This window comes from Medicago sativa, chromosome 7 (assembly GCF_051527215.1).
Source record: "Medicago sativa cultivar Bolivia chromosome 7, Bolivia_mono, whole genome shotgun sequence".
Classification (NCBI taxonomy): Eukaryota; Viridiplantae; Streptophyta; class Magnoliopsida; order Fabales; family Fabaceae; genus Medicago; species Medicago sativa.
In genome coordinates this window covers 96,158,656-96,230,744 of record NC_140755.1, presented here as the reverse complement: position 1 = coordinate 96,230,744, position 72,089 = coordinate 96,158,656, and the positions used below count along the sequence as shown (strand labels likewise).

The following is a 72,089-nucleotide window of genomic DNA, read 5'->3' as shown; positions in this document are numbered from 1 at the left end:
AATAACAACAATTCCCAATAGGAATTGCAGCAACATGACGGATACAATTAACGGAAAACAATTAAATTGGAATAAAAAGGGATAATAATATACTCGATAGCACAACAACAAATTGGGAGCACGAATTTAACATGAACTTATCACAAGAGCATGGAAACAAGGAAGAAAACAAGAGCCTTTCACTACCCATATGATCATACAACCCTTATAGTGAATAGAAACTCCCCCTTACATCAATTCAACGGTTTTTTATCACCTAATCATCAATTCTCACTCAAACCCTAATTCTCATAATCTTACAAAACTCATCAACATGTTAGATGTAATCTAATGATTTAACAACTTAATATTAATGCAAGATAGTCTCACCCTCACCTTAGATTGTTTTTCTAAAATCAAAAGTTAGCCGTTCTTCGTTCCTAGGTTCTCTCCCCGAGTTCTCCTCTTCTCTTCTCTCTTTGTTCTCCTCTTTTCCAAAAAGCGGTTTAACGTAAAAACTCTTTCTAACCTAAGCTTCCTTATTTATAATACTAATCACTCTTCCTAAATCTATTTAGGCCCAATAACTTATTCTTCTTTCTATTCTAACCTCCAATTCTACTTACACTAATAATTCTCATATTCTAATAATTAATAGAATAATGCCACTTAATAAAATACCAACACCTCACATATTTAAAATAAATCACATAAATAGATTCTAACTTAATAAAAATAATTAAATAAAAGGAGGGCGTTACAAAGGCTCTTGATCTCGCATTGGCTTGTATTGTTACGGTTCTACATGGCGATTTAAACATTCATGCCAATCACTCTTGTGCTCTTGGAGGCTTCTCAAAAAACTCTAGGACAACTTTTACTATTATTTGGATTTCGGTCTTATTTGTTATTTGGAAAGATCGCAACAGAGAATTTTTCAAAATCATTTTGATCACCATGCCTCTTCTTGAAAAGGTTAAACTCCAAACGTATTGGTGGTTGAAAGCGAACTTCATCACATTCGATTTTGACTATCCCTTTTGGAGGCAAAACCCCTTATGTTGTTTACAAAGTTGTTGTGTAATGTCCGTTTTTGTTTATTTGGCTGTTTCTAGCCTTGTTGTATTGTAACTCACACTTTTCAGCTCCCTCCGGCACGTCTTAATGAATCATTACATTCATTTCCTCACTTCTAGTGTGATACCGGAAATTTCTTCAACCTCTTCCATGTCCGAGTCCCCGCCTCTAGACGTATCAACAAATTCTTCTATATCAACCAACACATTTCCTATTTTAACATTTGCATGAGATGCGTCTTTACTATTACGGAGTCTAGTATATTTATGAATAGACCCATTTGTCCTGACTTCGACATGAACTTGTTTTCTAATGCGAGTCAAGTCTTGTCACGCAACCACAACTGAATAAGCTTTTCTTGGGATTGAATAATTCAATGCGTTGGTTTTTACTAAATTTAGGAGCAGTGTGCTCTTCCCTCTTGTTTGTGTCCAGGATTTTAATTATATAGGTTATTTTCTTTGTCAAGCGGTGTCCCATTTTGTTTTCTCTTATTATTCTCTAATTTGTTACCTTTTTTAACATCATGCAGCGTATTCTTTTTTAGATACATGAATTTTACACCAGACTTCCTAGCATGTAACACTCATATTTCTTTCTATACCTTCCTTGTTTTTATCCTGCATTAACTCAACCTCCAAATTTAGATGTTTCTTGCTTTATGAGGAAAACTTGGATCTCACAATTTGTAGCGCACCATTAGCAGTTTTGATCTCCATAATACTTCCTTCATTCTTCTCGGATGACACAATTTTTGCCCAACCTTCCAAGGTTCATGAACAATATTATTTTTGCCCCTTCAATGTCATTCATGTCCACACCAGTCGTCACCCCTTCTTGATTGTCATAATTACCACAAGCGAGACATAACAAATGGAGTCATTCATACTGCACGTAATATTGCCCACTCTTGATGGAAAACATGGCTAACACGTTTTGATAGATCAACCTCCGCACACATTCTGGCATATTTGCATTGTTCTTGGGACTCTTTATTCTTGTCTACCTTCACCATTCTTCTATTTCTTTTGACGATAAGATATAAACTTTTAAATCGTAATATTCTCTCATCAATCCAGAGAAACACGCACAGAGACACCGACACACACACATACAAGTCAAAATGCTCAGTAGAGTCAATGGTTGAATCAAAGTTAGGACTCCAACTTCAAACAAGAGATAATGATACGTATCACTCCTTTATGCACCTACATTTGACGCAAACTTGTGTTCCAACACCGTGAATCGGGTCCTACTCCCCCTTAATTTCACTATCTCCCCTTGCTTGCATGGATTATGAATCCTTGTCTTCTTTTTTTTAAGGGAAAACAAAATTTGGACACTCCACCCCCACAAACATCTTTTTCTCCACCGTGATACCATCAAACTTATCATCTTCTCATGCACACCTCATACTATCCGCATTTGAATCCACTAGGTTCTCTAAATATGATTTACCTCCTCCGATCTTCTATATCCTCTCCATCCATTAGATCGACATAACACAAAGGTATCAATGAGTTATTGGTATACTCGTGATCATATCCCTTAGCTTTCTATATATTTCTCTCTTTTTAATCTTCTTATTCAATTGGAGTTATTTTGGCTTCCAGTTGGAGATATACCGCTTGTTAAATAAGGAACACATTTAGGAGTTTGTGATAAAATAAAGGATTAATAGACTTTGGTGAATTTTGGTATACCCCCTATAAAAAAAAAATGGAGATTCCCCCTTGAAACTAAAAGATTCTTTGATTTTTAACCTTGATGCCATCCGACCGAACACTTAAGCATATGTGGCGCACCGAGTCACCTTTTTTTATTACGTGGCGTGCCGCCGTATAATTATTTTAATTTTTAATTTTTTTATTACATCTCGCTTATATGTCATTTTTTTTAGAAAAATTTATTCTCAAGAACTTAAAGATATGTAATTATCAAGTTGGACTCCGATAAGGACAATATCTTGAATGTTTCATGAAGTATGATTAACGAGTTCAAAGGTAAAAATATGTTTTTTGAAAATATGTTATAGATTCACATCGGTGATTTCGACCGACAATAACTTCAATATTCCATGAAGTATGATAACAACTTCAAATACGATAAGGTGTTATAGATTGTCATCAGTCACGCAATATCGTCATATTGTTAATTGGCTCATTGAAGCATATGATTTTATCCTCACAAAATTGAATAAAATAAACAAATATTTAATAAGTAAAAGTTAAAAAAATATAGGAAGTTTTATTTTGCTCAGTCAACATTTTTTTAGTTGAATGTTTAGTCAACATATCAAATTATATATATATATATATATATAATACAATTATACACATGTTACGGTTACTTTGTTTGTTACGCCAACAAAAATGTGTAAGAAAACAAGCATACTGCTTAGCAACATGGGTTAGTCCTGACTATTCATTGCATCAGGGCAGGTTCATCCTTGTGTAATAAAATTTACATTTTTTAGACTAGACATGCATTGTTATAACATATATAACTCAATGTCAACGAAATTGCATCTTCTTATTGCACAATGATGTAAAAATAAAATAAAATATGTGTATTGAAACAGAATAAGCAAATAAAAAGCTAGCATAATGTTTAAAAATAATAATTGAACATACATTGCACATATAACTAAAAAGCAGAATCATTTTAGGATAAATATATAAAATTTTATTCATTTATTGTAGATAGTCTAACATCATTACAACCACAATATTCAGAAATTCATATCTAAAACAAATTGAAACAACTACATTGCTCACAATTTGGTTTTTTCAAGATATAAAAAATCCCCTAGTAATTGGGTCATGATGATGATGCCTCATATATCTAATTGCTGGAATTTGAAGGATTTTGACTTGAACCTGAACCAAGGCTAAGACCAAGGTTAAGATCCAACATGTTGTTTGGAGCATTGGTTTTTGAGTTACCAGCACCATTTGAGAATTTTTGTTTGAGCTGAGATGCAAGTGCTTGATTCTCTTTGTTCAGAATCTCAGCTTGCTTCCTTAGCCTTTCATTATCCTTCATTAAGCGGCAGTTTTTCTTGTACAATTCTCTGTTTGATCTTTCCATCACAATGAAAAATGAAACAACTCACACAGTTTGAAAAATATTTGGTATTAGGACATATATATATATATAAGAAAAAATATAAATATAAATATTCTTCACAACGTGGAAAAGATAAGCATGAAAGAAAAGAAAAACAAGGAAAAGTTATCATTAAAAAAATATATATGAAAATGGAGAAGCTTCTTATAATAATTTATTCAAATACAAACGGGCTAAAAAACCGTATAAATAATGAAATAGGTATGATTTGGTTTGTTTAATTGTATTTGGTCAAGTTTATTTTTTATTTTTGGTAGACTCTGCCTTTGATAGTTTTTATTATTATATTTATCTGGTTTTATAAAAAAGGCTATCCTAAAATTTAAATAAAATAATATAATACTAATATATAACTTTTACTTAATCAATATCACAAGGAGTTTTTCGTAAAATAAAAAACATTATCATGTGGTTAAAAAGACCATTATACCAATGGGTTGCCTTAGTGGTGTACGATTTGAGAGTTAAGATTAAGCTGATTTTTAGGTCTTATGTTCGAATCATTGAGATTATACTAAAACTTTGACAAAGGTGTCGTAGGATTGTTCTCCAAATTAGTCAATTATTGGTCGGACACCTTGAAAAAAACTTTGACTTATTCATATGGAAGGAAATAAGATTGCGTTTAACAAAGTTGCTTTCAATATTATTGATATAAGGTTTTCCTTAATTTCACATCTTATATTCTCCGTAACAATGAGTATATCGTGCTTAACCATATCCACAAAGTGTTTGCGCTACGTAAAAAACTAGAGTTGATAAATCATATAATTCATTTCCTCACTCACAATGTTGATACCAAGAGTTTCTTCAAATTCTTCCATGTTTGAGTCCCCACTTTCGTACGCATCAACAAATTCACAAATTATTCTATATAAATTGACACTCGTCCTATTTTAACATTTGCAAAAGATCCATCGTTACTATCAACAGCCTAACATTTTGATGAATGACGTCATTCACCCCACCTCGGACATGAACTCGGGATTTTCATCGTGGGTCGAGTCTAGTTAAGCACCTGCGAATGAACAAGCTTTGACTTTGAATTGAATAATCCAATACCTTGGTTTTTACTAAATTGATGAGAAACGTATTCTCGCATCCTATTTTTGTCCTAGATTTCCATAATATTCTCTCTTGAAACTCCATGCTTTTACCTTTTAGGTCTAGCATGTGCAACTTGTGTTAAAATTAATTCTCCCAACTTTTTTCTCTATCAAGTGGGTCCTATATTTTTTCCGTACGTACTGTTTTATAATTTGTTCCATTTTTTGATGTCATGCAACACCTTATTATCACGTACATGGATTTCACACCATAATATGCTAGATTATGGTGCTATGACGTACATGCAACACCCCATTCACAACATTTCCTTCTATAACTTTCTCATTTTTCTCCTGCATTAACGCAATTCCAAATTCAAATTTCCCTCACTTAATGACACAAACCTGGATTCCACATTTTGCAGCGCACCACTGTAAATTACACTCACCGAAATACTTCCTTTGTTCATTCTACCATCTTCCCTCTCTTTCATTCTTCTCGGACGAAAAACTTTTTGCCTAATCTTTCAAGGTTCATCAATATTATTTCCCCTCCTCCAATATCATTCATGTACACACCACTCATCTCATCTTCTTGAGTAATTCACCTATTTGATCATCCTTATTTATAATGTCCAAATTTACCACGAGTGAGACATAACAAATGGACTCCTTCATACTCCACATATGCCCACCCTTGATCGAAACGATGTCAAACAAAGGTTTCGATATATCAACCTCCATAAAAATCTAGCATATTTTCCTTGTTCTTAAGACAATGTATTATTTTTCTACTTTCACCATTCTTCCAATTCTATTGACGATAAAAAGCAAAAAAAAATTGAATCGTAATATTCTCTCAACAATCCAGAGAAAAACTCACGTACACCAACATGCTCAATAGAGTTAGTGATTGTATCAAAGTCGGGACTCTACCTTCGAACAACAAGAAAACTATCATAAATCAGTCAATGACCCGCTAGCAATGCATTATAATCTTCTTCAGGATGAGTAAAACGACTAGATAATAATCATAACACGTGTCAATGTTGCTTATCACTTGATTGTCAATCTAAATCTGATGCAATCTTGTTTCCAATGCCTTGAACTCGGTCCTCCTCCCATCAATTTCACTGTCACCTCTTGCTTCCATGGATCTTGAATTGTTGCTTTCTCTTTTTCATAGAAAACAAAATTTGGACACTCCACCTTCCCAAACATTTTTTCTTCCATCATGATACCATCAAATCCATCAAGAATATTATCTTAAACTACACCCATCAGACTACCCGCAACATCTTCAGCACCCTTCTCTCCTCCCCTGTAACATTCCAAAATTTCAAGATTATTAGACTTTAAAAATTTGAGACATTAATTTAAAAGCTTAAATTTATTTAGAATGATGATCCTAAATTAGTACATTTCAAAGTATATCAATTTAACTTTACTTTTTTTTAAAGTTAACTTTACTTTTATTATTCTACACTAGCACCCTTCGCTTTTTTTATTGCGCTAACATTTGAAAATTATGAACGGTGTTTTTTATGAAATTTTGATTTTGATTAAAGGTATAAATGTAAATGCTTGTTACTTCAAATTATAACAGATCAAACTAATCATGTTTATCTAGTTGAACGACACCGACAATACAACAAAAAATATAATATAAATTCTTATGTTTTTAATGACACCAAAAACAATTATTATTATAGGAAAAATTGTTTAAGGATATAATTGGGATAATGAAAAAGTCAGCCCAAAATCTCCTATTTTCTTTATATATAGTATAGATATAGATATAGATATAGTGTAGATATACAAAAACTTAATATACTCATATCATGTTTGTTATACGTTGTGTGGTAACCAAAAAATAAACATTGTGTTTGTTACATCTTTTTTAATATTTGAATTCACTCGTCATCTATTATCTTTTTTAAATGATAAGGAAAAAATCGGTTATATACAGTTTGTTACGTTTTGTTTTAACTAGATATTTGACCCGTGCTCCGCACAAGTTTATTGCAAAGGGATTGACATACGAATAAGGATATAGCCAACAAGATATGAATGAAATTGGTGCGATGTATTTTTTTAGTATTAAATCAATAGTATCAATCAATCAATCAATAGTATATATCAATAGTATACTAGAACGCCGACCCGTGCATCGCACGGGTCTCACAGCCGAATAATTTGATACACAATAAAACGAAGAATTAATTAAGTTTTTAGTCCCTATAAATCGCACAGGATAATCATTGCCTACTCGCTCCTCGCTCAAAAATAATAAAATGTTAGTACAAATTTTCGTCGGTAGATATACCTCATATATAGACCACACATTATTACAATTATATAATACACGACTACCTCATCACGTTCATTGATCAAATCTTGCACATTACGCCCAATAAACCGGGTCACTCCGGCGATCAAAAAGAACAAAAGTAGTGGACCCCGTGTCGTCCATCACGATGACATGCAAATTAAACCTATCAAATAATCAACTATATCAATACAATTCCACCCATGATAAAAACAAAAATTATATTCGTGATAAACTTTGTTTACCTTGGGACCGCACCCTTGCAAGTTTTACACTTGCGACAACGGAGCACTCCGTTGTCAATGGTGGCCAATGAAGCACACCGGGTGCATGATCGAAAGTACCAATCAACCCAAGTTTCGATCTCACATATAGTGGCAAGCACCGAACCTTGACACGTATCCGTAAATATTTCGTAGCCTTTATAAAAATATTGAACAAAATAACAAAGATGAATCCAAAAATACATCTAAAAATTTCATTAAACAAAGATAGCCACCTCAGTTGACTCAATCATGCTTTCAATTGTCATTCGGTTGGTGTTGAGCAAGTCATCCGATAAAGACGTGGAGCCGTTTGTTGAAATCGGGCCGACACTTCGGGTTAACCGTATTGATGCATTTTTCATTCTAATAAAAGGGCACCGATGTCAATAGAAGAATAGCGATACTCAAGTAGCAAGGTAAGGGACGACAACATATAACTCATGTAACCTATTAATAATAATTGGACAATAATATTTGATAGTGTTACTATTATTATTGTGCTGCCCTTTTCTCGTGTGCACATCTTCTCAAACTTTCTTACTTATTACAAATTCTAACATGCCATCGTAAAACTATTGTTAGTGGATATCTTTAGGGTCGTATGCCAAATAAGCTACCCATAAACGATGGGAGGACCTCCGTACAACTTAATTACGGCCAAAAAACTTGTCTTTATTCTATAACATATAAAAATGTAAATGGTTACCCCGTCATGTACGCAACGACTTCGTGCAAATCGTCATTAAGTATCACTTAGTCCCATTAAAGGCATTAGCAACTCCCATAGCACCTAATTTTTCAAAATTCAACAAAGAAGTGAACATAATTTCACATTTCATTCTTGATATCAGCAGAAAGCACAAACTTAAAACATGACATACCTAAATACATGCGTGTCTTGCAGTAACCGCAATATCAATATAGTAGATGTGTGGTTGTCATGGTTGCCAAAAAAGGTCACAGCTTTGTCAAAGATGTTCACCCCAAAGAGAGCAATGCAAGTGGTTGTTTCGTAATAAAATATTACCAAAATATCAATTCAGAACATAAGGTATATTAAAATTATATTACATGAACCAAATTTACAAAGAAACAAACAAAGCTTACTCAAGATCCTCTAAAGTGAGATCAATAACCCCGCTTTTCCTTCCATCCTTTTTAGTTTCCCTTATATCACCTCTTTCAATTACATGACCAATAACATCCGAAATTACGTATACATAAGCAAAAACAAATAACAAATGTATGAAATTCCTAAAGGAATGCTTATAGGTAGTAATAATGTACAACGCACATTCGAATTGAAGTCTTTGAAGTCTTACCCGTAGACACTTCCTCGACAAATCGAAGAGAGAATTTCATTGAATGGCTTGAACTCAAAAACGTTTATATGGATAAGCAGGCGAGTGTACTTTGGTAAAAGTTGAATTGTGCATCATACTAAGCTTATGTTTGTGTGAAGTTACCTTATAAGGACCTTCATTAAAACCTACAATTGCATTTTCAAGCCGATATGTACCCCCTTTCTTCAACCATGGACATGAACCTTGCCACCAAATCTTTTCTAGTCCGTGGCGTGAATACGTCCACCCTATTGACGACAACAACATCGCAAGAACAGCCGGTTAAATTACATAACTAAAAAAAACGATGACATTAGTTTAATTTTAAAGCTAAGAGTGCAAACATGTAAAAACCTTTTCATCGACCGCAACATGTTCATGAAAATGATGTTAGCGGGGACCTCGCTTCTCTCGAATCAACCAAATGTGAGCAACTCGCACACACGTTTTGAGGTTCTTTCTTCCTCCGTAAAATACCGAGATTGGAGCGTATTTGCGTACATCATTGGCCGATTTTTTCCTTTCCAAGAAAGAGAATGCTTGCTTAGATTGAGAAGTTATGGCTAATAGGTTATGATGTATTTATAGAAAAAGGTGCAATACGTGTGAGTAAGATATGATGGTTGAGCAATAAAGAGTATTACTTATCACGTTAAGCACAAAATAGTGGAACAAAATTAAGAAATGGCCAACATTTTAGGATAAGGATTAATATGAATCAGCTCGAAATTAATATCGACATATTGTGTTTACTAAGGATTGGCATCTTGATAAGCATGAAAAAATCATGCTATTTTTAGGAAATAGCATAATTTGTTATGCACATTGTGTCGACTTCTCTACATAAAAAATAGGCGATTTTGTTCACTAAAGATTGACATACCGATAAGCATGGAAAAATATGACATTTTGTTAACTAAAGATTGACACATTGATAAGGATGAAACACATGACACAAATTAATATGAAAGAGTTTTTGCGTAAAACGTAAGAGATAATAGGGCCAATTTGTTTCGGAAGTAGAGATAAATACGAAATAGTTGTTTAGCTTCGAAAAAAGAAGAGATAAATATGAAATAGTTGTTTCGGAAAAATAGGCTATAGATAAATATGAAATAGTTGTTTCGGAAAACAAGAGATAAATATGAAATAGTTGTTTCGGAAAAATAGGGCTATAGATAAATATGAAATAGTTGTAGGCCAATTTGTTTCGTAAGTAGAGATAAATATGAAATAGTTGTTTCGGAAAATAGAAGAGATAAATATGAAATAGTTGTTTCGGAAAATAGAAGAGATAAATATGAAATAGTTGTTTCCGAAAATAGAAGAGATAAATATGAAATATGATCAATGGCTAAAATTGAATGGCGCCTAAATGTGCAAGATCCAATGGCTTAAAAAAGTGGAGGGAAAAATGGGGGAAAATATTAGGGTTCGGGTTAGCTTTAGTTGTTTCGGAAAAATAGGGCTAGAGATAAATATGAAATAGTTGTTTCGGAAAATAGAAGAGATAAATATGAAATAGTTGTGTCGGGAAATAGAAGAGATAAATATGAAATAGTTGTTTCGTAAAATATAAGAGATAAATATGAAATATGATCAATGGCTAAAATTGAATGGCGCCTAAATGTGCAAGATCCAATGGCTTAGAAAAGTGGAGGGAAAAATGGGGGAAAATATTAGGGTTAGGGTTAGCTTTAGGGGTTAAGCTTTAGTAAGTAAGATATATAAAGTAAGGTTTTTTTATGCCACGTGTCACTTCCACATTCATTCTCAATGTTTTTATTATTTTTTCTATTTTTAAAAACCAATATTTTATTTAACATAAATATCTCAACAAACTTTTGATCTTATCAATTAAATATTTTACTTAACTTTTTATTGAATTCATAATATTTTATGTAACCGAAAAATATCAACAAATTGCATACGATACCCTTCATTCATATCCATTAAATACTTCTTCTTTTTATATAGAGGTATTTTTCTTAAGAAATTCTTACGTGCTTCAAATTAAAGTTTACTTTGTATATTAAAAATTGTTTGCAAATGTTTATTTATTTTTTATATATTTTGGACTTTTAGAAAAAAATGGAAGTATCAAACACACCCTATAATAATTCAAAGCTAATAATTAACGACGTTGTTTCGAAGTTCAATAACTCCAAACCAGGTATTCACATATTACTAATAAAAAAAATCATTAATTAGGAGATCCATTATAGATTATTTCATGTAACACAACAATTGTATAATTTTATTAATTTAATAACGAATATGGATTTATGTGAGTCCGAAAACTTAAAAAAAGTTAATTTTATTCTATATGTGTTAATATTTTTACTAAATCCAACTAATTTTATGTGTATGTGCATCTATAATTTTACGAGTATTTATAATATGGTTTATTTTATTATATTCATGTGTATTCATTAAGATATTCGTCCCATACCAATCCGTGATAAATTTTATTCGCGGATATCATACATTGAATTTTTTTGATCTTCTTGAATATGGATAACCCCGGCAACGCGGTAAATACACTAGTAAGTGTACAAAAAAAGGCAAGAGAATAGGAATGAAAGAGCAATGATATGCTAACAACCAAAAATCAACAACTTTGCCTACACCGTATACATTTATAAAGCAATTTCAAGCTATCACCGATCCCAAGATGGTAAAAAATATTAAAAAAAAATTAGTTTGTATTGTAAACCGTATTAATATATGGTGTTGGACAACTTTTTGATTGTCCATTTATCATTTCTGAATGAAATTGGTGCGATGCATTTGCAATGGTTAACCCCATTCAACACCCTTCAACACCCACTTTTTCAATTCCCAACACTCCACATCATTTTCTCTCTCTTAATTCAACACTCATTCAACTTTTACCTCTCCAATGGTTTTTTTCATTCAACACTCTACCCCACCACCTTTTATTTCTTATTCTTATTTAATTTTATATTTTTGTTTTTATAATTACATAAAATTACAATTATCGATTATAATTAAATTAAAAATAAAGAAACACTTAACAATTTTTTTTTTTGTAAAAACAAAATTTATTTAAATAATTTATTTTTATTTTCTTAACTTAAAATGCAATACAACAAACTAAGCACGCAACACACAAATAGCTTAAAATGCAAGAAAAAAAAAAGCCACAACACACAAGTAATTTATTTAGTACGATACAAATCATCTTCAATCACGAAACATTCCAAACATTGCTTGTTCCATATTTAATCCATGCACTAATTAGCACCAAATTTTGTTGAGTGTTCCATGTTGGTTCCTTACTTTTCTTGCTCTTAGGAGTTGAATCTTCTCGGAGTGTCTTCATTAGCAACCGCCATGCCACCAGAGTTATTTGTGTTGAAAATTCAGATATTGAGATGCACCATCACCGGGAAAATTTTCATTCTCCATTGGCATATAACCATTAAACGGGGTGTTTGAGATGGATATCTCATCATAGATCCATAATATGGATGAAAGTTTGGAACAGAGGATGATTGGTTGAAATTTGGTGTAAAATCAAAATTAGGTACGTTTTGAGGTATGTTTTGTGGACGTTGGTTGAAAAATTGATTTGGATTTGGATAATTGTTGGGATTTTCATAGTTAAATGGGTAATTAGAATAATTTTGGGTGTTGAAAGAGTTATTATTGGGATCCATTTCACTAAAAAGAAGATTAAAACTTCACTTAATTTGCCGATAGAAAGATAATAATAAGATGAAGATAGTGAAAAACTTGGTTTTTTTTTCTCGTGTTCAAATCAAACGAACCAAGTCTCTATTTATAGAGAAAAAAATCATGAATTTTGGTATTTTTTTTTAAATTAATTTAAAACGAAATAATTGTGGTACAATAATTAAAATGATAAAAATCCGGCATCCAATCACAACGCTTACATGTGTCCCTTATCTTCCCAAATTCTTCTTCTCTCTTCGTCCACCGCTCACGCGTCCCGTCGGCGCGTGTTCTACACGCGCCGAATTGGTCCACTCAAAGCGCGACGAGTGGCTTCGCAGTTTTCAATTGTGCTTCGAACAGTTTCATCCTCTCTCTCATCCATGTCAATCTTCAACAAGCATTAAACAAACCATTGGAAAGGCTTTTGATGTTGAATCTCACATTCAACAAACCATTGCAAATGGTCTTAGGTTAAATTACCGCTAACCTAATACAAAGAAATGAGCGGGAAAATATTAGGTTAAATTGCCGTAGACCTAACAAAATTAATAAATAAGGATATTTTAATTTACTCTTATCTCTGTTTGTTATATGTGCTATTTGTATTGAAAGTTGAGGGTAATTTCGAAAAGAAAAAAGTCAACCTAAATGAGCCGAAATATGCTATTTTCTTTATAAACAATATAGATAATAATTGGTTATGTTAATTAATCAAATCAGAATAAATTTTTAAGGTTAGACTATAAGAAATCATCTTTTGAAATTCAAAGTATTAACCATGTCAGCTATCTATTAGGGATGAATTACTATAGTTTGTTACGTTAGTAACTTCAAATTTAAATAAAAGTGATGATGGCATAAGATGAGTCGGTTGGCAATTTTTATACAAATTGGGTTAATTGAGACTTGTATAAAGAGCTTCTATAAACAAACCAAAGACATCTTTATATGCCGGAGAAATATAGAAAGCCACACGTAGAGAAGGTAAAGGGGAGAAACGAGTGGAAAATATAGCTTTGGCAGTGACGAGGGAATAATAAAAAAGCAACGATTAGAGTTCGTTTGTTATAGTTTTTTAAACAAAAAAAATATTTTTTTTAAATAATCACTTATAAGAGTATTGCATCTCGTTTGTTACAACTCTTTTAAAAAAAATCGAATCTAAATTTTTTTAAAAAACAACTTCAAATGAGAAGTTGTTATGAGTAGCTTCTTATAAAATAGATTATTTTTAGAGGAGAGAGAAAATATGGTTCAAAAGATTGAACTAATTTTGTAACAAAAAATCCATTTTATATAGTTGTATCCAAACAAACTAAATTATTTGTTTAAAAAGTGATTTTTATCGCAAAGAAACAAACACAAAATAGATTCTAATTTTTCATAAATCTCTAACAAATAATTTCTAAATTATTTTATGTCAAAATCACTTTTATTTTAATCCGTAACAAATGAACCCTTAATTTCAATTCAATTTTGATTTAACATGTGAGTAATCACACCTTTTAACCCTTCCAAGAGATACTAATTTTGTAATGAATCACAGCTTGTTTGCATTATCTACTTTGATGAAAACCTAACTATTATCAAATTGGGGGATAGTTAGGTTCTAATCTTTTTACAGCTATCGATTGGGAGAGATGATCCAGCTTGTTGTTTCACACTTGCAATTTGCGGATGATACTCTAATTTTAGGTGAGAAATCTTGGGCTAATGTCGTGGAATGCGGGCTGCTCTTATGCTTTTTGAATCCTTGTCTCGGGTTGAAGGTGAATTTTTTGAAAAGTCAGCTTGGCTCGGTGTAAATGTTGAGAGGTCGTGGTTAGCGCAGGCCGCTAGGGTATTGAATTGCGGTGGTTGGTGCTCTTCCTTTTGTGTATTTGGGGCTGCCTATTGGTGGTAACGCGAGACGTCCGTCTTTTTGGGCTCCCTTAATTGATCGCATTAAGTCTAGATCGTTGGGGTGGAAATCAAAACATTTATCGTTGGGTGGCCGTCCGGTTCTCGCCGAAGTCCGTCCCGTCATCTCTCGCCTCGTTTATGCTCTTTCCTTCTTCAAGGCTCCGGCAGTATTGTCTCCTCTATTGAATCTATTTTAAATTGTTTTTTTTGGGGGGGGGGAGTGAGGACCATAGGAAAATAACATGGGTTGATTGGAATTCCGTTTGTTTGAGTAAGGAGGTTGGTGGTTTGGGGGTAAGGAGAATTAGAGAATTTAATAATGCTCTTTTAGGAAAGTGGTGCCGGAGGTTGTTGGTAGATAGGGATAGTTTGTGGTTTAGGGTGCCGTCGGCCCGATATGGTGTGGTGGGCGGCCATGTTTTAGATGGGGTCGTGTAGCTTCCTCTTGGTGGCATGATATTGCAGGCTTTAGAAGGGAGGAGTGGTTCCAAGAATCATGTCGGCCGTGTGGTGGGAAATGGGATGTTAACTATGTTTTGGTCGATGTGTGGATTGGTGGTGTGGCGCTTAGGGACAGATTTAGTAGATTGTTTGATTTGTCGCCGTCAAAGGAGGTGTCTCGTGCTTGATATGTGTCGCTAGGGTGGGGGGTGGATGGAGAGGCGTGGCAAAGGAGGCGAGGGTTGTTTGCGTGGGAGGAGGAGATGGTGGGGGAACTATGTTTATTACTTCAAAATGTAACTCGGCAGTAGACAAGGAGGACAGTGGCGTCGGGACTTGGACTCGAGCAACGAATACACTCGTTCGGAGTGCTTACAAAGCCGTGGCTTCTCATCATACCGTGGCACCTACATTTATTTCAAAGGCTCTCTCGGCATAAGGATGTTCCTTTAAAGGTCATACCGTTCGCGTGGCGGCCGTTTCGAGACAGTTGCCTACTAAAGATAATTTGTTTCGTCGTGGAGTTCTCGGGGCTAATGATGCCAGCATTGTGTGTTGGCGGTTGTGGCTTCGTTGGAGTCTTCCTCTCATTTATTTTTACACCGTAATATTTTTGGGGAAGTTTGGCACTTTATTCATCGTTGGTTAGGTGTTTGTTCTAAGTGCTTCCTAGTGTGCCGACGGATCACTTAAATCAATTTAGTTTTGTTCGTGGAAACCGTTCTAAGGAGTGGCAATCTATTTTGCATCTCATTTGGTATGCTACGGTGTGGGAAATTTGGAAAGAAAGAAATAATAGGTTATTCAACGGAAAAGAATGTTCAACATTTCGTATTGTCGACAAGATTAAGTCACTATCGTTTTTGTGGTTGAAGGCGAAAACAAATTAATCTCTCCTTTAACTATCATATTTGGTGGCTTAGTCCATTCTCTATGTTGGGCATTGGCTAATGCTTTTTCTTTCTCTCGTTTTTTCGTTATCGTTTTTTGTTTCCCTCTCCTTGTACAGATACTTTGTAACTTTATTTTCTTTCCCGGTACACCTTGTGCTAGGAAGAACTCTTTGATGCGGTAATATATTTCATTTTAGCCTCTTCAAAAAAAAATTGGGGGATATTTTAGTAAATTGAATTATTCAGCTTTTATGAGATGTCGATTTACTTTCTTCATATGATGCGCTATGAATTAACTATATACTCCTTCCGTTTTAAATTATATGTCACTTTAGCAATTTCACATAGATTAAGAAATATAATTAATGTCGTATAGAAAAAGAGTAATTGTGAGTTGTTTAACAAAAATATCCTTCATTAATGATATGGAAAACATAAATTAAAAGAATTGAGAAAAGATAAAGTAATAAATAGTAAGGGGCAGTCCCACAAGATAGCTCAGCTTGGTAGGACAATGCATTATTATATGCAGGGGCCGGGGTTCGAACCCCGGACACCCCACTTATTCATCTTATAAGGTGAATTCTAGTCACTAGGCTATCCGACCAAAATAAAAATAAAAATTGTAAGGGGCATAAGAGAAAAACAAACATTAATGTTTTATTGATATTGTAAAGTGACATATAATTTGGAACATACAAATGTTGCTTTGCTATAATTACACATAATTTAGAACGAAGGAAGTACGCTTAAAACTCTATAAATTAATAATGTCAGACCGGAGAAATTTATTAATTTAGAGAGTTATTAATTTATCGATAAATTAATAATTATTAATTTAAAGAGTTTTTAAGTAATTATATCGTACATACCAAACAAAAAGGCAAATTAGTCTATGCCTTTTAGAATTACGTTGCAAATAACGTTGGGGCTCAACGTAAATTAGTAACTACCGTGTTCATATGCATTGGAAATCAATAATGACTTTTGAAGTACAATAAATGTAAACAAGAGGAACAAATGTGTTCAATGTATTCTTAATATTTTTTTAGTTTCTATGAATTATTAATTTATGATTTTCTTGGGATTTAAAATTATAAAGGGATCTACCGAAAAATTATTATCTTATTATTTTATCGAGTTTTTCAATTTTTTACATTGGCCCAAGGCGGGACCGGACAAATTTATTATTTTAGAGAGTTTATTAATTTACCGAGTATTAAATTAAAGAGTTTCTACCGTATATGTTCTTTGAACCAAGCTTTCTATTGTTTTGAGGTGCCGAGTTACTTCTCCATTGAGTTATTGTTTTTAAATACATCCCTCGAACTATTACGGGTTAATACTCCCTCCGTCCCTATATCTAACCACCTATTTGACTTTATTTTTGTCCATAAATCTAAACCACTTTTCAAATTACTAGATGCATTTATTATTTTTTTCCTAAACATAACTCTAATTAATACTACTAACTTATCTTGAAATTTAAAAAGTCAAATTTAATACATATACAAACAAAGGACAATATGGTAATATTAACACACAAAACAGACATAATAATTACACCGACAACTTTTCTTAAGAAATGTGAAAAAAGCAAAGAGAGATTACATTAAGGGACGGAGGGAGTATATGTTTACCTCTCGTAATATTAGCGGTTTCGTGTTTACCCTTTGTAATTTTTTTTTAGATTTCAGTTTCCAGTAATTTGAAGATTATTTGGTTTTGAACCTTTTTGGCATCAAATTTCAAAATTTAAGGTATTTTTGCCTCCCGTAATTCGAGCGAATTTTGGTTTACCTCCCGCCATATCATCGATTTTGAACAAACATAATCTATGAAAGTTAAAACCCAAAGAATTTTCAAATTACAGAGTTAGAATCATTTTTTTTATAGAGGTAAACCATAAACCACTAATATTAAAGAGGCAAACATATATTAACCCTTAATATAAATTGCAGTGATAAATTTTAATGTGATTTTGTAACGATACCGAGTTATAGATGAACTATTTTATGAGATGCTTATATTCATCGTTCAGCTATATTTTTGTGTCCTTTATTTGTGACTTGTTGGTTGTGATGATAATGATTTGTGACTTTGCTGTTTTTTATTAGATTTTTACACCGTATATATCCATGTTCATTAAGAAATCACTGCTAATTCAGTTGAAAATAATATATTCTATTTTCAAAGTAATTTTTTTTTGTCTAGATTTTCAAAGTAATTTTACAGAGATGATTGTTATAATGGAATTATTCTTATTATTATTATTTAATGTGTTTGAGACGAGTTTTATGCTCCACATGGATGTGTTTTGTACCTCACAATAATTTATTTACTTATGTGCTTCATATAGATGAGTCATGTATCCCATATTAGATGAGCTTTATGCTCCATAGAGACGAGTCTTATACTCCGCACGAGACGAGCTTTGTGCTCCATATAGATGGCTCTTGTATCCCATAGTTATTTACCCGGATGAGCTACGTGCTCCATATAAATAGGTCTTGTATCCCATATTAGATGAGTTAATGTTCCATATAACAATGAGATTTTGAATTGATTTATTTGTATTAAGCATATATATTTTTAAGATTATTTTAGAAAGAAAACGGATACCGTGTTGTTTTTTTTCTTTTTCTAATTAACACGTCGGCCGATAACAATATTCATTTTTAAACTTGTGTGTATTATTCGCTGAGATTTTGAAAAAAATAAATAAATTTATATATATATATATATATTATAATATTGTATAACTTTGACTTATTTCTCTAAAAAAAACTTTGACTTATTCTTACGGAAGAGAATGAGACTCTCCCTAACAAAAGCCACTTTGGGTCCATAAAAAAAAGGGGGAATTAGTCACTTTAGTCCTTGAATGGAAAAGGAGTGACCACTTTAGTCTCGAATGCAGAAATTGCAAAACAAGTCCCCGAATGTAAACTCGTTGGTCAATTTCGTGGACTAAAGTGACTAACCGTAGTCTACATTCGTGGACTAAATTGACTAATGGAGTCCGCATTTAGGGACTAAATTGACTAACAGAGTCTACATTCAAGGACTATTTTGCGACTTATTTCGCATTCAGTGACTAAAGTGACGACTCCTTTCCTATTCCGGACTAAAGTGACTAATCTCAAAAAAAAAAAAAAACACTTTGGCTATTTTTTTTTTTTTAAGGAAAAACCACTTTGGGTATTGGTTTTAGGTTTTGACTAATGTACACTGGTAAAACTGTTTTGCACAGTGCAGATAATCTTATATGAGTAGCCTACCAATGTTGTTGTTAGTGTTGAACATCTTAGGCGATCTTTGGTTTAATTATGTTTCTCTTCTCTTGAAAATGAGTTGTTTTAGGACTTTTATAAAATGTCTTCAAAGTAAGTTGTTTTTTCAAAATAGTTTCTTAGATAAAGATAATATCTCAAATTTTTCGTGAAGTATGACATTGACTCTAAATGCAGCAAGTTGTTATATCTTGATTGACATCATGATGTTCACCGACAATATCTCAAATCTTTTGTGAAATATGATAACAACTTCAACCACGTTAAGGTGTTATAGATTGACATTGGTGATATTCACCGACAATATCTCGAATCTTTTGTGAAATATGATCACAATTTTAAATGCGGTAATGTGTTATAGATTGGCATGCTGACTCACCACATTGTTGGAACATTTAAGCATTTTATTTTATCCTCACAAATTTGAATAAAAATAAATAAATAGTTAATCCATAAAAGTTTAGAAGAAGTTTCTATATGAATTTAAAATTCATATGAATAATACAATAATATTCAGGTAACGGTTACTTGTTTGTTATGCAAATTCCAACAAAAGAGTGTAAGAAATTACAAGCATCCTACTTAGCAAAATGTGTTAGTCTTGCACGAAATTCACATTTTTTAGACTACACATTGTTATAACATATAATAATTCAATCTCAAAGAAGTTGCTTCTTCTTATTGTATGATGATATAAACAAATTAAATTAAAATCTTATAAGGAAACAGTATAAGCAAATCATAAACTGCACAAAGAAACAGAGGCAATGTAAGATGAAGATATAAAATTATATTCCTTTCTAGAAGATAGTCAAATACATCATTACATCCATGTTCAGAAATTCATATTCATATCTAAAATAGATAAAAGAAGGTAAATGGAAATATTAGTACCCTGAAACCACTACATTGAACACTTTGGTTTTTTCACAAAATAAAAAGTCTCCTAGTTGGGTCATGATGTTGATGATGATACTTCTTATCTCTAATTGCTGGAATTGGAAGCATTTTGACTTGAACCTGATCCAAGGTTAAGGTCAAGCATGTTGTTTGGTGCATTGGTTTTTGAGTTACTAGCACCATTTGAGAGCTTTTGTTTGAGTTGAGACAAAAGTGCTTGATTCTCTTGATTCAGAATTTGAGCTTTCTTCCTAAGCCTTTCATTCTCTTTCATTATGTGACAGTTTTGGTAGTACAACTCTGTGTTCAATCTTTCCATTGCTATGAAAATAAAACAATTCTCACAACCTGAAAAATAAGAAAAGTGAAAATATTTATAAATATTCATCACATCGTGTAAAACATGATTGAAAAAAAGCAAAAGGAAAATGTCATCATTAATAAAATTTAAAATTAGTATAACTAAATATTTTTACAAGCTTCCTTGTGAATGTGTTGCTTTATGGTTTGCTTTGGTAGAAACAATTATGACATTTAAACAAAGAAATCAACCACCATGGGGGAAAAAAGTATATTGGACCACCCTGTCAAATAAATAGACCATATGGGTTGTCTCTGCATATAACTAAAGAAAGAGACACAGGGGAAAGAAAAAAAAACCAAATCTAACTACATTCACTTGAAAGCACATAAAAAATGGTTTCTTTCGGCTGTCCCAAAATTGAAGAAAAGGATAAAGTTCATACATTAAAGAGACAAACTTCATAGGAAGATCTTCTTATGTTTGTCTATGTAACAAGCTAAGTTCTTGTTCAGTACACATTTAACCACATTAATAATATTCAAATATTTAACACCTACATAGCCAAAAGTTATAAGACTTATAGTACTAATAATAAATAAGAGGGGGGCCTTAATTAAATCCCTACATAGCTATATCTATATATTATATATGTATAAAATTATGTTACCTTAGAGCTAGAGAAAGACAGAGAAATTATTGAAAGGATCTTCTAGTATCAATGAAAATAATAATAATTAAATGTAAGTAAAAGATTTAGGCTATGAAATTGAAATCCAAAAATTTCCTTCAACTTTACTTGAAAATCTAAATAAAAGTTAGAAGAAGCTAATAGAAGATACACCAATAAGGACGATTTGGCATAAAAACAAGTATTAAACTAAATAAACATTTGCTAATGAATCTTAACAAAACAAAAACACTAAAAGATTACCTATGAATTGGATGAGGAAACAAACTATAGAAGGTGAAGAAGAAAATGGGTGAGTTAGAGTGAATGGAAAATGAAGAATGAGAATGTGAATTTATAGAAGAAAAAATAGATAGAAGAGAAGAAGAAGAAGAGGTTCTTAAGGAAAGAGGGGGTAGGGGGAAGGACGTGTCTCTCCTCAATCTGACACAACTATCATGCATTGTGTAAGCATAGAAGGCGGCTTGTTATAAGAACCTAAAAGATTTTCATGTTTCGGTTTCATTATGATCATGATTATGGTTATGGCGTCATGTGAATGATTATTTTGAATGGAGTTTCCTTGTGTTGTTTTGTGTTGCAAAAGGGTATAATAGGTATAATAATATCAAATTTAATTTTGGTTATAATGGACACAGAGAGGGACAATAATGGGTCTTACTTATAGGTTTTGTAAAAAATGATGGTGGGCTAGGCCATCCCAAGATATGCAATCATGATTTGGATTGGGTCTTAAAAACCCTCTTCTCTTCCCATCAATTGCTCTTTTGTTTTTATTTATTATTTTATTTATTTTATTTTATGCTTCTTCTATTTTTAGGCCTTCATGATTCTCACTTTTGTTTTGCAATTTCCATGTGTTGGGCAGTGTTGGCAATAATCATTCTCATTGCCGTAATACTATTATTCCTTTTGTTGAAAAAACGCGGTTTTCGTTTTTTTTCATAATTTTTTCTGGACTTGTCTTCAATTTGGTTCTTTGTTTCTCTTACATTTGAGAGTAATTACCAAATTTTGTTCTTAGTAAGAATAGTAGATTGTCAGAATCTCTACTTAAGTTGCAGGTCTTGTCGATAATTGCTCATATATATCCATATTATTACTATATGTTTATGGAAAAGAATATTAACATACTCTCCGTCACAAAATATAAGTAAAAATAAGTCAATATAAATGAACGTATTTGGTGTAAATTTTGAACGAAATACATTAACTCTAAGAAATGTAAAAGATAGTGCTAAGTGTTAGGAAATGGTTTTGTAAAAAATGTTATAAAAAATTTATGTGAAATCATTAAAAGGGTACTACAACAAGGGGGTGTAATGCAATGTCATTATACTAAAGCAAGGTTCTTTAAGTTGAAGTTCCTTCTGAGAATCTATTTTTACTTTTAGTGGAATTTCAATCAAATCGGTTATATAAATTACACATCTTATCTTACCATAAATTGTGTGAGTGTGTGTGAGCTAATGAGCGTTTTGAAACCATTGATGGTATTTTGTTTTACGTTATTATAATGATACTTGGTAATTATAGGCAAAGGCAGTATCATCATAATTAAAGTTCTTATTTTCTTGCCAAATTCAGGATATAAGCATGATTTTTTTTCTTGGAGGGGATGGGTTGGGGCCAGGTAGCTTCCAATCCCCTCATGGATTATGAGTGGCATAACGTGAACATCATAGTTGACACATGGAATTTTGGATGTGCCTAATTTCCTTATAGGAATCAAATTGTCAATTTGCTGGTCATGGGGTTACCTTTGGTGTAGCTTGTTCATTTCCATGACTTTGCTTGTATCAATCTTTGATACCTTAGCTTTAGGATTCATAATCCATGGACTACCTATTTCTGAAATCGCCCTTTTACTTGTGTTCTTGCGCTTGTTATGAAAAAGAGAATATGCATATTGATTTTTAAAATATATGATATGATATAGACTATAGTATAAAGTCGTAATTATCCTCACTTTTTTTTGACCGAAACAAAGTTAACTATTATCATTAATCATCCAATGTTTAATACAAGAAGGATAAGAATCAAAAATACGGTGACTAACCCAAGAACGTACCGTCATAGTTAAACTATGAGCATCCTCACTTCTTCTAAAATAACAAGAGATGTGAATATTACATATTCCTCTTATTTTATGTTAAAATATACTAACATTTTTTTTCTACACACATGAAAAATCGCTCAATTAGACTTAACTTAATGAACTTTATCAAATGACGAATTATTCGAAGAATAATTCTTGATCAGATTTTATTTGCTTGTTTCCTTAGAACCGAAGGTTAACAAACAAAAAATTACACAATTCTCTAATTTAATTCTTCCATTAAAATTTTATTAACTATATATGATTAAAATATCGTATAGACATCCATTCACTAAAAAGTAAGATTGAAATTTATTTTACACCATATTTTCTTCCGAGATGTGGGTGTTTCACCACTTCTATATGACAAATGCTAACATGTACTCGTTGGCACCAGAGTTAGCGTGTCTTTAAGATATCCTTGGCTATCCCTTTATTTTAATTTATATAAATTTAATAAGTTAGTATATTTTGATATTTAAGTACACATTCATAACAAATCCCTCCTAGAATCTGGTCTATGTGGCATATGGCTCACTGTTGTCTTCCTACGCATTCCCGTTTGTTAGAGAAGGGTCTACCAATTGAAGATACTTGTGTGCATTGTGAACATCATGTTGAAACACATTCACACTTTTTTCGTGTGCCCAAAAGTCATGAAGTGTTGAGAATTAATTGGGTTGGACAACATTGTTTGCAATTTATTGTTTACTGCTAACGACTTTAATAGTTTAAACGGGTCCTGGTACAAACACGCCACCCAGATTTATTGTGCAGCGTGCTAAAAATTCTCTCCATGAATGGATGTGTATGCAAAAATCAAGGCAATCGAGTCGTGGTACACACCAACAAACTTTGTGGGAAAAACCTTCGCCTCCCGTGGTGATATGTAATGTGGATTGCGCACTCTTTAATAACAACACTATTACGAGTCTTGTAATAAAAAAACACATTATTACGGGTCTTGGCATCTGCTTTAGAGAGTCCTCCAGAGCGTTGTTGTTAGACTTCTCGAAGAGTTCCTATTTCAATTCTACTCCTTTAGAAGCTCAAGTGTTAGACTTATTTGAGGCTATAAACATTGATATTAATCGTCACGTGACATATGTTATCTTTAAGTTTGACTATAGGTTACTTGTTGATACTATTAACTCCAACTCTACTCCACATAATGAGTTCGGAGATATTATTTCTAGATGTACGGATCAATTGTCATCTCGCAATAATTTTATTGTGAGCTATGCCAGGAGTCAAGAAAATAATGTAGCTCATAACATAGTTAGAGCTTCCTTATCCAACCCTAGCCTCCATATTTTTCATGATGTATCATCTCATTTGTACCCGTTACTCTTTCATAAAATGAATTAGTTTTGTGTTTGCTAAAAAAAATTACTTTAATAATTAGTGTCCCCAATAAGTATGTATAAAAGATTAGTTGAAAGATAAAAATAATATCACATGATAGATAAAATTGTTTTTCTTATTTTGAGATTAGCATTTTCTTTTGTCGGGGTTTGAACACCGGACCTTACATATATTATGCATTATCTCTATCAACTAAGTTAAATTCACGAGGACATATTAGCCGTCTTTAAAGTAACTAAGTAGATATATTTGTCAACAACAAAAATTGTGAAGACAAGATAATTTTTATTTTTTTTATATTTAGCTCCCTCATAAAATTTTGGCTAGCGAGTAATGCGCTTGTCATAAGGGCACTTTTTTTTTAGCAACATAAGGACACACATAAAAAGACCAATATATAAATATTCGCTTTAAAAATCTCACATTTTTTGAAGAAGCTAAATTAGCCCACTTAAATTGAGACCGGTGAGTAGCTCCTTCATAAAATTTTGGCTAGCGAGTAATGCGCTTGTCATAAGGGCACTTTTTTTTTTAGCAACATAAGGACACATATAAAAAGACCAATATATAAATATTCGCTTTAAAAATCTCACTTTTTGAAGAAGCTAAATTAGCCCACTTAAATTGAGACCGGTGAGTTTTTGAAGAAGCTAAATTAGCCCACTTAAATTGAGACCGGTGAGTAGCTCCCTCATAAAATTTTGGCTAGCGAGTAATGCGCTTGTCATAAGGGCACTTTTTTTTTAGCAACATAAGGACACATATAAAAAGACCAATATATAAATATTCGCTTTAAAAATCTCACATTTTTTGAAGAAGCTAAATTAGCCCACTTAAATTGAGACCGGTGAGAATTAAACCCGAGACTTCGAGGAGGAGCACACTCTCGTGTTCCAAGCCAATACCACTAGACCAACCCAAGTGGGTTTTAAAAATCTCACATTAATTCAACTTTTTAAAAGTTTAAAAAATATTTTTTCGTTGCTAAATATTTACTTTTGGGTTTCAACATTAATTCATTTTTAATGTTCAATGTCATCATACCAATTAGTTTTTGAGTCGTTTTTCATCTTAATATGGTGAAAACCTCTAAGAAAGATACATTTATAAGTACATTCTCAGCTGCCACACAGTATTTTGATGGCATTGTTCCCGTAAGATTTAGAATTCATGATATGAGAGTGTTTTTCCTTCCATACTTACTAGAGATCAAATTTCTTGGTGAACAGGTTCCAAAGCCTTTTAAGGAGAAAAACGTCATTCATATTTGGAGGTATCTCAAGACCTAATCCACCTCTATTCTTTTGAAGGTAGCAAACATCCCAACCAATTAAATGAGCTCGCTATGAGATTGATCCATATTTCTCCACAAAAAAACTTATCTGAATTTGTTCCATCTCGTCACAAAGAGTCTTAGAGAGTTGACATATTGCAAATGATAGTAGAGTGTACATCTCAATATAGAGTTGGAAACATGATCACAAAACTCGGGAATAGAATCGTATGAGTTTACGGGTTTAGAAGACAAAAACGAGTGAGTCATGTATAGAATTGTTTTTGACAAACATGTATAGAATTGTTGTTGTGGTAGACTCAGGTTAATTCCTACATACTCACATAGACTCGCGAGTCTTATGATGAGTTTACAAGTCCATGAGTATTTTTTTTTTTGTTGAAAAAACCAATTTCGTATCTAGTAAATTAAGGGTTAATTTTGTAACTTTCATTAAAGAATGTTAATTTACAATCACTTTGCTAATTTACACCAACTTTGTTAGGAACATCTTTATATTTTGTATGCTTAAAAATTTATATTTAATTCATATTTTGTTAAAAAATTGTAATTTTTTGGGAGAGGTTGTCAAAATACCCCACCCATTTCTGGTAAATTTCCTTTGAAGTATTATAAAGAGAGCATATGAATTTCTACCAAAATAAAAAGTGAACATATACAAATTGCATTATCATCATGGTCATTCATGTGTGAACGTGTTTAATTTTTCCCTCTTAAAGTTCTTAATGACATAGGTTCTCAGTTTAAATGAATAAAATTCAACCTTTTCTTTCTTTCGTACTTAATGTAATAAAGTTCTGTACCAAATTCTGAAGAGGCTAGAAGTAAAATGGTTCAAAACTGAGTCTTGACCAAAAAAGTTCAAAACAAAAATATTTTGTCAAATATTTAGTTTTTATTTGTTAGTTTTCTATAAGTTAGATGTTTATAATAAGTGAGTTTTTTAAGTTTTCTTTATTACAGATTGGTCATTTTAAATTCTTTTTGTTACAAACTGATACTTTATATCCTAAAATATTTTCACTATTACCTATTTTGTCATCAAACTTCGTTACAAAGTGTTTATAAACCATTTAATATTGAGGTTGTAAGTCTAAAAATGTTTATGACATTAAACATATTACTTACAAACATTTTTTTTCTTGTTTTTTAATTCAAGCATAATTTTACATATAAATAAATTAAAGCCTAATTTTATATATAAATATTTCATCAATAATATTATAAATCAAGTAAACCATCAATTTCACATCAATTAAAACTGAATGATACACTTATAAACCTTAGTTTTGACAGCCATAAATTTGAATATACCAACTTAACATTGAACGTCCACATAACCACTTTTTAACCGAGTTTGATGAAAATAAGATAATGGTGCATATATTTCATGACTCCAAGAATCAATTTCCAACGGAAAAAAACTTACTCCCTCCGTCCCAAATTGTATGACGTTTTGGGCATTTCACACATATTAAGAAATGCAATTAATATTGTGTGGAAAAAAGATATTATGATTTGTTTTACAAAATTGTCCTTAATAAATAATATGGGAAAGATAAATGAAAGAATTGAAAGAAGAGATATTAATAAATAGTTAAGGTTATAATAGGAAAAGTAACATTAATAATGTATCGATATTATAAAGCGATATATAATTTGGGACAATTTTTTTCCCTAAAGCGACATACAATTTGGGACGAAGGGAGTAAATGACAAGCTTGTTATAAACATTTAAGTTAAAGAACCGCATATGTTATTTGGCTTAAATAATTTAATTAAGAAACATGTTATGTACCTTTTCAAAAATAAAAAACATATTTTGTAAGAACCCTAAGCGGTACATTTTCCTTCTTTTGTCATATTTTCCTTCCCAATCTCATCCATCTATAGTCTCAAGCACCTTCTTCCACCCCAATCCAAACCCTCAATTTACAAGATGTAGCCAAATGTGGTGGTGGTGCGACGAGTGACACCCGCTCCTCCGCACCACCTCTAAACGCCGTATCCGTCTGCCGGCGTTAAGGTTCCCGTTCTCCGATGGTCTTGTGTGTTTTGGTCGTTTTTGTTTCTTTTTGAAACGACGGTGTTTTGGTTGTTTTTGTTTCTTTTCGAAACGACGGTGTCTTTTTTCGTTTTGAATTGTTGCATGTTTTATTTTCTCGTTGGTGTCAGTGGTGGAGTAAGGCACGGTTTTGGCGTTGATATGAGGTGAAGGTGGTGATGACGTGGTGGTTTTGCAGTGGTGGCGACGATGTTGTTTTGGTGGATCAGTGGAGAGAAGAGTCCGCCTTGTGGTGTTGTGGTGGGGGGTCTAGGATTTGTGGTTACGGGTCTGCGTTGTGGTGGTGGTGATGAAGTGGTGATAGAGAGCATCGAAAACGTCGTAAATTTTCGTTGTTGTTTTCGTGGTGGTTGTGTGGTGGCTAGGGGTGTGTGGTGGTGGCTGATGGGAGGGTCATGGGGTTTATTGTTTTTCGTGGTGGCTGGTGCCGGTTTTTGGTGAGCATTAATGGTGGTTTTTTGATGGTTAATGATAGTTTTGGTGGTGGTGGTGATGCTTGTGGTGGTTATGCTTTTTGTGGGTTTTCTTATGAGTTTGTTGTTGATGGGGTTTTCAAACACACACATGTTAGGTGGTGTGGCTTGTTTAAGGTGCGGTTACATGGGTTTTTTGGGAGGTTTGATGGTAGGTTTGGCGAGGTTTGATGGTTGTTTATGCTATTGCGCATGCGTTTAGACTTTAGTTTTTGGAGATGACTTCTTGGTTTGGTGTTTGGTTTTTATTGGTTTCGAGGACCTTTGTGGAGGGTGTTTTTGGTTTGCTTGTAGAAGTTAGTTTTGATACATGGTGTTTCATGTTTGTTTGGGTGTTCCGCATATATACCTGACACTTTTCCTTTGTATGTTGCTCTTTAAGTCTCATAGCTTAGCATTCCTTGTGCTTGCTATGATTCCGTGTTTTAAATAAATTTCATTTTAGCTTCTTCAAAAAAAAAAAAACATATTTTGTGATATTTTTATGAAAAGGTGCAACTTACAAACCTACCGTTCCATTTAGAATTGGTTTGAAAAGTGGGAAGTGAGTATTTTGGTCCAAATAAAAAGGGACACACTTGTTAATTTACGTCTTCATGTATTTAAATGAGTGTAAATTAATAGCCCCTTACATATTAATATAAGTATTATTTGGGTGGTTATTAAATCCCACCATGGATAAATTTTTCATGAGAACATGAATTTGTTCGTTAAGTGGAACAATTTTTGGTCGATTTTACTTACCTCATGGTCAAACTTTCTATTACTAAAGTTTTTTTCTTTTGAGAATTGGAGGGTTAACATAACAAAATATAGGGTTAAATATGTTTTTAGTCAATATTAATATGTCAATTTTTTTGCTTTAGTCTCTCTAAAAATTTCTTCAACCTTTAGTCCTCCAAAAAATTTTCATATTCACTTTTGGTCCCTCCTTTAAAGTAAACTCATATGTAGAATTCAAAATTTTTTAAAAATTTTTGCAAAAAAATGTAAAATATTATACGGATCTTTCCAAAAAAAAAATTAGATTTTTTTTACCAAAACATGAATTAAATATGAATTTTTATATTTTTAGCGGTAAAAATTTCATTTTTTTTTCAAGAGGCTAAAATGAAATATATTACCGCATCAAAGAGTTCTTCCTAGCACAAGGTGTACCAGAAAGAAACAAAAGTTACAAAGTATCCGTACAAGGAGAGGGAAACAAAAAACAGAGAAAGAAAAAGCATTAGCCAATGCCCAACATAGAGAATGGACTAAGCCACCAAATATGATAGTTAAAGGAGAGATTAGTCGTTTTCGCCTTCAACCACAAAAAACGATAGTGACTTAATCTTGTCGACAATCCGAAATGCCGAACATTCTTTTCCGTTGAATAACCTATTATTTCTTTCTTTCCAAATTTCCCACACCGTAGCATACTAAATGAGATGCAAAATAGATTGCCACTCCTTAGAACAGCTTTCCACGAACAAAACTAAATTGATTTAAGTGATCCGTCGGCACACTAGGAAGCACCGAACAAACACCTAACCAACGATGAATAAAGTGCCAAACTTCCCCAAAAATATTACAAAGTTGTAAAAATAAATGAGAGGAAGACTCCAACAAGCCACAACCGCCAACACACAATCCGGCATCATTAGCCGAACTCCACGACGAAACAAATTATCTTTAGTAGGTAACCCGTCTCGAAACAAACTCGCCACGCGAACAACGACCTTTAAAGGAACATCCTTATGCCGTAGAGCCTTTGAAATAACCGTAGGTGCCACAAGATGATGAGAAGCCACAGCTTTGTAAGCACTCCGAACAAGGTATTTGTTGCTCGAGTCCAAGTCCCAACGCCACCTCGTCCTCCTTGTCTACCCGCAGTTACATTTTGAAGTAATAAACATAGTTCCCCCACCATCTCCTCCTCCCACGCAAACAACCCTCGCCTCCATCGCTACGCCTCTCCATCCACCCCCCACCCTAACCGACACATATCAAGCACGTACACCTCCTTTGACAAGCCGACAAATCAAACAATCTACTAAATCGTCCCTAAGCGCCACACCACCAATCCACATATCCGACCAAAACATAGTTAACATCCCATCTCCCACCACACGACCGATATGATTACCGAACCACTCCTCCCTTCTAAAGCCTACAATATCACGCCACCAAGAGGAAGCAACACGACCCCCATCTAAAACATGGCCGCCCACCACACCATATCGGGCCGACAAGACCCTAAACCACAAACTATCCCTATCTACCAACAACCTCCAAGACCACTTTCCTAAAAGAGCATTATTAAATTCTCTAATTCTCCTTACCCCCAAACCACCAACCTCCTTACTCAAACAAACAATTCCAATCAACCCATGTTATTTTCCTATGGTCCTCACTCCCCCCACCCCCCCCCCCCCAAAAAAAACAATTTAAAATAGATTCAATAGAGGAGACAATACTCCGCCGAAGCCTTGAAGAAGGAAAGAGCATAAACAGCAGAGATGACAGACGTGACTTCACAGAACTGTACGGCCACCCAACGATAAATGTTTTGATTTCCACCCCGACAAGCCTAGACTTAATGCGATCAATTAAGGGAGCCCAAAAAGACAGACGTCTCGCGTTACCACCAATAGGTAGCCCCAAATACACAAAAGGAAGAGCACCAACCCCGCAATTCAATACCCTAGCGGCCTCTCGCTAACCACGACCTCTCAACATTTACACCGACCAACCGACTTTTCGAAAAATTCACCTTCAACCCGTACAAGGATTCAAAAAGCATAAGAGCAGCCCGCATTCCCCCGACATTAGCCCAAGATTTCTCACCCAAAATTAGAGTATCATCCGCAAATTGCAAGTGTGAAACAACAACCGGATCACCTCTCCCAATCCGATAGCCTCGTAAAAAGATTAGTAGCAGACAATGACTCCATCAAGACATGGAATCCCTCTCAGCCCAAAAGGAATAAGAAAGGGGACAAGGGGTCACCTTGCCTCAACCCCTCTCCATCGAAACTCCGCCGTAGGCGACCCATTAACCAAAACTTTTGTTAGCGGTTTTACAATATTCTATACATATATGTAAAATTTCATTAAAAAATAACAAAAATTTACTTAAAAATAGGGACCAAAAGTAGTGGTTGAAAATTTAATAGGGACTAAAAGTTGAAGGAAACTTTTAAATTGACTAAAACGAAAAAGTTGGTATAGGGACTAAAAAAAACATATTTAACCCAAAAATATAAAAAAAAAATTAGAAGGAAATTTTATAGGGACTAAAAGTTTAAGAATTTTTTTTAGAGGGACTAAAACGAAAATTTGACATATTTATAGAGACCAAAAACGTATTTAAACTTTTTTTTAGAGAAAAAATACATTATTTGTATTATTATAGATATAACATCCATGCATTCTTTTGAAAGGAAAATATATGTATGTATATGTCGTCTTTCTTTCAAAAAAAATGTATGTATATGTCGTCTTATTTGTTTCTATACATATTGTACATTACTTAAATATTATGTTTCATTTTCTTGCCAATTTTTTTATTGTGATTTAATTCAATTAAAAAAATTAGCCCCTGTAAGATTAAATTACCTTATTCTCACAATTTCAAAAAGAAGAATACAAAAATAATTATTTAGCCGTTCTCACGTATACCAAAAGTAAAAAACAATGATTTACTTGAACAATGAAGAAACAACAATGATTTAATCTGTAAAGTCTAACTTAACAACAATATTAATATTGTTAAATTGAACAATTTTATCAAGGTTCAAATCCAAAATCTCGCAATTTTTTGCGTAAGTTTATTGATGTCACTTTGTCTACCCATAAAAAACAATTACTCCTTAAGTAGTTGGGGGAGCTCTATATTTCAGTGGCTCTAGAGAAATTGAGACACCTTACCCTTGTTATTTAAGGCACCATATAACTGTGGCAAAGGTATGGCTCTGATCAACCAAAGTTGTAGCCTTTCATGATTTCCTATCCCATCAAATGTTCAAATTGAACTTGGTCAACAACTCCCTAAAATTCAATTCTGATAACAATGGTACAGTCAGAAAATGTAGGGGGCAAAAAGAGGGTATCCTCCAAAACAAAGCCATAAGTATAAGACACAGGTAGTAATTAAAGTTTTGTAAATTTCGTCAGAAACTAACAATCATGAGAATGCCCCAACAATAATCCTTAATAGTCCCTCTTAGAAAGTCCTTTTACTTTACCCCTGCAACATTGTGTCAATCCACATTTAATAATTTAATGAAAACCGGTGCATTCATGATTTAATTTGGTTTAGAACTGTTTCTCACTAGTACTTTTTTTTTCCTGTTCATAAATGTGTGTGATGTGCGCAAGTTATTACTCACGGCTAGGTGTATAATTTGCACTCATGAATACCCATCTTCATCATGTACATTTTCTTCTATAATTACAATTATGCAGGGTGTAATGATATCAATCTTTAATTTTTGGAGAGAGTTTCTGGGGATGATTAATGCAGTGCAACGCTCTGTGAGAAGGAAAGTAAATTATGAACGTGGAACATCAACTATCAACACACGTGATGGCTTTGAAATTTTACCCCACAGTAGTAGTTATTATATCAGCTCATCATGGGTGAGTGTGTGATTCTATCGGCTAGAGAATCATCAAATAGACCATCATTTTAGATAAAAACCATTAAAATTATGTTTTTTTGTTAATCAAGTATCCTTTATGAAACCTTCAAAAAATTTAACAATGCTGTATTTATATGATTGGATTCAAATATAGGATCTCTAATTAAATTGTGGAATTTTTTTTATCATCTTATCTAATCTAAGTAAACCCATAAGTCCTAGTTCAATTGATAAAAATGTCGAAATTGTTAGGTTGAACGTTATGATCGGGGTTTGAATCCCGTATCTCCACTTTGTGTGTGTGAGGTTGTGATGACTTTGCCATCTCGTCTCGTCTACCAATAACAACAACAACAACCAAGCATTATCTCACTAAGTGGGGTCGGCTACATGGATCAAATGACGTTTCTATCAAAACTATATTTGGATCTAACTCATTGACCTCTAAATCATTCTTAATGGTTTCTCTAATGGTTTTCTTATGTCCTCCTCTACCTCTTTTAATCCGACTTTCCTCCATTTGATCTACTCTTTTAACAACGACATCTACGGGTCTTCTCTCTACATGTCCAAACCATCTAAGCATATTTTCTACAAACTTTTCTACTATAGGTGCTACCCCCACTCTCTCTAATGGTGTCATTCCTAATCCTATCATGTCTAGTCTTACTACTCATCCAAATAAGAACATCCTCATCTCCGCTACACTTACTTTACTCTCGTGTTGGCTCTTAACCGCCCAAAGACTCCGTATCATACAACATTTTCATTCGACTGCTGTCCGATAGAACTTTCCTTTCAAACCTTAAATGGTACTTTTTTATCGCACAAAACACCCGAGGCTCTTCGCCATTTCAACCACCCAGCCTTGAATACGATGATTTACATCTCGCTTCTATTTCTCCGTCATTTTGTACTATGGACCCAAGATAATTAAACCGTGTAACTTGGGGTATGATATGATCTCCAACTTTCACCTCCAAGGTAGACCCACTTTTCCTTTTGCCGAAGTTACATTCCATATACTCCGTCTTACTTCTACTCGTGCGAAACCATACGCTTCTAAGGCTTGCCTTCGTGTCTCTAGTCTCCCATTTAACTCCTCTCTCGTTTGTCTACCAAAAAAATAATAATAAACCCACTTAGGTTGATTTATTGGCGTTAGTTTGAGATATTGAAGTGTATTCATCTTCAAAGTTCCATATTCGATTTTTCTCAATCGCAATTTAGATGAGCTAGTTTAGTTTTTTTTTTTAAAAAAAAAATCATCTCATTCAAGTACTTTTGAGTTATCAAAATTATATTAATCGATCAAATTTTATAGTAATTATTTACTTATTTTACGAAAAATCTAAAACATGATTGCGATGGATTGGCATGAAATTTATCTTTTTGAATACCCTTTTTTTAAAACATTTATCATATCATATATTAGTAGTATAATGAATGATGATAACATGCTTATAACTCACAAATCACATATAAAAGGAGTAAACTATTAAATTAGGTATTGTATTGGTAATTCACCTTCAAACTAGTCTTCAACTTTATTAATATTTTAAAATAATGTCTTTGTCAAAATTTTCTCAATTCGGTCCCCCGTTATTATATGTTATATAATATTGTTAACTATGTTGACTTGGCACGTTAACTCAATTAGTTTGAGTAAAATCGTCCCTAACTTTATCCACTTAGCGTCAATTTAATCTCTATCTTTATTCAATTTATATATAAATAATACCTCCACAAGTGAACACAAACTGAGAATCTGGACAACAATTCATCCACCTAAAACCACAAAACACTTTCTACTTAGATTAAAAACAATGTTTTCATACTATTCTTGATCAAATTCCAGCCACCATCATTTATTTTTAATTTTTGTAAAAGAATAGATTTAGGTTTGGGAAATAAATTTTGGGATTAATGGTTCTTCTTTAGGTTTAGGAAATTTTGGGATATAAAAATTTATAGATTTAGGAAACAAACATAAAAGATAAGAAAATAAGATTAAGATTGGAAAGAAAGAGTTTAGGTGAAGAAGAATGGAGAAAAAATTGGACAACGATGGACAAGAAGATAGTTGGAGAAGAAGAGAGAAAAAGTTGACCGTTGACTAGTCAAGACTAATCAAAAGTGTGATACCATTGTTCACGTGCAAGCTAACGTGACACATCAGCACCGTACTACTCCCTCCGTCCCATATTACCCGACCTAACCGACTCGTCACATACGTCAACGCACAATTTTAAACTTAAATTTCTTTAATAATCTAATAGAAAAAATTACGAAAATTTGATATTTTGAAAATATTAATCGAGACGAATCTAACAACATCTTATATGTTATATTTTGTTTTTATATATTAGTAGAAAAATAGAGTCAAAACATGTTACATGAATAGTGCAAATATTCTAAATAAGGCCAAGAATATGACTGAGGGAGTACTAAAGAGACAAATTAAGAAGTATTTGACAAAGATATGAACTACTTTGAGATATTTGTAAAGTTAAGTACTAATTTGAGTATGAGTTATAAAGACAATGACCAATTTGATTGGGCCTCTTGATCTCTTCCGCCCTTTGTTTTTCTAATTTCATTGGTTTTACTTAAGGTCATTACTCTTTCTACCTTATGGGTTTCTCGCGCGCCCTATTTGAATTCTAAAATCCGAACTATTTCAACGTGTTTTTGGAGATTTTTATGAGGTATTTATGCCGTTCGGATTTTATAATCCAACCGTATATGACCCTCAAGAAACTCATACTTAATAAAAGGATGTTTGTTAACTTCAAGCTTACATTTAATAGACAGAAAAAAACCAAGTTTAATACTTGCTGAAACAATATTTAGTCGGTATTTACTTGACTTCAAATTCAATATTTTCCGTCTCGCAATAGGAGACGTGTTGCTAAAAAAAACTTGTCTTAAAATGAGTGATATTATTTATTGGCTTAATAACAGCTTTTGGCCCTCTAATTAAAATAATTCGATTTTGACCCCCTATGTTTTGCCGCCTTTTGCACTTTTGGCCCTCTAGGCCAATTTTGACCAAGTCAATGCCGACGTGGCGCCACGTGTGTAATTATTTTAGTTAGGGGGTCAAAATCGCAACTTCTTGAAACATAGGGGGCCAAAACTCGCTATTAAACCTTATGTATTTTCAAACAATACTATTAATTAGTGGTCGAGTGTGTGGGTGATTGTGGGTTGTGAGACTTTGGTTATTTCAATGGGAATAAGATTTAGTAGTAGTGTGTTTAGCTTATCTTGAATAAGACTTTGGTTGTGAGACTTGTCTTGAGTTTTAATTTAAGACCTCAAACTCTTTAACCCTTTAGTTTAAACCAACTGAGTTATCTAATATCGTTTAGCTTATCGAATGTTTTTTTACTGGCTTATTAATGTGGAACTTGTGTGTACATTCTTTGGTTTTACGTAACAAAAATACTTTTACAAATCGAAATTGGATGACATATACAATCACTTTTTTTTTGACGTGATGTACAAGTACAACCACTTTGATTATGTGCTATTCATGCTTTGTTACGGCTTATGAACTCTAAATTATGGTAACTGCACCGAAAATTATTTATAATATTATTTTTTGAAAATGATCTATAATTCAATAATAATTAACTTAGATAACACCTTAACCTAGGCATGCCGTTCATATCACTGTTGCTAGGACAATTTATTTATTTAACTTCCAAAGTATATCAAGCTTTACAAGCGGGGTCAGAGGAAAGGCTGGTTAGCCAAACAGAGTCACTAACAACAGGTTCCTCATTATCATTCTTATGCCAACTCCAAAGTGCATGTGATGCATTAACCACCTCTAGTACTCCATGTCCAAAGCTAGCCTCCCTGAATAGTGATATCTCCGGCTTAGGATCTTGGTACCTATCATCACACACCACATACAATTATTTAAAATCATGACTTATATTATATATAGTGCAAAATTATTACTACTATATACACCTCGCCTTTGGTAATGTTAAGTAAAAATTAAGAAAGTTTAGGAAAATAAACAAAATATTTATTTATTTATTACCTTGTGGCTAGGCCTTCACGATTGCCTCCATCCCCAATGACAATATGCACTGGACCACAATTGTCACCTTTATCTTTATAAACCCGTGTCTAAGAAAATAAAAAAGAATAATTACTAGGTGAGTTATGTGCACCGTGATTTAATCGGTTCAACCACGGTTGACCTATATGACAAATAAATAAACATATAAAATGAAAACTGATTGAACCAGCACTTCAACTAGACTACGGAGTAACCAGGGTCAAATCCAACTGATTGATCCGACCAAATTTGATTCGATTTCTAAAACATTACTCATAATGATAAAATAAAATAAAAATACTTACAAAGCGTTCGTAGGCATGAACATGCCCTGTAAAAACAACATCAACGCGAGCATTATAGAGCAAACCTTCCATTGCATTCTTCATGTCAACAGATTCAGCCTCACCCTGATGAGCTTCATTAGAATTATACCAAGGAGCATGAACCAACACCACTACCCAAGGAGTTTTTCCCCTGTTAACCTTCTGTAAATCCCCTTGAAGCCATTTATATTGTGAAGAATCCGGGGCAAAATCGGTATAAGAACCCAACATGATAACATGAACGCCAGACACATCAAAAGAATAGTATAGGTTAGAATCTGATCCGCTTTCTTCAAATGGCATTTGCCACCTTGCATTGTATGCTGTGAATGGCTCTTTGTGGACAACTGGAATCTTCTCAATATCATGGTTTCCTGTAGTGACCATCCATGGACGTTGGCTTGCATATGGTTCAACCAAACGACCAAAGGAGTCCCATAAATTTTGTACAAAATCTGCGTAGGATAAGTCTCCTGGTAATAATAGCATATCGTAATTTGAGTCACCTAAATGCTTCAATGTTGAAACTGTCCACTCTGTTTGTCCAAGATCTCCTGCACATTTTAAGTATAGGCATGAGATAAACAATTATGTGCAACTAAGGATAAAAACATATTTAGATTCAATGCATTCAGGTAATCACACTATTTTGTGGATCAAGAACAAAGAATGTGGATTGTCCACATATTGATCGAACAATTCAATTCTTTTAAAAGTTTTTACATGACTCAAATACTGAATTCTCATTCAACACAATGTAAAACTAGTTTTTACTATAATGCATTGTCCACTTTTCTCAAATGAAAATAATAATAGTGTGGCTTTAATGAGATGTAGAGCACATACCAACTACTCCAAACTTGATAGGAAATTGAGCTGGTGTAGTCTTAAAATTGTATGTTTTTGCTGAGTCACCCAAACGGTAGTAGTAGACTGTATTAGGCTTGAGGGGACCAATTACGACATTGTGAATTTCACCAGACTCGTAAAGAGCATAATGGTAAGAAGTGGTGGTTCCAGTAGCAGAAAGTGCGTTTGCTGAAGGAGATGGGCCATAATGTACTGTTGCTGGAGTTGGGCTTTCAGTTATCCAAGTTATTCTCATCTTGTCTTGGCCCACTTGAGATATATGTACCTACATGGCTCACACAATCTTATCATTAGCATTTTAAAACTAAACACGACAATTAAAATAAACATTAGTTGCATCATATCATAAATATTTAATACAACGTGGATGATCTAAGTAATAGACACTCATAGGTAGAGAAATGACATAGTCGTGAACTAGTCAATTATCTCGGTTTGTCCGCCTATAAATATGAGTAACGATAACCTATTAATTCTATCATCATAACGAATAACAAAGGAATGTAGGAGGACATCCCTTCCAACCAAAGACACTACAATAACTGAATCAGACTCGGGGAGAGTGTATGATATCCCTTATTCCAAGCAAATTGAAGAAATTACTAGCTTATAATTTAGTAATTATGGGATTAGGTTCATATTAGTATATTCTTTTTTTGTTTTTGTTTTTATAACTATTTCCCTATAGCATTATATATTCTTTCCAATAACATTTAAAAACAACTTTTGAGTTTTTAGATTTATAAAATAACGAATGTATATGGGTTATATTATAATCCATATACACTCGGTTATTTAATAAATTTGAAAAAGAAAACATTGTTTATAAAATGTGACCGAAAAGAGTATATATCACATTGTAAAATATTAGATTAGATTGATCTTATCTACTGTCTTTATTTTTCATTCAATCTAGGAGGGAAAAGATTTATGTTAAAATATTGAAAAAGGAAATGCTAAAGAGTGACATTGATGCATTGGTTAAGAGGATAAAAATAGAAATATTGCATTGGAAAAATGGTGAAAATAATAAATTTGATTTTTTTTTTTTTTTTAAATTAAAATATTGTTGAATCCAATGCAAACATATAACAAGTGTCCTAAGAGTACTTGTTAGCATAAACCTATTGAAAATTCAACCTTGTTTTTTTTAAAGGCTTAATAGCAATCGCCCCTTAACTCTCACGAAGTTGCGATTTTGACCCCCTAAGAAAAAAACTACAAAACCGCCCCTAAGTTTTGCAATCGTAGCAGCTTTAGCCCCCCAAGGCAAAAAATAAAAATAAAAATAACACGTGGCACCTCACTTAGGGTGCCACGTCGTACCGAGTCAAAATTGGCCTCGGGGGCCAAACTCGTCACAGGTGCAAAACTTAGGGGGTGGTTTTGTAGTTTTTTTTCTTAGGGGCTAAAATCACAACTTTGGAAAAGTTAGGGGGCTAAAACAACCTATTAAGTCTTTTTTAAATGAATTCTTCCTTATTCTTTTTTTGAAGGAGAATTCAACCTTATTCTTAATTAGTGTAAATATGTTTTTTAATAAAGTTAGTGCAAATATATAAAGTTGTAGTAAAAAAAAATATAAAGTAATAAATAAATAGTTTTTCTTTCTAAGTAATTTTTTTTATTTAGTTTGGTCAAGACAACAATTTTTTTTCTTTTATCTGGTCAAATTTTTTTTCCTTTCCAAATATAATACATCACCTGGTCACTATGATACAATTAATTAGTCAATAGTAAAGAGTAGCAATAACTTCTGCAAAGCTTTCTTAATGTTGATTAAAAAAGAGAGAGAAACAAATAGACAAGACATGAAGTGAAAACAAAGTTTTTAAGAACAAACAAATAATCATAGAGCCAGCATCCCGTTAAACAAAACTCAGTTACTTCTCCCACTTCCCATTCTTAACTGCCGACGGTTTACATGTTGTTTTCAATTTGGTAATTGGTAATCCATGTTGTTGTCTTCTCCACCTATTCACCGACCCCAACAATATATGTACAGTACCACGTAACATCAACGCATGTGAATGAATGATACCATGTAAATGAAATTTTAAGAGCCAGCACATACATACGATTAAATAGAAAATTTAAAGCAATGAATACCATTGAACAGTTTTTTGTCGTGATATGATTGAAGCATTTAATGATTTTAAAGAAAGGGTTAATTAAGTAAATGGTCCCTATAAATATTCAGAATTTTGTTTTTAGTCCCTACAAAATAAAATCACACTTTTTAAATTCCTATAAAATTTTTCATCAACATTTTTAAGTTCCTATAAAATTTTCCATCAACATTTTTAAATTCCTAAAATGCTAAGTTTAAAATGTCTTAACTAAAAAGTTTCGCGATTTTATTTTGTAGAGACTAAAACAAAACTATGAATATTTATAGGACTAAAAACTTAATTAACCCTTAAAGAAATTTAGCATAGCACCTGTTGTGGCGATGAGTCATCAAGATCGTGAGGGACAAAAATGGTTTTACGAGGCGGTGGTCGATTGTAGCAATAAACGGCGTCAAATCCTAAGCATACCAAAATCAAGAAAGCCAAGCCTGGAAAATGTGTTCCCTTGAATCTCATTTTGTTTTCTTCAAATTTTGGTGCGTAGTGTTTACACTACTAAAATAATATTGGGTGGACAGGTTTTTTTTTTCTTTTTTTTTCTTTTTCCCTTTAAATTTCCTGCAACACTTGAAGGGATTAAGGTTGAAGTTGAAGGAAGAAGACGAGAGCAGCACTATATTTATACCCAAATGAAATCCCAACCTCCCCCGGAAATGAATTTTATTCACACTCTGGATTTCTTCTATATATAAATAACTAGCTGTCCATATACATTAATAGGAATTTGTTTGACATATCATATTAATAGGAAATAAAAAAAAATAATACTTGTACAAACAAAATATATAGAATATATTATTATTATTTCCATGTCAAAAAAGTAATTCTATGCCTCATTCTGTATTATTTCATTCGTACTAAATTGAGAAATATATGATTAATTTTATATGAAAATGAAAAATTATGAACTACTTTACAAAACTATATTTTATTTCTTTCAGAAATATATGATTAATTCTGTATTATTTCTTTAAAAAAAACTATATTTTATTATTGTATGAAAAATACATTTTAATAGAAATACTTGCTTGATATCTAAAGAGAAGTCAAGATATTTCAACTCAAGGTCACTTTGTAACCACAATCTAAAGTGAATGTGAAACTAGTTTATACTCGCAGGTACATGTCCTTTTCTTTTTCTTGATAATTGCATCACTACATGGATAATTTGATGTGTTGATGCGCACATTCCTACCGTAGTTTTTTTTTTATTTTATTTTTTTACCTTAAATTGTGAAATATTCTTACCATTACAATATTTGACTAAAAAAGGTAGCCCCATTCTTATTTTTAAATATGGCCTACGTTATTTTATTAACGGAAGTTTATTTTATTAAAATTAATACTATTCGTAAAATTCTAAGTAATTATATTCGTAACACATCTTTTTTTTTTTTGACATTTAAATGGTTATCATTTGTTTAACACATCTCACGTGTTTATCTGTAGTTATCATTTGTTTTGACAAAACTTATGTAAATGATTAATAACAAATGGTTATTGATAGTAATAATTTTTTAAAATTATAAATTAATTCTATGATAATATTTTTCCTTGGTCAAATAGTCTAATGGTTATAAATTCACTTTTACTTGACCAAAAAAAATTCACTTTTGAAGATGAATAAGTGAGATTTGAAGCTTCAACCCCGATACCTAAATATTAAAATTCATTCTCCCTACCAATTGAGATACATTTACATGAACTAATTTAATTATAGTTTAATCGATCTATATGAAAAATTGTCTGCCAATTACCGACAAAACTCCATAAAAAAAAATAAAAGTATCAGCAGAACATTTATATGAGAAATCTAACACAACAATCATTTTAAGACGTAGTAATTTTTTTTTTTAAGGGACGTGGTAAATATTATATAATTGTAGTTTTTTTCTTCTCCAAACAATGTAGTGGTAAGATGAGTGATATTAACCAAAGGTCTGTTATAGCTAGCAATCCAGTATTACATATACAACATCATTAAAACTTTTATAGAGAGTTTATCGTCAATTTGAGTCTCACAAGACTTGATAGATTTAATCCGCATAGTTACGCAAAGATTGTAAAAATTAGGCAAAATTACACAATTAGTACCTTAACTTTATTTTAGGTAACACTTTCGTCCTTTATCTTTGTCACGATTTAGTCTTTTATGTTATAAAATAACAACAAAGTTATCCTTTTTTATGAAAAAAATAATCAAAAACTCCAAAAAAAATTCATCAAACTCATAGACAAATGCAAATCTTCATCATACAAGTCTAGAAAATAAAATTTCTTTGAAAAAATCTCATAAAAAATGATAAGATATTGTCATTTTATAATATAAAGGACTAAATCGTGACCAAAAAGATAAAGGACGAAAGTGTTACCTAAAATAAAGTTAAGGGACTAATTGTGTAATTTTGCCTAAAAATTATCACCTACTAAAAATTATCACCTACTTTTCCTGAATGATTGTAAAAATTATAAATCCATATTTTTGAATCTTAAAGTTATAATATGGAATGAATAAGATATGGCATGGGTTCACTATTTGGGTATGAGTATCTCTTTTTATGGAGAGAAAAGTTTGATTATTATATCATTAAATATCATCATTATTGGTACTATTGTGTACAACTTTCTAATTTTAAAACCAAAACCAAATTTACAATCCAATTTTGTGTATTTCTTTCTTGTCTTGCTCCAGAGAATCATAGTTATTTTTATTTTGAAAACGTGTTCACTGAAACTTACATAGCGGTTGATTCCTCTTGGAAAATATTAGATGATCCCAAAAGAATTAAGGAGCAATATCTCCTCCAAAATGTGGCTGCAATGCAAGAAATTAGTGATCACAATCAGCTTGCATATTGCATTTAATCAACAAAAATTGCAAAAAATAATTCTTTCATTATATGTAATTATCTCGTAATCATTATTTACCATTCTTAACGTGTTTGATCGACAAACATGAAATGTATATATGTACTTTTGGGAGTCAATAGAAAATTCATGGGTCGTATAATCGTCGTGTTATCAAAGTTTCAAAACCCGACTCACAATTCATCTTTCTTGATCCAAAAAAAAAAGTGGCCGAACACACCCGTTCATTTCATCATCCTCATTGTCTCGAAAAGACCTTATTGAATTCAACACAAACACTCAATAATCAATCAAAATTTGACTCAACTAATTATCTGGCTTGATATAGCAAATTCATTATCTCCTTGGTGCACGTACGAGACCTTGGTAGCTATGTCACCGGTGAATATAACATTTGATTTGTCTAGAAAGTGTTGTAGTATGAATAAAAATATGTAACTTGAAATGTCTATGATTAGTTGATTTAGTTATGTTTGCTGATTTGTTGTTGAATATTTTTTTATTTTATTTTGTAACTTTAATTGTTATAAGACTTGGTTTATGTTCCCGTGTTTAGTGTTTAATATTGGCAAAAGATTAATGGTTCAGACCTTGCAATGTTCCCGTGTTTTGTATTTTATTTTTTTTGGTAAAATATTAATGGTTAAGACCTTGCAATTGATATGTTACATTGATTCTTAATTTGTCTGATGTTGATTCATTTTTCTCTCTAAGGTAGTGGGGCATTTCTGGTGCTCGGCGTCAATTGTATTTGGTTGCTCTTTTCTCTTTATAAATAATATATTTCCCCATTAAAAACAAAACATTGATTCTTAATTTGAGTGATGTTGATTAACCGTTGTTTCTAGATATTATTGCTAAAAAACTCTTAATTGGTTGTTTCAATATAATTTTTTTTAGAGAGCAATAATAAGTTATATGCATTGATCGAGGTTATGTAAACCCGTAAAACAAAGAGCAGTCTCTACAAAATCATGAGAAATAGCTAGATATTTAACCTTTTATAAAAAAAAGAATGAATCAATTTATACCGACTCCAAAAATAAATTTTGGTTTGCAATTAAATAATTAAACAATTACAAAATATTGAAATAAATTAACCATTAAACTCTTTGAAGTGATTGATGATTAGTTAGTAATTAATGTGTATCTTTCTGTTAGTGATCAAAACGTCTAAACTTACATGAAAGCATTCCACAAGATCTTGTTCAAAAAATTCCATAAGATAGAGTTTTAGCCACGTTGATAGTGATGCGATGATTTGAGCGTAACAATACATTCATTAATAACGTTAATTTTTTACTCTTTGCACAACATGTTATGCGTTCTCGTGATACAAACCCCGACCACCACAATTTTTTTTTATACTACTTAGCTATAACTTTGATTTCAACTTGTATTCATTTAAACGAAGTAATAATCCGGGGTTCAAACCCCGACCACCACAATTTTTTTTTTTATACTACTTAGCTATAACTTTGATTTCAACTTATATTCATTTAAACGAAGTAATAAGCTTCGTTATAAACACATATTAATCGAAGACCACAAATTTGAACGCGTGTCACCATAAAAGATATTCAACTTAACAATTTCGTATAACCAATTTTGCATTTTATTAGGGTCTCATTGGCCCGACCAACAAATTAACTTATAACTTGTAAGCTCGTATTGCTAAAAAGTCATGTTTAGTAACAATCAGCTCACCACTTTATTGTAAATTAAGGGTGTCTTTTTAAAGTAAATTTTATATTAATTGATATAAATTTTATTTTGAATTAAGAATTTTATTTTATATTAATCAATTATTAGAATCTGTTATCGTAGGCTTAACTCGCTGGTAGAGACCTTGCATAATATATGTAAGGTTCGGGTTTAAACCGCAACTACCACCAAAAATCGCAACTAGAATCTTTAGTTTTACATATTACGCTTAACTTATTAACTATTAAGTTTCCTTGAAGGTGTCTATCCTAGCTTGGCGCTTGCTCCGTGACAAAGTTACCGACCAAATCTAATTTATTCAACCGCGGCATTATGTCAACCGAGGCCGCATCTTGTGTGGCGGCATCCGGGCAAGTTGAAACTCCCCCTCATCTATTTCTTCATTGCGCCACTTTTGGCTCTCTTTGGCAAAATGGTTCTGGCTCGGGATATGCGTGGCTGTAGTAGATCCTCACGGCCTTCATGCTCATTTCCTTTAGTTTACTCATTACTTGGGTGGTATGAAGGCTCGTCGATTTTTCCTTAGCTTCTTTGGCTATTGTGCGTCCGGTTAATTTGGAATGAAAGAAACAACATGTTTTTTAATAATTCACATACATCCATTCCGCAGCTTATGGATAAAGTTAAGTTTCATTCTTATTGGTAGGCATGGCAACAAAACCCATGCCCATGGGTACCCACCCAAACCAACCCCGATTTGATGGGTTTTCCCCAATTTGACCGGGTTTGGGTTTTCCCCGATTTCAATATACGGTACGGACCGGTAACGGGGATATATGTACCCACCCCAAACCCATACCCAAACCGTACCCAAATGTAGAAAGGTCATTTTTTTTTGCTTCGAGGGGGTTAATAATGATATACCATATTATTTGGTTTGATAATTGTCATTATATAAGAACTTTCATTGATAGTTAAATGAGCAACCAAATTATTTGGTAAGAAAATGTTAAATTAAGTGAGGAAGAGAAAAATGGTTTTAAATGTTCTTGTCAAATATTGATCAATTTTACCACATACATCATTAATTGAATGAACTTAAAATTCAAAATTTCTTTATAATAAAAAATAGAGGACTTACAGCTTAATTTTAGATTTTTTTTCTTTCAAAAAAAAAATCTAAAATTAGAAATCAGAAGTTCAATGTTGTTTTCACTACTGATTTTTCTGTTTTTTATTTTTTTTGTGTATAACCTAGTGGAAAGAAAATATTTTGCAAAAAATGCCAAAATTAATATTAAAAAGTATGTCTGATCGAATTGAAAATCCATGATTTTTGATAACCAAAGTGTTTGTTTAAATGGAAACGAGTACATGTCAAAATAATACTACCCTAAAAACACTGCAAACTTTCGATTAATTGATTATTCCAGGGTAGTACAGTTATACTACTAATACAGTGTTTATTAAGTGTTAATTTGTTCCTAACTATTAGTAATATTTACTATTTAAAATAATAATAAAAGTTAAAAAATAAAAATGAAACTAAAAAGATTAATGGGCTGGACTCATCACATCAAATCCTGTACTATGTTGTTGTCCGGTCAACATATTTAACCCTAGTTTGTGTTGGTGCGGCTGCGTTGCTTTTAAATACTCTCATTCACTTCTTTTCATTCACAATTGTTTTCATTCATAATGTCATATATATGCGCCCTCCTCCTCCTCTCTGCGTTTCTCTCTTCTATAGAATCTTCCCAAAACTCTACCATGATAGATTCATCCGTCTCCTCTTCACAAAACTTCCTCCTTCTACCTTATCTATCATCAATTCCCAACCTCACCTCAAGTTCTATCTTCCTTCTTCCTCTTCACAAAACTTATGTATTCCAAAACACACAACAACAATACACAATATAAAAAAAATTCCCTTCTTCCTCACCGCCCAATAAACCACATAGATCCGATCCTATGTATTCCCTTCTTCCTCTTCGATTTTACGATTTTATGTTTATTTTTTTATTTATATTTAAATAAAAAAATTCTCTCGTTTTCTTTTTTCTTTCATCAAATTGTTTGGGCTTTCAGCCCGAAAGCCCAACACAATAGATCCGATCCGATACGCGCTACCAGATCCGATACGCCAACGCGCGGGATTTTTGAATTTTTGGAGGAAAGCATATATGCTTACTCTCACTGCAATAACAAACACTACACCAATCAGAACAAACACTTTCAACACTTTCAAATCACCAATCAGAACAAACACTCTCAACACTTTCAGATCACCAGATCATGACGAAGAAGAAGAATGAGGTAATTTTCTCTGATTCGTTTGTTTGTTTATCCATTGATTTTGATTTCTTCTCTCGTATCCATTTCTTGTTCGAACGATCGAGTTCAAACAATCGAGTTCATCTCTTGTTCGAACGATCGAGTTCATCTCTTGTTCGACGATCGAGTTCATCTCTTGTTCGAACGATCGAGTTCATCTCTTGTTCGAACGATCGAGTTCATCTCTTGTTCGAAGTTCGAACGATTGTTCGAGTTCATCTCTTGTTCGAGTTCGAACGATAGTTCGAGTTCATTTCGAGTTCATCTCTTGTTCGAGTTCGAACGATCGAGTTCATCTCTTGTTCGAACGATCGAATTTAAATTGTGATATTTTTGTAGTTTTGATATCTGATGTTGTTGTTGTGTTTTTCTTTCTTTTTCAGGTTTTTGCCAGAGGAGTCTCCATGCCCTTGCTAGGGCTAGGTTTCAGCAAGGCAGATCTGCCAAGCTCGAAAGAGCAATCATCCTTGCTGAGATTGCTGCATCTTCTGCAGCTGAGAAGGCTGCAGCTGCAGCCGAGGCTTGGAGAGTTGCGGAGAGGGAGAAGAGGTCTGCTGAGGCCAAAGTTGTCCGTGAGCTTATGAGGCGTCTGAAACAGATCAACAAGGAACTTCACAGGGCTAGGAGAACTCCCAGGGCTAAGAGTAAGTTATTTTATATTAGTTATTTTATTTTAGTTATTTTTTGAATGTGTTATTTTATTTTATTTAGTTATTTTTTGAATGGTTTTTAACTGTATTTTGATCTCTTCTCTTAGGGTACAAGAGACAGATTAAGGAGACTGAGAAGCATCTTTCAATAGCTGTTAGGAAACTAGGGGTTGATTCTATTTTACTGTAAGTCTTATAACTTCATTTATAAGAATAACCTCATTTGTATTGTGAAACTGTTTGTGAAAATTTAGAAAACTGCTTATGCCAATTTTCACATGCCAATATCCGAACTATCAGTCACTCTTTTAGTAATTAGTATTCCCTCTCAAATATCTTTACCATATCATTCTAATCACAAGTAATGACCAATATGATCGTCCCTATCAGTCAATATAGCCTCATCATTTTACTTGTGATTGTCTCCACTTTAGTTTATTTGGCTGGCTTAATAAATTAATATGTATCTTATATTCAAGTGCCTGCGCATCTATAGACATTCTGTAAATTGCAACATGCCTTTTTTCCTGCATCAATATGGCTTTTATCCCACTCCTGGATGCATTTCAATTGATCTTGAATGACTTGGAAAATTAGGAAGCGGGTGACTTTGATTTTAAGGCATTAAATGCTTTCACAGCTGATTCATTTCACCCCACTCGAAAGCATCTTTTTTATTTAACACAATCAGTGGTTCAGTTATTTCATCATACCCCACTATGAACTTACATATTAGGCCTAAAAGAACACAACTCCAATCATACTTTTAGGCATTGGCCATGACATAATGGCTTGAATCAAATAGGGGATTCGGAATTGTGAGGTGACTTAGTCTTGCATCGTGGTGGGGTACTTTAGATGTTTGGTTCTTTCCACTTGATAGCTAGTTTTTAAAGGAGGGTTCTCCAAGTTCTTATCTGAATCTTAACAGGACCCCTTGAGGCAACTGAGAAACCATAGTTTATACCCTTTGTTTTGCAGCTAGCTTAATCTCCTCTTAATCAAAATATTTTTCATTGCTAGGACACTATTATAAGAATATCCTTTGTGATAGTTAGTGTCATGTCTATTTACTCTGAAATCTGCCAGATACCGATTTCCTAGTGAACCATCTCTAGATTTTGAATGCTTGAACCAATGATCAACATCATCATCATCCTTCAAGTTTCGACTATGAACTCTATCATCAGATTTCAGTCTTTTCTACACCATTCTTAGGTTCAGAATTTTGTACAGTTTTCTCTAAATAATCATACTCATCTCCCTAACCAATAATGATATATTGACATGACAACTAAATCATTGTTTTCTTATCTAGGTTAACACAATCTTTTTATTGCTGCTTAATAATGCATCAAAGATTTGGATAATAATAAGATTTGCATAATGATTTTGATAGAAGTAACTTTGATACAAATGACATGGTTTGATTGTTGGATATCATCAATGGCTAGAAATGGCACATGGCCTAGAATTTTGACGCCCATGTGGGGGGATCTTAGTAAAAAAACATGGATAAGCCTGGGGTTTTTCTAGAATTTGGGTGCAACACTTCTTTGCATTTGTATATTATATATAAGATTACCTTTTTATTTTATTTTTAAGATTACTCACTCCTATCTTAAATATGTATGAATAAAATGGGCAGCCTAATATTTTTCTCTACCCTTAGGTTCTTTAACCTATTACGTGATTGATTTTTTAGTAGTTATGAGATGTCTAATTTTTTCTGCATGGAATTAAGTGATTGATGATTGATTTAATGGTGATCTGGTCGGAATCATAATAGATTATCGTGATTTATATGGAATGTAAACTTTACATATGCAATAGAGAGTCTAGTTGGCCAGTCTAATATTTTTTCTCTTTGATGCTTCCCTGTTATGAATTAAATTTCAGGATTCCTAACGGTAGTTGTCCCGATGGCTTTTCACACCCTTAGGTTCTTTAACCTATTATGTGATTGATTTTTTAGTACTTATGAGATGTCTAATTTTTTTGCATGGGATTAAGTTATTGATGTTTGAATTAATGGTAATCTGGTCGGAATCGTAATAGATTATTGTGATTTATATGGAATGTAAACCTTATATGCAATAGAGAGTCTAGTTGGCCAGTCTAATATTTTTCTCTTTGATGCTTAGTTCCCCTGTTATGAATTAAATTTCAGGATTTCCTAACCATTCGTCCTATGGCTTTTCACACCCTTGGGTTCTTTAACCTATTATGTGATTGATTGTTTAGTAGTTGTTATGATATGTCTAATTTTTTTGCATGGGATTAAGTGATTTTGTTATGATATGTCTAATTTTTTTGCATGGGATTAAGTGATTGATGTTTGAATTAATGGTAATCTGGTCGGAATCGTAATAGATTATCGTGATTTATATGGAATGTAAACTTTATATATGCAATAGAGAGTCTAGTTGGCCAGTCTAATATTTTTCTCTTTGATGCTTAGTTCCCCTGTTATGAATTAAATTTCAGGATTTCCTAACCATTCGTCCTATGGCTTTTCACACCCTTAGGTTCTTTAACCTATTATGTGATTGATTGTTTAGTATTTGTTATGATATGTCTAATTTTTTTGCATGGGATTAAGTGATTGATGTTTGAATTAATGGTGATCTGGTTGGAATCATAATAAATTATCGTGATTTATATGGAATGTAAACTTTATAGATTCAACGAAATCCTTATAAGTAGACCATGGCTCAATCCAGTCACGTTATTCTTCAATCTTTAACCATTGGATCTTTTTTGATGGTACTGAATGTAACATGGGAGAGACGTATACTTATGGTTTCCCATAGTGAGAGGCCACATTATTTATGCTGAAAACTTAGAAAACTGCTTATGCCAATTTTCACATGCTAATTTTCACCAACTTTTTTTGGCATTTCATTATTTATTTTCTAAGTTAAATAACTTGTACTTGGTACTGTTTTTATCAGTGAACCTGAAGGTGCTGTGGATTACCTAGGCATGAGTGAGCATTGGGATGATCTGATGCAGGCGGAAGGCCAGCCATGGTCTGCCTAAGGCAAGATGCTATATTGAAGCTTGAAGACAACTACTACTGCCATTGGTGCTGCTTATGTTCATTGTCTTTAAACTACTGCCATTGGTGCTGCTTATGTTCACTGTCTTTAAACTGGATTTTGTTTTAGTCTTAGCATAGTTGTGGATCACTGTCTTCATGCTCTGTTTGGTTAAATCTTTTAGCCACGTGGATATTGGTGCTGCTTATGTTCACTGTCTTTAAACTGGATTTTGGATTTTGTTTTAGTTAGCATAGTTGTGGATCACTGTCTTCATACTCTGTTTGGTTAAATCTTTTAGCCACGTGGATAGTAGGTTGAATTCTTATTTGATTTTTACACATGACATGGGAATTTCTATTCATGCTCTGTTCGTTAAATCTTTTAGCACATTGAATTCTTATAGTCTATATTTTGATTTGATTTTTACACATGACATATTTTTTACTTGTTGAGAGTAGTTAAATGAAACGTTTTTATTTTTGTTTTTAGAAGCTGAGATATTGCCAAGTCTCCTGTGAAGCCAATGGTTGTAAGGTCACACTTCAACTTTAAGGTACACAGTTCGAGACTGGCACCAAGAGAAGCTGAGATATTAATTAAGGTGGCAATGTAAACTCATGTTTCTCATGTAAGATTTATGTAAGATGCTCCAAATGTTTTCTAAAACTTATGATATTTACATCGCCACCTTATAATAACTTGGAATGCTTTTATAATCATTCAAAATTAAACTCTTGCTTTAAATTAAACCCAACAACACTTCAAGAAGTTAAATCCTTTCACATAACCTTGTACCAAACATACTATATGGAGAAATCTTTTCAATGTAAAGAAAGCATTTGCAAGAAGCTGATAGTCTATTTTCATTTTTAGTTGTTAACGAAGTTCTCGTATACTTGCTATAAATAATTTATAAGTGTCAAAACAAGACAAATAAACTTACTTTTCAAAAATAAACTTGAAAGATTAATCAAGGACTCAAGTTAGATCTTCAAGAGGTTCTTAATTGATAAGTTTAAGGATACAAGTGTTCTAAGAGTCCTGCTCTTTATCCAAATGGATTTGCTCATTCCCAAAGTAAATTACGTATATACCCCTACGCATGTTAACTCACGCTAGTAAATGGTAACGTATGTAAACTCACGTTGCGTGACTTAACATGCGCTAGTGTTAATTGCAAGATGAGTTAGCGTGAGTTAACTCACGTTGCCATTTGTACTAGCGTGAGTTAACTCACGTTCATAACAGAACCGTAAATCGCATTTAATGCAAGGCAACATCGCATTTAATTGTAAAGTTAAAAATGAGCCGTAATCACGTCACATTCATAACTTAATCGAATTACGCAAGTTTAACAAGATTATCGGATAATAAGACATAATCGAACAATATTACACAAAAACACCGTTTTTCTCACAATCACGTAATCACACAACGATCCAAACAAATTCAAATTTCACAAATTCGCTAGTAATGACCCGTAATCACTTAAACACACTTAATGACACGTAAACGATCCAAATTACACAAATTTGTCCATAAATTTATAAAATTACATAATCTCACATAAACGGTCAAAATGACCGAAATTCATCCTTAAATTACGTAATGCGAGCAATAAATGTTGTGACATAACCGACCACCAAAAATAATTCATTTCATATATTTATATAATATATAATATTTGTTGCATATTGGCCATAAATATCCAAATTACACAATCGGCCACCAAAAATATGTCGGGGTGTAATACCACCAAAAAATAGGACGAACACCAACCGACCCAAAAGTGTCATAACCTATCTAACTAGACTAGTGATAATGCATAATATTCGTCTTCGTCCATGACTTCGAACTCTTGCTTTGGCTTTTCCGGAGTGTCCAAAGTAATAGGATTTTGCTCATTTGTTGGTTTCTTTGGCACTTCTGCTCCTTAGACATGAGCTCATTGAAGGCGTTTGTCTATCCAAAAACTCAAAAGCCATTTCTCCGCCTCACCAATCTTGTGAGTCATCCACTCCGTAGGAGGAGGTGGTAGTGGACAATTTTCTTTCAACTTCACATGAAGAAAGTGGTTGGGAATCAAGCAAAGACACATTATGTTGGAATGTGGCTTAAGTGGTGGAGCACCTGCATTGGAAAATATGTCTCACATGAACCACCCATTTCGGGCAAAGTCAATAGAACAATCGCTCTATTGTAGCAACTAGCAATAATGTGACCCATATCCGAGTAGTCAACCATTTCTCTAGAGGCGCAATACCACTTTGACTTGTTGGAGGGTGTAAACCATCCAAGATAAGTTTGTAACGGCTCTCGGTAGAATATATCGGCAAGTAGTCACTCTTGTGAGTTTTCAACTCATTAATAAGTGCATGACGAACCAAAACATGATCTTCCTCATTAAATCCCATGTGCCTAGCTAAGACCCGGAAACCACAATTACCATCCCCTCTAACATTCACAATGTCTTCAACGTAAGGTCTCATGAGATTTGGAATTTGTGAAATGTATTGTATTTGCAAATAAGGTTTTGGTTTTGAAGTGGGAGTCGAGGCATGTGAGCAGGACCAAATGTCAAGACGTGAACCTTTACTCTTTGGAACATTACTCTTGCCATGTGAGCATTGACTATCGGGATTTTGAGCGTCAATAGTCTCCCACTTAGAGGGTATTCGACCCGTGGACCTCGTTTTCGTTTAGACTTCACCCTTTTAGGTGCCCCCTTGGTGGCCACTTTTCTCGGAGGTGGCTTCAACATTGTTTCCTCCGTAAATCCTAGTTCACACAACTTGTATTTGATGAAGAGTTTCATCTTGTAATGGGACCTCTTGATACGTTCTTGAATGACGTCCCATTCCTCCGTAACGGAAAAATGTGCATCAACCTCTTGTCCAATTACACTTAACCTTCGCCAATGAGGGTGTATTTCATCCAAAAGAATAGGCAATTTTTCTTTCTCTTCTCGGCAAGAATACAAGCACAACGTAACCCGAACGTTGCCATTTGCACACAACCACAATCTTCTTTAGCAAAGCCGAATCTCCTAGAGCGTTCATATTCGTCATCGATGAAGCCCAAAGCGGCCTTAGAGACATACCCTTCCAACTCGCAGTAACTTGTTTTTTTTTTTTTTGTATTTGTGCACCATGACGGTTATGCTCTTCCGAAAACTCCCTTGTATCTCACCAAATTGGTTTTTCAACATTTTGTCAATTTCATCCCAACATGATGCCAAATCTCCCACACTACTCCTCAAGTATCTTTTCAATTGTGCATGAGCCGATTCAACAATGTTGGTGCTTCTACACCCTAGCTGCAAGTATTTATTTGTCCATGCCCTCACAAAATACTTCTTAAGGGGCAAAACGGTTTCCTCAACATATTTAACAAACAATGGAAACGGCTCGCATACCTCATCTTTGAATGTCAACCATGCAATTGCAAATGATTCCTCCATAGGAGAGTTAACGACATCTCTCCAAGCCCTCACCATTTTCTTAATAAGCTCACTATGCTTGTCATCATCCGCTTCCTTCGCATCTTTATCAACAACTTTTCCTTTTCCTTTCGAAGGTTTGGCATTGACTCTACAATCCGTGATGCTCCTAGATTTGACATTCTTCTCAATATGAAAATAGTAAAGTACATGGTCCGTTTTAGGGAGAACTTCGCAACGACTTTCATCAAAGCGTGGTCCCTATCGCGTGACAATCACCTTAGGCATGTTGCGTTTTGAGGTCAAAAGACCAACCAACATCTCAAGTGTTCAAATGAAGTTATTCTCTCTTTCAAAGGAAAGAAAGGCAAACACAACCGAATAGGTCAATTTGGTAGAGGTGACACCAACAATCTCAAATAACGGCATTCGGTAGGTATTGGTTTTGTAGGTGGAGTCCATGACCAAAATGGTGGGAAAAGTTTTAAGCATATCAATTGAATCCGGATGAGCAAAGAATTAGTCTTCAAGAGTGGTTTCCTCGCTATTTGCTCTTGTGAAGTAGACATATCGATGCTTCTCCAACTTTGTAATCAAGTATTTCAACTCGTCTTGTCCTTTCTTTGCCCCTTGCGCCATCTAGTTCGTGCATTATACACTTGCTTGATGAGTGTCACACTTTTTTTTCCTTCAAATCCTTGAGAATATTCTTAGGCTTTGCCAAGCTCTTTGTCATGTTGATAACTCTTTGCTTCTCCTCCCCTTTTAGTCGACCCACAAGAAGGTGGCCGAATACCTTTGGCGCCAAGTCATGGTTGTGAACTCCATAAAGCATTGCAATCCACCATTCTTGTGTTTTTTTCTTCAAATAAGCATTTCAACCTAAACGGTTACAATTACGGTTTTGGTTCAACGCCATCCTCCACCACATTTTCAACCATGCCACTCAATGTCTAATCAACAAAAAAAAACCAAGAAAAAATAAATAAATAACTTGTGCCGCAAGTAAAAAAAGTGGCGCAAAAATTCAAAATCAAGCAACACAGCATCGTGAGTTAACCCACGCTAGTGTTATCTTCCCGCGCAAGTTAACTCACGCAGCTCTACAACCGGCGTGAGTTAACTCACGCCGAGCCCTACGCCTACTCATAAAAAAACGCAACTACCCGAAAAACCAGCAAAAAAGGAAGAGTTTCGACGCTACATTACCTGTTCTTTGATGCTTGATGAGCGTAGAAACTTGATTCCTAACGATTTGCAATGATTTGGAATGAAGATTTTGACCCAAAAATTCGCACTTTTGGGTTTTTGGAGGTGGAGGGAAAGAAAAAATGGAGCTTTGTGGTTGCCTCGCCGGGTTTTGAACGAAAATAGTACCCGCCGTGAGTTAACTCACGTCGCGTGAGTTAAGTCACGTAACGTGACTTAACTCACGTAACACATGTTAACTTACGCAGGCAATTCATACATTTACTTTGGGAATGAGCATAACCATCCGGGTAAAGAGCAGCATTCTTCTATGAAAGTGCAAGAAGCATATGTAGCAAGTTGGTAAAATAGAATGTATAAAGAAAAAAGATGCACAAAGTGTCCAAAGATAAAAATCCGAAAAGAAAATTAGAATGGGTTGCATACATCGTTCTTTCAACGGTGTCAATAACATATGTTATCATGTTATCTAGATGTATTTATCTATTAGGTATAATTTTAAAGAACGGAAATGAACTCATTTGCATGAAGTTTAATTTTACAATTTATAGATAAGAAAATAAACCAGCTGTTGCGTTGCATGATGTCATGTGCCTTCTACTTCCCAAAAGTCTTATCGTACATATATCCTCTTCGAATTTAAATTTTTGACGTTGAAAATCCTATAACCGTTGATTTGAAAAACTTTTTGGATAAACTTTATATAACTCTTTTTAGAAGTTATGTAATCTGAAATGTCTACTTCAAAATAGCATATGTTATAATGATCATCCTCATTTTTTTTTTTTTGACGTTTGATCTTCCTCATTTTTACAATTGGAATAATGACTAAATTAGTGTTAGTATGATTAAAACAACGGAAAAAAATATATATCTCGTGTTGAATTGATTTCAATCAAATCTCCATCAATATATCTTTAAAATTTCCAATATTTTTAGTGCTGGATTAGGTGTAGAACTCACATCAATTTTAACTCTTAAAAAATGGAACTAAACATGCATTTAGAAATGAATTAATTAATACTCCAGTCATAGTATTCAAAAGTAAGAAAGTGATGCTTTAATTTTTTTATGTAATAACCCTTATAATGTCATGTTATTTTAGCCAAAGATAATGCTATAAGTCATTATTACTTCACCCATCCTATATCTATCTCCCTCCCTTATATCTTATCTTTCTGAAATTAATGTTCTTTTGAGGTGATTTAGAGTTACAATTAACAAGATGTTAGGGAAAAAGATTGTATCGATCAAGAAACTTGCAAAAAAGGTAAAGGTTGTAGGTAGAGTTGACTCGACCCTCGCTCACTTAAAGTTGATGAAGGAATACAAGGAAGAAGAAAAAAATCCAACCACAAAAAGTTGGGTCCAAAAAAAGTGGTGTTTTTGCACTATATGTTGGGGATGAACGACAGAGATACGTGTTAGGAAACATGGCATCCATTGATGAAGGAGAGAAAAGCTTATAGAATTGTTCTATTGATAGTGAAATGCAATATTACAAATGAGAAAGTTAACCCACTTATGGGGAGGTTACACCTATATATACTAATAGAACTAGTACTCCTTGTAACTAAACTATGTATCTCTAATAGTCCCTCAAGTTGGAAGGTGTTCAAAAAACACATCCAACTTGAAATGAGAAAATACAAGGAAAGATGCCGGAAATACATCGGCTAAGAAAAATATCAAACAAGTGCTCATCCAACAAGAAGCAACCACAACTCAAGGTTGAACCAATTGAAGGAAGGAGCATCAAAGCAACGCTTAACCACCATCCGGTAGAAGCCAATATCAACAAAGCCAATTAAGGCACAACGCTTAACCATCAAGAGTGTTCAATCACTCAAGATAGAAGCACAAGAAGAAAAGAAGTGCAAGGAAGAGCCATAGTCTACAATGGAAGGAGGTCATATACAAGACCAAGGTTCCAAAGATAAAAGTGGTGCCCTCCAATGCCGAGCCGAGACAAGAAAAACCAAATGCAAGGAAAGGCCATAGTCAACAATGGAAGGAGGTCATATACAAGACCAAGGTTCCAAAGATAAAAAGTGATGCCCTCCTATGCCGAGCCGAGACAAGAAAAATAATATGCAAGCCAATGGAGATGCATAACCATGTGATGTGTCTTCAAACCATAGAAAACAAATCCATGTTGATGCACTCAAATAGAGGCTAAAACCAATGCTTCCAACAATGAAGCTCAAACATATCCACAACAAACTCGTTTGTAATCTTCAAAATGATATACAAACCAACATAGCCAAAACCAGAAATCAAACAAAATCCAGCAGTAATGGTGCACCAAATAAAACCAAAATGCAGCCAAAAATAGTGTAATTCCAAAGCAACAAGAGCAAGGAGGTCCAAACAATAATCCCAAGAGAATGAATCATCACCAATGCTCATCTAAAACATGAGTGTGAATATGTTGTCAAGAGAAACAGACATAGGCTCACAAACAAGGTTGAAACACAAAACTCCAAAGTTCCACAACTTGACCAAAATAAGCCAATTCTCATACTTCAAAGGATCGGTCTAACAATTTAAAGCCTTCTTCAACCAAAACTAAAACTCCAAAGAACAATAAGGCAGCCACAAAGAAGAGGAATCTTGCTATAAGTCTTCAACTCTTTTTATGCCAAGCATTAACAACAAAACCATGGGCAAACAATGGGCAAGTATTATGCTTCAAGGAACAAGTTCTCGATATCATCTCGCCAAGGCTAGTACAATTGTGCGTCCACAAAATCAGCAAATTAAAATCAACATAAAAATACGCTAACAATCAGCAACACCGTGTACAACAAAGTACCGTAACCTCACCAACGATCCAGAATAAACGAAAGGCAAACAATCAAAAACCGAATTGTACTCGCCCGCAACTTATATTATCTTCGAGCCATATTAGAGCAAGAGAAGCATAACCTCATCAATACTCAATAATTCCAAAACCAAGAACCTTTAACCTATCTAGATGACAAAGTCAGCAACTAAATCATGGAACTCGCAGGAAGCTTCATAAACTCTATGCAAAGAACACTTATCCAATGCAAAGGTGAACTAAAAACAGAGGAATGTTCACATATTTCCCTCATGATAATAACTCTTTAGAACCGCACCAACATATTTTCACCGAAGAATTTTAGCAAACACCTAGTGATCATGATAATCAAAGGCTTCTTCACGTGGAAAAGAATGGAGAATCATGAACTTCCGAAAGAAAAGAATAGATGCATTGTGCTCAATATTGTGAATGATATTCAACTAGAATAAGCAAATCCGATGAATCAATATATGTATAATCACCGAACATAGGATTTAGGAAGAAAACACAATGATGAAAAACGAATTTGGGGAAAAGACGCAAAAACGAAGAATGCGAAAAGAAATTCGAATTGAAGATGAAATCGATCGAATTGGATTACGATAATAAAATCGAAACCAAATCCGGAAAGAGAAGGAAGAATCACCGAGTAAACAGGAGAAAAAAAAATTGGAACCCTAGGATTTGGGGAAAATGAGAAGAACAACATCTAATTGAATTGCAAACAGAATCGTGAAGGAGAGGATACGCAAAACACGAAATCGATCAAAAAAAAGTGGATGAAATTGAGATAAAAGAAAATCCGATTGGAACGACGAAGAAGAAAAACAGAGAAAGGTGAAAGAAATTTCTCGAGAAAGTGAAGGAAAATGAAGTGAGAAAAAATATATTTTCTCGAGAAAATGCAAATGGAAAAATCCTTCAAGGAGGATACCAAATTTGCTCGATACCATGTTAGGAAACATGGCATCCATTGATGAAGGAGAGAAAAGCTTATAGAATTGTTCTATTGATAGTGAAATGCAATATTACAAATGAGAAAGTTAACCCACTTATGGGGAGGTTACACCTATATATACTAATAGAACTAGTACTCCTTGTAACTAAACTATGTATCTCTAATAATACGTTCCAACCCGGTTCCTCTCACATTCATTATTCAAGATGTTGTTGGAGAAAGCATACAATGAATTTGGGTCTGAACAAAGGAATGGTTTGGTGGTTCCATGTAGTGTTTCAGCTTTTCATGAAGTGGTTAATGCTATAGAATGTAACAATTGTAAGTTTGACATGAGAAATATTTTTGATGAATTGATTTGAACTAAGTGCATATATCGCACACTAATATTCTTTCAATTTTTGGGGGTATTAGGACATATTTCTAGTCTAGCTATAATTTGATCACAGATGTTGTAATAATGCATATATCTCCAAATACAATAGAGCTAGTTTTCACTTTGATTAAGCTATTGTTTCACGTTGTTTTCAATTATACTTGATTTTACCTTATAAAGACCGGAGACATTTGATATATTTTGGTGCGGTTTTTTTTTATGGCATCAACGAAATTTATATTTATTTTTCGTTGTTTTAATCATACTAACATCAATTAAGTCATTATTTCGATTGAAACAATGAGGAGGACCATTATAACTTATACTATCAAGAGACGATGTTTGTGGTCATTTGAGTTTTGAACATTTTTGAAGTATTGATCCACAATGGATCATGCATGAATTTTACCTAAAAGTGATTATAATTATGTAAAATTTGTTTATTATGTTTGATTATTCTCAATTAAAATTGATTTTATTTTATAATTATAGAAATGATTTATTGACCAACTCAATTTTAAACACAAATGTAAATCATTTTACTTTCAACACACGTTTAGCCAAAATCATAATGAATTTTTGTCACCTGTGAGGCAAAAGACACACTAGCAGACTTGAGTATTTCTAGAGTACTTAATTTTGAATTATGCTCTTTGCCCAACGCATTTTGCTCGTTCCCAACTGAAGTAATCAAAATACCCTTGAGTGAGTTAACTCACGCTATTGTTAAATCTCGCGTGAGTTAACTCATGTTGCGTTCGTTTTAAGGTTAGACAAAACCTCATTTCCTCATTTCTAATCTAAAATTTTCAAATCTCTCTCAAATCCGAAAATCCTTCAAGTTCAAATCAAACAACACTCCAATAACAAGTAAGTTTTCATAATAAAACACCATTAACCTATTTATGTTAGTATGTTTGATTTTTCCTCTTAAATTAGATTTTTTTAGTTTTATGGTTTTGTTTAAATTTTGATTTTTTTTCATGTTGATTTATATGTTTAGATGTTTGATTTTTTTGCATGTGATTTATATGTTTAGATGTTTGCATGTTTATGTTGTAGTTATGAGTTTTAGGGTTTTGTTTAAATGTTGATTTTTTGCATGTGATTTATACGTTTAGATGTTTGATTTTTTGCATGTGATTTAATTGTTTAGATGTTTGATTTTTTGCATGTTTGCATGTTTATGTTGTAGATATGAGTTTTAGGGTTTATGTATAATTTGCACTCCAAGTGTTTGATAAAATGTTTGAATGAGTTTTTCATTGATTGTTTAATTTTTTAAGGTGTAGATTTGAAACAATGGCTGATTTGTTCAAAATTTTAGTACGCTTCAACGGTGGAAATCCACAGATGTTCATGGTTCGGTACATTAATGTCACGTTAAAAGGTCTCAGTGGATCAACCGGACGAAATCAACCAAGGACTCAACCCCGAGACACAAGGAGGGTGAAATACATTTGGTATGACCGTCCATCGTTGGACGAGGGAGAATAACGTTCGCCGCCTAGAATTGAAGAACGTCGACGACGTCAGATCATGTTCTCGATTTTTTTGCAGCACAACATGTTCCCGTGGATCGATTTTTTTGTCACGTTACCGAGATCAACTTAAGATATTCTCAACAGCTTGATTCAGCCGTAAGATCATGATTATGTAGCATTCACCCTCGGGTGCACCTTCCAACTACAACAATTGTCTTAACTCTAAAGTTGGATAAAGTCAAATCTTTTAAACAAGAGGTCCAACCTCGTTAAACAACAACTCTCAAGCATTCACCCGTAAGTTCTATGTTTAGGTAGTGTCTTTATTTTGTTATACCGAATGCAAAGCAATTGGCAAGCCCCTTTGAAAAGTCAAAAGATTAAGAGAACATAAAATGTTTCGCATAATCTCGCTATATAAGTTATGATATCAAATTCCCGCATATAATATGTGTCACAGAATGCACCTCATTCTTTATGTGATGACTCGTCTATGACTCGTCTTATATGACGGAATTTGATGTGATAACATATATAGTTAATTTTGTATAATACATGTGTTGTGTTCTCTTCATTCTTTTAACTTTTCAACGAAAGTTGCACATCTCTACCCGAAGTGTACGACATATTTAGGAAGAATGTAGTGTGACGTAGATGAAATTAAAACTAAATAAAATTGTGTATTTTTTAAATTGATTATGCGTACTTGTGACTTTATTCAATACACAACTTTATTCGAATTTATTTTATACGCAAATTTTATCGAATTTATTCATACGTAACTTTATTCGAATTTATTTTATATGCAAATTTTATCGAATTTATTCATACGCAACTTTATTCAAATTCACGTTGAGTTTAATTAATGTTTGAAGACATTATATTATTTAGATGACAAAATCATAAAATAAATGCATATATAAATAAAAAGAAAGGAACAAAAATAATACATATAAAATCTCATTTTATTAATAATTGATACATTTTATTCGAATTTACTAAATATGTTTCTTTTGGGTAAAAAGAGACCAACCTTCTTGGGGTAAAAAGACATCAACCCTTGGGTAAATTTAAATCTGGTTCTTTTTATACTCCAAGAAGATTCTTTTACCTCGGTAAAAAGTTTTTCGAATAAAAAGAAGCAAGATTTAATTTTACCCTAATGGTTGAACACTTTTTACCCCAAGTCGATTGACCTCTTTTTACCCCAAAATTGGTTTCTTTTTACCACAAAAGAGTAAAAAGTTAGAAGGAGATTTATAGGGGTAGAGAGTGAGGAGGAGAGAATGTGAAATGAAGGTGTGAGGAAATTGTGAAGTTTGAAGTTGTATTTATAGGGGGAGATTGTAACATAGGTTATAACTACAATAAATATGGACAAAAAACATGTCAAACTTAGTAAAAAAACGCGTAAAACCAATTAAAATCATTTGACCAAAGTCCAAAAAACGTGTTCTTGATCTTATGCCACTGGCCAAAGCAGCGTGAGTTAACTCAAGCTACCGGTTAGAGGTGCGTGACGTAAGTCACGCAGATATAACTAACATGCGTATGGGTATTTTAAATTTTTTAGTTGGGAGCAAGCAATTTGTGTTGAATAAAAAGCAGAATTCCTTAATTTTTTAGAGATTGAGAAATCTCGTACATCTTCAAAGAGACTTAAGAAAATTGGTCCGTGTAATAGTTAATTAATATATACGTCGAAACTCGAAACCAACATCCGTAACATGTGGTGTGGCACACCAAAACATACTTTAAAAATAGAGGAGTGATATTTTGACAACCAAAATCAAACAACTTTAATGACAACCTTTTTTTCTCTCTTCTTATTGGACAATAACAATAGAGAGAGAAAAAGGAAGAGAGAGAATAAAAGTATAATGTGAGTATGAGAGAGAAAGTTGTCACAAAAGTTGTTTAAAAGTGGTTGTTCAAATATCATTTCACTTAAAAATAATATATTAGCATAACAAAGGTAGTTGGTGTTGGTTTCATACTTTGATTTACACGTCATATTTGCCGACCGGAAGGTATTTTAGTGCCTATGAAATGGAATAAACTAAGTGGTTGGTTAACGTCTCATTTGAATTGATTAATCGATACTACCACCGGATTTTGCTTATGCCTTTGACCTTAGATCTTAGAGTTGAAGAAGACTTCATTAACACCACCTCTCAAAAACAAAAAGTTTAGAACTACTTATGAGAGAGAACAAGAGAGGGAGAACATCGCGGTTCCACTAGGGCAAGCCTAGGGCAACCGTGCCGAGCACTTCACCGGCAGAGAGAAACACCGGGGGGAAAGTGGATCCACTGTGGTGGCGTAAATTGGGGGATGGGGGAAATTGGTCCGTGGTTAGGTCTAGGAAGAGGAAAACGACGCAACCGGAAGCAGAAGAAGGGACAAGTCAAGGGATTCAGTAGAGGCACGACCGCGACGGTTATGGGCCGTGTGTTCGACTTGATAGGGGTTCTACGGTTCATCATCGGTTTTCCAAAGGAAGAGTAGATGACAATCACACCGTTGGTTATGGAGGTGTGCGACATTCTTCATTTGATGACGAGAAGGGAGTTTCTAAGGCACCGGTAGGCACGCAGTGGATTCCAAGCAACAGAAACGACGTTCCAATCATTGGTCATAAGGTATCTTATTATTTTACAAATTTTCCCGAGTGTCCGCCTATTTTTCTTCCGAGACAAAGAATTTGAGGTGTGTGGTGCATTGTCTCGATGTATTTGTTGCTCGACGCCGTAACGCACGAGGGCAAGTATATGGTTTTGTTAGATTTTCGAACGTTAAGAATGCGGATAAATTATCGAAGGCTTTGAATAATATCTCGGTTCGGTCACCTAAAGGTTTGGGCTAGGGAAGCAAGGTTTGATAGGTTCGCAGAGAATGATAAGAAACCACTCATTGTTTCTAAACCCGTTAGGCCGGATGGGGATGGTTTGGCAAAGGAGAAGGCGGTGGTTACGGTCAACGGGGAGGGAGAAAAATGTGAGGAAGGGTGAGGGAGTAGTATCGATTTAGGTATGGGTAGAAGCGGGAGGGAGAAAAAAATGTGAGAGTTGGGCAAGTGGTGGTGCGGGTACCCGAGAAGGGAGGAAACTCGAAGGTGGGTAGGAAAGTGATGGAGGTGGGGAACTCACCGATTTTGAAGAAGGCGGAGGAGTGGAGGCCGAAGGTGCGTGCTTAAGGTTGATACTATTTTTTTGAACATTGACGAGGACGGTAAAACAACTAGTGGTGTCCGAAGAAGAGATGGATAATCCTTCGAAGCTTAAGGCGGTTGCTCCGACGCCTTTTAAGGGATTGCTTGAGTATGTGTCCGATCCAAGAGACCGTGATTGGGCAGGTTCTCGGGCTGGTGGCAACGATAGTTACGGGGAAACATCTTTATCAATACAACAACGTGTGGAGGACGCGGGTTTTATTAATGTGGAAGTTATTCCGATGGGTGGTGACAGAATTTTTCTTCGAGTCGTAATAATGAAGACATTTGGACCGTATTTAACAATGCTATCGATTTTTTTAGCTTGTTTCTTTCGTAGGTGCATAAATGGTCGAAGGAGGATGTATGGTATGAACGGGGGCTCGGATTCGTGTTTATGGGACTCCGGCTCATGCCTGTGATGAGTCATAGATTAGTATATTTTAATGCTTTATTTAGTTTAGTTTTAAATAAGATTTGATTTGATTTTATTGCATTTTATTTCCTTTTAGAATATTTTACTTTAAAATTGCTTTTTATTTTATTTTAGGAACGAATATATGGTGGAAGGTGTCTTGGAGCAAAAGAAAGAGGACCGGAGCAAATACAAGGCGAAAATACGGAACAAAAATATGTTCCCACCAAGTCGAAGCTTGGCACAACAAGGCCAACATGTGGCACCGGCCGTGCCACCTCCAGAGGCCTCTTTTGTCGCTTTTTCTTCGGGCCCAAGTTACCCCGTTGCAGCTTTACCGTTTTACCCTTTTAGTTGCTTAGTTTCTAAGTCGATTGTAAAGCTATAAATAGAGTAGCTCTCCACCATAAACATTCATCCTTTACTTTGTTTATTTCAAGTATTATTTCAATAAAAAGTCTTTATTTCCTTTTTACTTTCTTTGCAATTTATTTTACCGTTTTTCTCTCTTCTTCCCCCATGTCTACGATGAATATGAGTGAGTAAACTTCTTCGTCTTGGGATTGTTGGGGAGTCTAATGACTCAATCCTAAACAAAACAAGCCTAAACCCTAATTTCTATGTAACCCTAATTTCTAATCTAGATTCACCGTCTTAACCGAAGGTGAGAAAAAACACAAGAAGGGGGTTGAATTGTGTTTTGACAAATTCTTCGTTTCTCCTAAAACCGAACACACCGATCGAAGCTAGGTGAGACAGCCTTCCGAAGTGATAATCGAATCTAAATGCACGAATAAAACAGAGAGAGAAGAAGAACGACACAAAGCAATTATACCGGTTCCTTCCACAATCCGAAGTAGTCCAGTCCCCCTTGCACTTCCAAGGAGATTTCACTATGAGTAATATCTCGATTACAAATGCTCAAGCACACAAGCAAGAGACTTCCAATGCTCAAGCACACAAGCAAGAGACTTCCTTTGCTCAAGAACACAATCAAGAGACTTCCCCGCTCAAGCAACAACCGCAAGAGACTTCCTAACTAAACAAAATTACACGTAAAATTGTTTAAGGTTGAACACTTGATATACAATCAGAGGTGCTCACAATACAAATCGATACGTACTCAATGGACTTAAGAATTTCTAAGATATGACTTTGAGACACAAAAATTCTAAGTGAATGCAGAACAATTCAGCAGAGGTTTGGTACTTGTGAAAATCTTGTGAGTCTTTCGTTCAGCGTTCTTGCATTACCAAATCTCTAGGTCTTCACTCCTTTATATAGAGGTGTGAAAGAGACGTTGTGAAATTGCCAAGACACCAAAGAGTCGTTATTGAAGCTTGATCTTTCACCAATGATCTTTTGCCCGATTTGGTTGTTGTCCTATGAAGAACCAATTTGAAATCCATTCCTTATCCAAAGGAACATATATGCAGCGAGACCGTATTCCGGAGCCGTTTTCTTGTCTTGAAGCGTGGACACAAAACAGAAAGCAAAGGAGAACGTGGTCGTACAATTCGTACAATAGTACAATGTCAACGTTTTCGTCCAAATTGCAACCACATGCCTTCAAACACCTTTGAAATGACCGTTGCAATGTTCCACTAATTTTATGCTATGTTTTCGAATCCAATAGACAGCTTTTGCAATGTAGATTCTTCAATCTTTGAATGTTCTTGCAAATCCAGCTGATCTTCACTTCGGTGAAATAGCTTCGATGAGGCAAACTCTTCGATGATGCAAAATTTTCCGATGAAGTGACTTCGCAAAGCCTTCGATGGTGCAGCTTCCGATGATGTGGCTTCGGACCTCTTGTCTTCGAAGCATTATTCTTCAGAGCAGCCTTTACTTCAGAGCGGTATTTCTTCAGAGCAGCTTGACTTCGTGTGAGCGCTTTGCCTTCGAATCATCTAAGCTTCATTTTCTTTTGCTCTTTATTTGCTCATTCGTAACCAACCAATGATGTAACTTTTTAATTATGGTCCCGTACACTTGAACAAATATTAGCTAGTCCAATTTACAATTTTTAATACCTTGTTATCATCAAAACTCTTTAAGGTTCATTGTTAAACACATTTTGTTCCAACAATCTCCCCTTTTTGATGATGACAAACAAAAGTATTTAAAATTGATCAATTGTTGTTAATCTAATTAACAAGTTGACTTTGGGGTTCTCGAGGTTTGTAAGCTCGTAGTCCGAGGTTTGTAAGCTCAAACTCCCCCGAGTCCGATAGTCTTTAAGGTGAGGTTTGTAAGCTCCCCTAAGCTCTATCCAGTTAATTAAATTCAATTTTCGCACAATAAAAATATCGTAGCATTAAAAAAATTGAATCATTGAAAGAATTAACTTATAGAAAAGAAGAATGGTTGAATTAATTTTATTTGAATTTTGATACTTCTTCGTTCGTTCATAGATTATACCAATAAGGTCAAAATGATAGAAGTTTTTCAAAAATTTCAAATGCCATTAATGGGGCTCAGTAGCCTTTAAATACTTGTCACATATACTCCCCCTTTTGTCATTATCAAAAAAAATAAAAAAAAATTTAAGCATAAAAGACAAAAAGATATGAGAAAAACTCAAACATGAGAGAGTATAATAGGAAATTAACTAAATAAATCGTAGCAGTAGTATAGGAACATGAATATCAATAATCGTGCAAATAATCGCCGTAACCAAGAAGCATTAAGAAGCATAGAGAAATAAAACACGATGGTTTCGAAGCAAGGACTAGGAATTTAAAACAAACAAAGAACAAAAAGAAAAACACAAGGGTGTGCAACCAAGGGTTGGTTTGTTGTTGTTTCTTCATCTTCTCCATCTCTTCAATTTTCTTCGCAACAGCTCTTCAAGTTGTTGTTGCCTCCGGAGAAGAGCTTGTTCCCTTTCTCTAGCTTCTTGCCGCCGCCGTGCCATCTCGTTTCTTCGTAAGCTTACACAACCCGGCTTCTCTCGGTCAAGTAATCCGTTTCAAAGAAGAAAGGCCGGTTTGCCAGAGCAAGTAGAACTTCTTACTCTAAGACTCGATTCGATTTTCCATTAGCCTTCCGACCGAGGCTTGCTTGACTCGATGCATTTAGCCTTGATCTCTTCAATAAGCTCACTGCCCGGCTTCTGAAGAGATGCCCAGGAGTCTTCATATGCACTTGTGAGATCAATTGTCCTTCGTTGATCCACAAGATTATGCATCCGACTCAGATTGTGAGAAGCTCGCATTAATATATCCAGATTCCGTGATGTTTCGAGGGTGGTTGTTCAAGGATTTCAAGATCATAATCACCGATTTCCAAATCTTGAACAGGTTAGGAACCGGAATGGTAAAGTGTGTTTGTGTGTTTGAAGATGAAGGCCGGTCGAGGCAATGTGAGTGGTAGAGGTTGAGGCTTGAACATTGACTAGAGAGTTGTCAACATCCATGGGAGTTGGTTGTGGGGAGTGTTCAATTTCAGTTGGTGGTTGTTGTGGTGAAGTTGATGTTTGAGTGTTGAGTCGGGGGTCAATGGTAGCCGTTGGTGATTGTGGGGGTGTTGTGGGTTTATGTGGTTCAGTGTTTGTTGATGGGGGTTTTCTCGAAACAACATTTTCGTGCACGCTTCGGAGTTGCTTCGCAGGCCTTTTCGAAGTAGATTTGTCTATGGGTAACTCACTCCGAGTAGTGGAGAGCAAGATTGTCTAAGACAGAAGTGTCTTCTATTGGTTCAGTACAAGATGGTGAAGAAGGTGAAATGGGGATAGAGGTGACCGGAATCCGAATTACCCGATCCGCAGGCCGCCTTCGAAGTGATCTTCCGTGGATCGCCAGCTCGAGGAACTACTTCGAAGTTCCCTCTTCGGAGCATTTTCAAAAATGAGCATCATATCGTCTTCCTCATTGTCTTCGTGGGCTTACCAAAGAATGGCTCTTACTTCAGCCAATTTATCTTTGTAGAACCTATCACAGCCTTTCCAATCCCAAAGCCTTGAGCTTTTCATCTCTTTGATGAGTGTATTGTGCTTTTAGATCCTTTTTGTCCGAAATAAGTTCAAGCACGTTCATCTCGCCATCCTTTTCCTTATTGGAGTCATCTCAACCATAGGACTCACAAGTTGAAGGGGAGCTTTCTTCTTCTTCACTGGGATCAGCCTCTTCTTTCTCCATTTCTTCAAGAGCTTCCTCCAAATGCTTCTTGAGTGATTACCAAGTCCGCCTTACCTTTTCTTCTCTTCTCGAGGAATAGAAGCAGACCAATCTTCGCATCTTTCCTTTATCCTTGATAGAAACAGTTTAGCTTCGTACTTAGCAACTTTAGCAATAGCAATTTTCCGACTCAAGACTGTTCTCCGGCCTTCTTTCCTTTAGTAGGAGCAAAGATCGTATCTCGTAACTAGTTCCGGCCCTTTTCCCTTTAGGTGCATCCGAAACAAGAAATTTTCCGACACAAAGAATCGCTTTCTGGGCCTTCTTGCCTTTCCCTTTAGCAAGAGCAGCCTTCCTCCCGAGACCTCGCATCTTCCTCCAAGACGTACTCGCCTACTAATCTAGCTAAGTGTTCAGATTACTTTCCTTAACTATGGAAGGAAAGTCCCCGATAATCTCGCATTCTTTCCGTGGTCAACTCCAACCATTTCTCATCTTTAGGAGCTATCTTGAAAAAGTGCATTGAATGCAAAGTCTTGCTACCGATAGTCTTCTCTCGCAAAGAGAAACTTCGAAGCAATTATCGAAGCATCCCTTGTTCTTCTCAACAAATCCAAAGACTTTCCCTTGATAAAAGATCTCGCAGAGCAATCTTCCATAGGGCACTTGTTTCCTTCCTTTGACCGTGCTTTCATTAATAGCCCAACAGAGATGATCCAATACATATCTTGGAAAGTTTATCTTTTCCAGATTGGTCATGAAATAGATTGCTAGCTTCGTTGGTTGTTGGGTTGATCGTACCCACCTCGCTCTTTGAAAGAAGCAATCGTTGCCGAATTTCACCAACATTCTATTGTGAATCTCCATTTCGTAAGGCTTAGCATCTTTGTTACCACCCAAGAGTGTTGTAGTAGTTTTGCAAATAGACATCATCCTTCTTAACAATTTCTTGAAACCTTCCTTCGCATCCATTCTACAAGCTTTAGCAACTATCTCCTCTCGTGATGATTACGGAATACCCATCACTTCGTACCTTATCTCAAGGCTACCGAAGGAAGTGGGATTCAACTCAATCTCCTTCTTTCCTTTCTTCAACCCAAACTCGGTTTATCCGCCGCCTTCACGTACTTTCTATTGACAATTTCAGCCCTTAACCATAAATCTTTGACCAAGTTCACATATGTTGGCCCATTTAGCATGTTGAAGTAGCCGTACGCTTCGAGTTTCTACGTAACCTTCCATGTCCACTTCGTACTTCTTAAGTGAAGTGAAGTCCATTGGCGATTCTATTTGGACGATTAAGGAATTCCATGGAATATCCATAGTCTTCTCTTTGTAGATGGACCCGTATCTCCGATACGCTTTGCTTGTTTGATGTAGATTCTGAAACTTTTGAGCTTGATGATGCCATTTGATGATTGACGAAGATTTGAAGAAGATGAAGATTTTAGGTTTAAAGTTTGAGAGAATGCGCTTACTTCGCAAGAGGTTTGAGAGCAAATGTGTTTGTTGTGAGTGAGTAGTGTGTGAATTGTCAAAGTGTTAAAAGTAAAACGATTGCAATTCAAAAGAGACAAACAAACATAACATTAATGACAAAATTGGGGGCGCGTGAAAAGAACTTTCAAAGCTATTAAATCATCATTGCCCTTTTAGTTATACACCAACACATACAAAGCCACGTAAGAAGTTCACAGTAGTAACTACCAAATTAGTGGGCCGAAGTTACTTTAAAAAGTAACTCCCAACGTTTCCACTAATTCAACTATTCGTAAGCAATAAATCCAAATTTTCCGGACTTCGTATGCCGACGTCATCGTAAGCGAGTTTTCCTCGAACCTCAATAAAGAGCTTCGATGGACTACCGCTTCGAACTAACTTCGTAACCTAAAATCCTATTCAGAGCAAGCAAACATCTAATCGTACACGTAATGCATGTTCAAATTTTTCTTTATAAAATCAAATCTTTCAACAAGCTAAAGGCTTAGTAAATATATCAGCCCATTGATTTTCAAAATATCAATGAATTGTATATCTAAAATTCCTTTTTGAACATAATCTCTCGATAAAATGGTGTTTGATTTCAATGTGCTTGGCTCTTGAATGCAAAATTGGATTTTTAGACAAACAAATAGCAAGAAGATTATCACAATAAATGGGAATACCGTTAGCGCTATCCGATAATCTTCCAACCGATGTTTCATCCAAAGTAGTTGTGTACAACAACTTGCTCGAAATGTATTCTCGCTTCGCCGTAGACATAGCAATAGTTGTTTGTCTTTTGCTAGCCCAGATATAAGATTATCACCCGTAAATTGACAATTGCCACCGGTTGACTTTCTTTCAATCCTATCACCAAGATAATCAAGATCACGTAATCCAATTAGCTTATAATCTAAGGATTTCCTATAAAGGAGTCCAAGATTAGTTGTTCCTTTCAAATACCCGAAGATTCTCTTGACAAAGAAATATATGAGATTCTCTAGATCCGATTGGAATCTTGCACACAAGCATACACCGAATAAAATATCTCGGCCTAGATGCAGTGAGGTATAACAAAGAACCAATCATACCTCTATACAAACCTTCGATCTACTTTAGCTCCTTCATCTTCTTTGCTTAAGGTGCACGTAGGGTGCATTGGAGTGTTCATTACTTTACAATCTTCAAGTTTGAACTTCTTCAAGCTCCTTTGTGTACTTTGATTGATGAACATAGACTCCATCTTTGCATTGATTGATTTGAATGCCCAGAAGAACTTCAGCTCTCCCATCATGCTCATTTCAAATTCATCCCGCATTAACTCGTAAAATTCCTTGCAAAGAGATGCATTAGTAGAACCAAATATTATATCATCAACATATATTTGCACA

General features: G+C 34.0%; 4 protein-coding genes, 1 long non-coding RNA gene and 1 pseudogene across 6 annotated transcripts; 2 read left to right on the top strand and 4 right to left on the bottom strand.

The window, feature by feature from the left end:
- Nucleotides 1–3,718: 3,718 nt before the first annotated feature.
- Nucleotides 3,719–4,191, bottom strand: LOC146910729 (uncharacterized). The gene has a single exon (XM_085727277.1). The coding sequence runs from the start codon at nt 4,144–4,146 to the stop codon at nt 3,901–3,903; it is 246 nt and encodes an 81-aa protein (XP_085583403.1). The 5' UTR covers nt 4,147–4,191; the 3' UTR covers nt 3,719–3,900.
- A 15,979-nt stretch (nt 4,192–20,170) lies between these two features.
- LOC146910728 (protein LITTLE ZIPPER 4-like) lies at nt 20,171–21,930 on the bottom strand. Of its 2 annotated transcripts, none has more exons than XM_085727264.1 (2): nt 21,536–21,930; nt 20,171–20,648 (listed from the first exon to the last, which is right to left on the bottom strand). In XM_085727264.1, the coding sequence occupies exon 2, from the start codon at nt 20,617–20,619 to the stop codon at nt 20,386–20,388; it is 234 nt and encodes a 77-aa protein (XP_085583390.1). In that variant the 5' UTR covers nt 20,620–20,648; nt 21,536–21,930; the 3' UTR covers nt 20,171–20,385. The 2 variants fall into 2 exon arrangements, with proteins under 2 accessions (XP_085583390.1, XP_085583391.1); XM_085727265.1 differs by lacking the exon at nt 21,536–21,930 and adding an exon at nt 20,777–21,239.
- Nucleotides 21,931–36,800: 14,870 nt separating this feature from the next.
- Nucleotides 36,801–41,313, bottom strand: PAP20 (Purple acid phosphatases superfamily protein). The gene is made up of 6 exons (XM_085726672.1): nt 41,193–41,313; nt 40,928–41,133; nt 38,463–38,751; nt 37,596–38,170; nt 37,270–37,358; nt 36,801–37,115 (listed from the first exon to the last, which is right to left on the bottom strand). Exons 2-6 carry the CDS (start codon nt 41,072–41,074, stop codon nt 36,932–36,934), a joined length of 1,284 nt encoding a protein of 427 aa, XP_085582798.1. The 5' UTR covers nt 41,075–41,133; nt 41,193–41,313; the 3' UTR covers nt 36,801–36,931.
- A 5,517-nt stretch (nt 41,314–46,830) lies between these two features.
- On the top strand, nt 46,831–51,556 carry LOC146910726 (uncharacterized). Its single transcript, XR_015018611.1, has 4 exons — nt 46,831–47,467; nt 47,869–48,129; nt 48,243–48,321; nt 51,090–51,556. It is a non-coding gene; the product is annotated as an uncharacterized LOC146910726 (long non-coding RNA).
- Nucleotides 51,557–53,124: 1,568 nt separating this feature from the next.
- LOC146910725 (uncharacterized) lies at nt 53,125–53,668 on the bottom strand. Its single transcript, XM_085729458.1, has 2 exons — nt 53,443–53,668; nt 53,125–53,309 (listed from the first exon to the last, which is right to left on the bottom strand). The coding sequence occupies exons 1-2, from the start codon at nt 53,666–53,668 to the stop codon at nt 53,125–53,127; spliced, it is 411 nt and encodes a 136-aa protein (XP_085585584.1).
- A 3,384-nt stretch (nt 53,669–57,052) lies between these two features.
- Nucleotides 57,053–60,029, top strand: LOC146910724 (protein SMALL AUXIN UP-REGULATED RNA 51-like; annotated as a pseudogene).
- The last annotated feature ends 12,060 nt before the right edge of the window (nt 60,030–72,089 follow it).

Coding starts and splice junctions, on each gene's coding strand:
- LOC146910729 (XM_085727277.1), bottom strand. CDS start 4,146: ATGGAAAGATCAAACAGAGAATTGTACAAGAAAAACTGCCGCTTAATG.
- LOC146910728 (XM_085727264.1), bottom strand. CDS start 20,619: ATGGAAAGATTGAACACAGAGTTGTACTACCAAAACTGTCACATAATG.
- PAP20 (XM_085726672.1), bottom strand. CDS start 41,074: ATGAGATTCAAGGGAACACATTTTCCAGGCTTGGCTTTCTTGATTTTG. Junction 38,752..40,927: donor ATGACTCATCGCCACAACAG/GTGCTATGCTAA, acceptor TGAGCCATGTAG/GTACATATATCTCAAGTGGG. Junction 38,171..38,462: donor TATCAAGTTTGGAGTAGTTG/GTATGTGCTCTA, acceptor TAAAATGTGCAG/GAGATCTTGGACAAACAGAG.
- LOC146910725 (XM_085729458.1), bottom strand. CDS start 53,668: ATGAGACCTTACGTTGAAGACATTGTGAATGTTAGAGGGGATGGTAAT. Junction 53,310..53,442: donor CCCTCCAACAAGTCAAAGTG/GTATTGCGCCTC, acceptor TTTCCAATGCAG/GTGCTCCACCACTTAAGCCA.